Consider the following 72089-nt stretch of genomic DNA (forward strand, 5'->3'; position numbering starts at 1 on the left):
GTTTACATAACCAAATGCATTCCAATAGTAAAAGGTCAACTGTAATAGCCTACCTATAAAAACTCAAGTCATTGACTACATCTTAGATTTCTTCGCCTGTCTCTTGTACAGCTGTTCGGGAGCATCTCTGAGGAGTGTCCAGCAGTAGTCAGCCAGCATTGTAGTGGACCATTTTCCCTGGCATCTTTGTTCCATTGTTGCGATATCTTGATGAAAACGTTCGCCGTGTTCATCACTAACAATACCACAGTTGCTAGGAAAGAAATCCAAATGGGAATGAAGGAAGTGAATCTTTAGAGACATATTGCAGCCAAGTTTCTTATACTTCATCAACATGTCTTCTACTAGTTCCTTATAGTTTTCTGCCCTAACATTTCCGAGGAAGTTTGTAGAAACTAGGCGAAAAGCATTCCATGCTTGTTTCGCGTCACCTTCCAGCAAGTTGTTGAACCGGTCATCTTTGAAAAGCTCTCGAATCTGAGGACCCACAAAAACTCCCTCTTTAATCTTTGCTTCGCTGAGTCGAGGGAATTTTTCATGCAGGTATCGGAATGCTGGCAAAGTCCGGTCAATGGCTTTCACGAAGTTCTTCATCAAACCTAGTTTGATGTGAAGGGGTGGTAGCAAGATTTTCTGAGCCTCAACCAGAGCTGGGTGTTGGATATTCTTCTCTCCAATGGCTACATTCTGCCTGTGAGTCCATTCCTTCCTCATGTAGTGCATTTCCCTTGCTCGGCTATCCCACTCGCATAAGAAACACATGTATTTTGTATATCCTTGCTGCAGTCCCATTAAAAGGGCAACTACCTTCAAATCACCACAGAGGTGCCAGCTGTACTTGTTATACTCAATGGAATTCAGTAGCTGCCTTAAGTTATCGTATGTCTCTTTCATGTGGACAGCATACGCTACTGGAATAGATGGAAGAATGTTTCCATTGTGCAAAAGCACAGCCTTGAGACTCAGTTTCGAAGAGTCCACAAATAGTCTCCATTCTTGTGGGTCATGAGTGATTTTTAAAGCATTCATGAGGCCCTCAATATCGGAACAGAATATCAGATTACTTTCCTTTCTGAAGAAAGGCTCCAATTGCTGGTGGCGCTTTCGATATGCAGTAATTGTGACATCTTATTCTAGAAGATTCCATTGTTGGAGTCTTGATCCTAGCAATTCTGCCTTGTTCTTTGATAAGTCCAAATCACGAATCAGGTCATTTAGTTCTTCCTGTGTTATTCTGTGTGGGGTTGATGATGCACCACAGTGAAAATCTGGATCACTGCATGCTGATGGACCAGGAGAAGAACAGGTCGACTCACCTTTGTCTTCGTCAGATGAATCAAGAGAATATTCTGCTGGAGGTTCTGGAATAGGAAGTCCCTCACCATGTGGAACTGGTCTCAATGCAGACGGAATGTTTGAGTAGACTATTCTCGACTTCTTTCGCTTCGTTATTCCGCCGGAAAGAGGAGGAACCAAGCAGAAGTAACAGTCATTTAGGTGGTTGCTTGGCTCTCTCCACACCATTGGGACTGCAAACGGCATTGATGACCTTTTGCAATTCAACCACTGTGAAAGCTGTGTTGTACATGTAGCACAGCATATATGCGGAGCCCAAGGCTTGTCTTGGTCACCAACCTTGCATCCGAAGTAAAGATGATATGCCTTCTTCACTTGAGAATTGATACTTTTCTTCTGGTTGGCAAATGTCACTTCCCCACAAATATAGCAAAAATTGTCCGCGGTATTAACACACTTTCGAGGCATTACTGTTCTTTATTGTACGTAAATGGATAAAATAATAAGTTTTATGTAACAGTAGCTTGAACTGTCTCGCACAACGTCTAAAATATTTTAAATGCTGAACCTATCTGATTGGGCTTTATATAGTACACTGCTTACGTCAGCTTCAGCAGCCGCCTGGCATTAGTATAATAGGCCTACACATGTATAGTACACTGCTGACGTCAACTTACTTCAGCAGCCGCATGGCATTAGTATTGCATTGCATCAGAAAATGATGCAATCAACTGTGGATGATGTGAGCATGATGGTATTATGCAATGTTACATCATTATTCCGGATGTTGCTGCAGTCCTACTGGAGAAATTTACACAGTGAAACATAGAAAATGAGGTATATGAATATCTTCAAAACGAGAGCCAATACAAATTTTTCACGGTTATATTCGTGTTCGGTACACCAAAATACTACAGATTAGGGCCTTTTCAAGTCAGTAATGATTTCACTGTTGACCAGTGTATTACTTATCTCTGTAAAAACTAACAAATTGATCAAATTACAATATATAAGTTCTCATGTAATATAATACATTTCTCATGCCCAGACTTAATATATTGCGATTGATAGACCGTATATAGATAACTGGATTAGTTTTTCACTCTTAATGTAGGTATAGCGTTTTACGTCTGCTCTAACGAGAATGTGACACATGACATTTTATTGTAAGAACATGCTCAAGCATATTTGTGCTATTCAAGTTGCAAATGTTTATGATGGAAAGATAAATTGTAAATCAGTTCATATATTGAATATCATGTTACTTAAAAAATGGAGTAATACTACTATTTACGGTTACGTCAAAAATATATATATATATATATATATATATATATATATATATATATATATATATATATATATATATATATATATATATATATATATATATACGTTTTGCTATGTTCAGTTACATATTATTGTTTTGTTATGGATGTTCTCTGTATATTACAGTTTTCTTATATGGATATAATTTATAGTGCTTGTTGTCTTTTCCTCATATTATATATCTCGTACACGTATATTGTGTGGCTGACCATGCTGTGTAATCGATTTAAGGTCCAAAATGACTAGTGTCATTTATTTTCTAAATATCATAATGAATAGCTAATATTTTTGTGATTATATATTACATATTCAGATCAGCACTGATAGATGTGAATATTTTAATTTAAGTTTGAAGTTAGAACTGTGTTCCACTTGGCAATTAACGATATGTCTATTGTTTTACATGATTATTTTAATAATTGTTTAGTAAGAAACCTGACATTTCTGGCAAATAAATGGATATGAAAATGACGATTATACTGACTCTCTCTCTAAGGAGTTTTATGTTAAGTTTGAATATATATTAAAAGTGTTCATTCCTATATTAGCATCCGAAGTGGAGTCGGTCTTATTGTTGTGTTCAGTTTTATTTGAGAGAATCAATTTATTTACAGTTTTTACAAATTGCTCATTTATAATCCCTTTACTAAGTTATTATGTTAGTGTTGTTGATAATATTGTCAAGGACATCGTGGGTTAAATATTTGTAATATATAATGTACGTTGGCACATTAGCACGCTCGAGGTTATTGACACATCAACAGATGTTATATTGAATTTATTTAGATCAAAACTGGAATTTATTCGGAACTCCATACATTTAAATTCATGGTGTATCTTTTAGCACTTTTGGGGATTTAATTCAAGATAATGGAATTTTGTTTTTAAAAATGTAATATTTAAATATATGGAATTAAACTACTTGTTGAATCTATCAAGATGTGTTATTTATTTTTCCTTTTCTCATTTTTAGTTTGAAGTCATAGAGTCGTAAATGTTTAATGATTGTTATGAAGTTAACCATACGATTTGTAACTTATTTATGCCCGAACCAATATTACCTGAATGGCGGGAACATATGCCGAATGAGGTATCATTCTATTATAATATGTTTAGTATCAGTTTGACTTAACATACACTACCTTTATGGTTTAACATCAAAGTATCAACAGGTACCATATATATAATACAGTCCATTTAGTCATTAATGCAAATGAGCAAACTTTAATATGGATACGATTCCTGGATATGTTCTGTTGCATGTCATTATACATTCGTTCAACAAACAGCGGCTGAAAGAGACGCCTGTCAGTTTTAAATTACTTGTTTGAATTTTAAACCGACCAACCCGCCCAGTTGCACATGACGCAGATACAGACACACACAAATACACACACACACACACACACACACATATATATATATATATATATATATATATATATATATATATATATATATATATATACTATTATTTAAGGTGGGTCGTGGGCAGTTTTGTCGTCCTCAGACGGTTTCGTGGGCAGATAAAAGTTCGTGGGCAGATTTCCATCTGCCCACGAAGCACGTCGTCCTTTTCTGCACTCTTGCCACAAATATCAATAAAATAAATGCATATTTATGCTGCTGACTGTTAAATATTCGATAAATATTCATCTGCAAAATAAATAATTGCCTTTTTACCTATTTATTTCCATTTTTTCATTAATGAATTGAATTGAATAGCACAACTTGAGTTACCTCCCATTATGTACTAGTATATATTGCACCTTAAAAATAGATTGACCCGGAAGTAGTATGTTTCAAATTTACTGCCCATGATGACAGGGGGTCGTTACAAAGAAAATCAAGGGATGGGGTTCTAACCTGTAACAATATAATATGTTAATAGTGTTACAGGTTAGAACCCAAATCTGTTGATTTTCTTTGTAACGAGCCACTATGCCCGTGATTATTATTGTGAGAGATCAAAACTGCCCGGGAACCAGGATGTGGAGTGAATAATCTGCCAATGTCGCCAACAAGCACCATACATATATACTATTTATTTTGATATCTAAGAAGTTTTCAATAATGCTAATTAGTAACATTATAATGAGTGAGCTGTTATATGTCTTTCGAAATACCTCTATTCACTATTGCTGGTCTTGAGCCCAAACTAAGAGGATTGTGGCTGTCATTAGAAATACAAGTGATACCATTTATTTAAATCCAGGCTTAGTAAGTTCATAACTTCACTTAAGTTCATATTATATGCTGCTGCATTTTCTTCTCTCAGTCTACCATTAACAACGACAACAAAAGAAAAATGGTGTTTACTCAGAATTTGTTCCTATATTTATCAAAAAATTTGTTTTGGAACAGATATTTTGTTGGAAAAGCTGAAAGAATAAAATTGGGGGAAAATCATGATGGTATAATAATACAATTGTTTACTTATAATAAAAGAATACTGGATTTAGTGTACAACATCCTTGCAATAATTAAATGGCATTGTGAATATGCAGAACCCCAATTCTTTAATGTACATGTACTGTTTAAGGTACAAAACTGTTTTGCATACTTCATAACTTATTTCTCTAATAGTGCAAATAATAGGAGACAGAAGACATTTAGAAAGAATTAATTTGTCAAAATAAGTTAAATATCAAGATTAGTTTAATGGACGTTTGAAAATTTACTATTAAAGTAAAATTGCCTATTTTTGAGAGAAACATCCTAATAGTAATACACGTAATTTTATTTAAATTAGCAGTAATGTAGAGGATGCTGATTTATTTATGAAATATACCATAAACGTGTGTTTCATGTTCATTACTCCAAAGTAAAATACCCAAGAACCACCTCAGAAAATCAGTAATGACATATTCACGTAAAACACAAAACACAATTCTAAAAAGGTGATGGAGATGCAGTTATCAGCTGTGAGTCACATAGCTAACACATGTTGAGTAGCAGACTGGATGATTGGTATGGAACGAATTGTATTTGCCTTGTCAGAATAGTTGGTAAAGATTTTAAGAGGACTTCCTGGTTGGAAAAAAGTGAATTGGAGAAATGTATTATTTTTTTCATCGTATGTGTCCTTGTTTCACTTCATTAATAATAATGATATGACTTTTGACAAATCTTTTTGTCCGAGTGACTCAATGCTGATAAGTGTAAAAAAATGTCGAGGCTGCGACAGATGTGTCCTCTGTAGAAATGGGTGTTTATTAAACTAGGTCAAAATTAGGTAGTGTAAAAATAGGAAGTGGAACAATACACAATATGGAAAACGCTCGCTGTGGAAGACATTGGGCGGACATACAGACACATCAAGATGTATTTAATAAGATTCATACACATATTATATACTGTTGTATAGCTCTCCTTGTATGCTTCAGATTTGTACTATAAACATTGAAGTGTGTGATACCGAGACAAACGGCAATGGAAGATGCACGTATCAAGGTTATGAAGATTGTTAAATTCACAAGCGATACAGAGTCAAATATACCAAAACTTTCATATTGCATTTTCTTACATTTCTACTATCACAGATCGATTTAGACTGATGCGAAACCTATCAATTTATATCAAATTTGTCAAAATCGGGGTTTATTTACTATTGTTATGAGTTATTCACCTGTATGGAAAACGATCGTATAGGAAGACATTAGGCGAAATGACAGACAAAGGAAGATATACTTAATAAGATACATACACATACTATTTACAGTTGTACGGCTTTAATTATATGCTTTAGATATATAGCAATAGCATCGAAATATGTAGTACGATCGCAAAACGGCAATGGTAGATTCACGTAGCAAGGATATGCAGATCGGTAAAGTCGCACCCGATATTCAGTAAAAAGAACAAAACCTTCTATTTTGCATTTTCACACATGTCTATTGGCACAGATCGATTTAGTATGATTAGAAACATATCAATTAAAATCAAATTTGTCATATGATATCAAATGTGTCAAAACCGTTGTTTTTGCGATTGTTATGACTTATTCGCCCATATGAAAAACTTTCGTATAGGTCGGATCTAGGCGCACGGACAGACAAATAAAGACGTGCTTATTAAGATATATACACACATTTTATAATATTGTATAGTTTTAATTCTATACTTCAGATCTCTAATATTAGCATCGAAGTATGTGCTACAATCACAAAACGGGAAGGGTGTATTAAAGTAGCAAGCATATGAAGATCGGTAAAGTCGCACCCGATATTCCGTAAAAAGTGGAACTTTTTTATTTTGTATTTTCACACACGTCTATTGGCACAAATCGATTTAGGCAGATGAGAACCTATATATTAATATGAAATTTGTCAAAAGCTGTGTTTGTTTACTATTGGTATAAATTATTCACCTATATGGAAACCGTTCGGATAGGAAGGCATCGGGTGCACAAACAGACATATGAAACCGTACTTAATAAGATACATACACATATTATTTAATGTTGTACATCTTAAATTATATGCTTCAAATCTATAGTATTAGCATCCAAGTATGTGCTACTATCGCAAAACGGGAAGGGTAGATGCACATATCAAGGATATGAAGATCGGTAAAGTCGCAAGCAATAATGAGTCATAAATACCAACTTTTTTATTATTAATTTTCTCGACTTTTTTTGGCACAGATCGATTTAAACTGATGAGGAACCTATACATTGATATTATATATGTCGAAATATATGGTTGTTTAAGATTGGTACAACTAATTTACCTATATGGAAAATCTTTGTGTTGGAAGGTATTTGGCGCACGGAAAGACAAATGAAGACGTACTTAATAATATATGTAAACATGTTATATGCTGTTGTTTAGCTTTAATTTTATGCTTGAAATCAGTAGTATTAGCATCGAAGTATGTTGTAACCCCCCTCCCCTTAGTACGCTACTGCAAGCAGACTTTGTTAAATGCTAACAGACACTAATTGCTCGAAAATTATAATTTAAAAATATTTATGTATTTATGGACTCGTATATTATAACCTTATAATGCGCCTTCATTTTCCATCAGGTAGGTCTCCAGGTCGAGTTGTCATGAAAAACAGGAACCAGTATCGTACATTCTTTACTAAGCGACTTCTCCGATGGTGCAATGTGTCTATAGAGCGTCCGCCTCGGATGCGAGGGGTCGCGTATTCAAACCCCGGCCGAATCATACTAAAGACATAAAAATGGTACTAGCAGCTGCCTCTTTTGGTGCCGATCATTAAGAGGTTAGTGTTCGGATTAGTCGGCCTGGTGTCAGGATAGTGTGACTGGGTGGGACAAGTTTGTCTTATGTCCGCTAAAATGCAAAAGCCTACTGAACCAAGTCGAACAGGTTACGTATTATACAACTTATTTTCGAGGTTTCAGCGCCCCCCCCCCTTAAATGCGTACATATATTATCAGTATACCTCCATGCTCAAGCCTATGCATTTGGGTTACCCCCCCCCACCCCTCTATGCGTACATACTAAATGGACGGCCCCTAACCATTCATGAGATGGTATTGATTCAAATTTACGAGTGCGATTGTGATGTACGCATTTCCCTACACAAACACGGGATGGTATTATTCAACCGTACATGTCCACAAAACTATATATATTTATAGATATATGTATACAACCATGGTACATCAATTAGGTATCTAATTACATAATGACAGTGTAGTGGTTAGCAAATTTGAGAAATATACTTTTTTATTCAGACACCATGCCAAAAGGAAAGAACTAACTTACAGTTTACGCTGAACTAAATTAAATTTACTATTTTTGTTTCCAGCATGGTCGGAATATGTTTACATGTTTCATATTAGGAAACAATTTGCATTATGGCTAAGTATATCTAAGAAGGAAATAAGATGTTCTTACAAACTCTTATTTTGTTGGTGTATTGGTTACCTCTCAACATATGAACCATTCTTTGCCATCTCACGATTATAATCCGTATGTACTTAAGCGTTGTCTCATTTGTAGTGTTAATTTTTAAATGTATACTTTGCTTGTAAAATGATCCCACTTTATATAAATGTACAAACACCGCAATCGTGATGTGCTTACAGGAATACATTCTTCTGAGTTCTACTGAAGTCAGTTATTCAGTATAATTTGTAAAACGATATGGACTGATTGATAAAAGTGACTGTTTTCTTTACTTTGGTTTGTCGCAATATTTTTCTAACACAGTACTAATATACACTGGTCACACATGACGCCCCAAAGAAGCAGTTGTAGTTAATTCTTTTTTACCTGTAGTAATGGGATTTTTACAATATATGGCTGTGGCAGATGTACGTCGATTATCAGACAATGGTCGGCTTTTGCACTATTCGCTTATTTCCCTACTTCGAGTGCGGACTAATTGACCGTTAAGCAAAATCTCAATTAATCTCTGCGATTTATGTGCAACGTACGATATTGTCCCCAGTGTTTATTTAATTCCATCATCGTTTAACAAAACTTCTTTTCTTATCCTCTCTAAATCAACTTTTGTTGACCAAAGACAATACATTTTATAAGCAAGGCAGAACGCAAAATCACATTACCCATCCACGAGTACAATGAAAATATGTAAACAAAAATAGTTAATAAAATTCCAAGGTATGTATAATATTGTAATATATTTTGGAGTATGCGCATTTGTTTACCGCTCTCCATTTTAAGGATTCCTTATATACTTGCTTGAATATGGGAAGTCGGTGCTGGGATTATAGTCTTTAGACCAAAATAATTAGCCAATTACTAGGGGCAAACGTTACGGAGTGAAGTGTAAGTGAGTTTCAAGATGACATGGTTTACTTTTGGTGAATTCAGGTAAGAGCCGCATGAGTATCCCTGTCACTCAGTAGTCCCTATTCAAATCTAATTGCGTGAATTGATCGTGTGACTCCAGGTGCAGTATTTATGACTGGAGATTGGTAAATCATACAATGGAATCAACAGAAAAGGACTGTTCCGCCGTCGGCGGGCGCCATTTATTGTTGCTGTGGTGGTAAATATGTTACAAAGTTACAGGCGAAATGAAGCTAAAAATCATGATTTAAAAGGCCTAAGGTGGCGTAGTAAAAACGGTTCCCTGTATTAGGTTGTTGAGTTGTATAGTTTCACGGCGTGAAATACTGGCGGTAAGTTACGGAAAGTTAACGAAGAGAAGCTTTGCAGTTGTGACATTGACATACAATTGGGAAGTTGGGATTTGTGGTCATGTATTAATTAGAGTAACATTACTGATAGATTGGACGCGTTGGACTTTCCAGTTTGCAGAAGTAGTTGTACAGGATTCCTTTGAATCGGGGAAACCTATGACTCGTAGCGGGATTCGCGCAAGGGCTTGACATCGCTCGGTCAAGAAACCCATTTGGTTGATACAATATTTCTTGCGTGAGCATAATGCAAATGTGTATATTGGCTTGCACTGTTTGCAGCTATGATGTACGATGTTAAGATCTCAGTCGGTCATGATATTCTTTAACAACGGTATCTTTTATCCTAACACGTCTTTCAATACGGTACCATTTACCCCTTGCAATAAAGTATATCAGTTGGAGGTTGAGGATGAACTAATCGATATTGAATTTCTCTAAGTACTGTTTGGTCAATGTTCGGATCTCATTATCTTGTTATTGCAAAAAATATATATTGGTTATAATCAATTACACCTTTAGTTTTATGATTATTTAGACATTCTATATAAATCCAGCATGGTATCAGTTAATATTTCGACGATATTGTTATATGTGACCAGTACATTTGAACATGTATGATTATAAACAGTAAAATTAGGCATTTAAACTGTAGGAAAAAAAATTCTACTGAAAAATGTTTCATCAGCATAAAAAACTAAGGCTTGTCAAATCCGAGACTAGCAATATTTTATAGTACCTATATTTGCTCTTTTCAGGCCAAGTTCTCACGTAATGGCTTGTTTTAGTAAATTGCTTGTTTTTGTGTGGGGTTTTTTTTGGTGCTCCCACACAAAATGCGCATGCGCGGAATTTATTTTCCGTTGCCATGACGTATAAAAGTTACCGGCCATGCACCAACATTTTTCTTTATACATCAGATTTGCATAACATGATTAAAAGTAGTTATACTTGAACAAAAAGAACCAAAAAAAACCTATAAAGTGTACAGAAAAAATAATTTAATTTCTCGAAATAAAAGTATACATCACTGTTACTTAGATACGATTTTCCACCTATAGAGGACGCCAGCAGGAAATGACGTACATTTATCCCCACAAGACGAAGTACTGGGGGGGGGGGGCCGGCACCAGACAGACCCCCCACCCCACTTTTCCAAAAAATTATAGTGTTTTATGTGTATTTATCCCCCCCCCCCATGTGTTGTATGTTTTATATTATGCAAAAGAATTTAGGTCAAAAAAATTTAATTCTCCTTTTTAACGGGGTATTTCTTTTAAAACCTAGTTTTATCTATAGGGTTGTTTTTCCGAATAGGTTTCCATCTTTCCATCACCTGACTTGAAATCCCTTCCCTATACTCTTGGTTGACCTTGGCTAGAGGTCGCCTATATCCCGTGTGTGCTATATATATATATGCTATAGTTTGTGTATGCTATATTTTGCTTCCATGTTGGGATAGCCTTTATTTTTTCCCAAATCTCCCCAGTAATCTTAGGACCTTATAATCGGATCAAGAAAAGGTTTATTTTTATTTATTTAATATATTTTTGAATTTTGGCTAAGTAACGGTGTATTATAATTTAATTAAGAAAAAAAAAACTTAATGTGTTCTGTGTGCAAATATATTGTGTCATTATTCACATATTGGATTTGTAAATTGAAATCCGCTGTACTCGAGTTGGAGTCCATACACTTTTTTATTTGCTTGTATTTCTCCCACCTAGAGTTACGCCGTCTCAAATTATTTATTGGATTTCTGCCAAAATCTCTAAAAATGGTTGTTCTTCCCACACACACACACACACACACACACACACATACACACACACAGTGGGGATTTACCGTGCAGTGCGACAGCTGCACATTTTGAGCAAATAGAATTAGAAGAGAGACTTATTAGATCCTTTGTTTTCGTGTATGTATGTAAAGTTTCCTATATGAGGTGTTTTTCCCGACTCTTTCATAGCCCCATGACGTCATTATCTCGTTCTTTTCCCATATAGTTTCTCTGTCCCGATAATTAGGATTTGTGATAGTTTACGTAATATAATTAAAGTCTATTTAATTATTTAATTTTAATTGTAATGGATAATAAAAAGAAACTGAAGCTGTTTAGGAAAATTTATAAGAATCTAAAAGGGTGGCGGCTACAGCAGATTCCAATCCGGGGTGGGGGTATGAGGGCAAGGGTTCACTTTGTGATGGTCCCCTTTAAGGGGAGATTATCCATTGCCCCATCTCCCTCCCCTTCTTTTCACCCTTTGCAGCCCCGTCCCTCCCATTCACAAATCTTCCTAGAAGTTCTTTTTTCTAATTAATTTGAAAGGATTACAAAAAAATTTGCCTATTCATTTTTTTTATGTTTATGACTTGGTCACACGCCATCATGGTTTTAGTTATGTTATCTGTTATTTTTCCTATTAAAGTTTTGTTAAAGTTGCCGTCTTGATATAAAACTTGGTTTCTTCTGTATTTTTATTTCTTGGATATCTCCATAATTAATTGTATCCTGTCTTGTTTCCTAAACTCGCACTGTGCCATCGCATGATATTTTGTGAAGTTCGCACATTTGCACATGAGATAATTTACATGTATGCATATGTCGTGTAGATATTTGAATATCAAGCTTTGTATCTTTGGAGAGCCGATGTTGGTCCAGTACCTCTAAGGTCTGTCCCAATTAACCGAGATATTTCCTCCTCTACTTTATTTTTAATTTTAGAGGTTAAATTTTCCCTTATCCAATTATATGTTTCCTTAGTTTCAATTCCCCAAAGTTCCTCATTTTCCCTATATTTACATAAAAGTTCCTTTATACTTCTAAAGGTCCTTGTTGTTTCTAGTCTTTTTACCAGTTTATTATTTTTGTAGATGTCACTTATGTTTTTCATGCTAAAACCAAACCAGTAAATGTATAAAGCTTCCTAAGGGGTTTTGGGTTGGATATTTACTTCTTTTACATTATAAATTAAATACTAGAGAGGAGGCCTAACTCGAATCGGGAGAAACACAAATAAATAAAGAAAGAAAGTGCGGACCCTGACTCGAATACAGCCTACCTCATTTTGAAAATAGACTTTAATGTGAGAAACACCACACCATAGTCAATCACATAAAACAAAGGTTTTATTTTAATTTCAAATGGTAGTATACCGTTCATCTCGCCGGAATTCTAAATTGCAAATTAATTCAAAAGCAACTAAATTTATACCAGGACAAACAAATAAATTTGAAAAGTCCATAGAAAAATATATATTAAGACAACAGAGACAAATTTGACATAGTATTGCTGTCCCTACACACAGACTATATAGCATACACACACCATAGCATTGATACACATAGCATACACGGAACATAGAAAATTCTTGACAAAGATCACTAAAAATCAAGGATATGAAATCTGAAAATGGGAATAAGACCCATGTTTCAGACTACTACCCTTTAGAAAACACTAGGACTAATTATAAACTAAAAGTTTGATCAAAATTCCTTTTTTAAACTTTAAACAAGCACACACATCTTGGGGTATACAAGAGTACATGAAAACACTTTATTTTTTATGTGGTGGGGGTCATCTGTCTGGTGCCCCCCCCCCCCATGATACTTTCGTAACTCATACCTGCGAAAGATTATCATTTGCACTCACATTGTATGTTCTTTAAAATAATGATTTTTTTTTTATTTGCGAGATATCGTCGTATAGTTAACCTGGATACAATATAATCTTGGTCCGTTTGCACCTTGAAACTTATCATGCGTGAATGGCAGGTGCCTTCAAGCAATCTGGTGATATTTTCGTCTCTTTTGCGATATTTTTTTTATCTGACATTAGCGATACACACACAGTAAGGATGCATACGCATGCCGGCATCCGCTACATTTACGGAGTTCGTTGATATATTTTGTTCTGTAAATTTCGCATGATGAAAAAAGAAGGAATACATTATAACAATGCAAGGTTAGTTTCTTTTATTTTATTTTCAATCAAGTGTTTGTTTATTGTACCGTGCCGGGGCGGGGTGGGATGGGGGGTGGGGTGGGGGGGCACAAATTCAACACAAAATTAGTTCCTTTCTTATCTGCATGGAATAATGGAGCAAATATGATTGACGATATTGACTGGTAATAACAAGCTTTCAATTTACGCGCGCACACACGAAGACAACTTGAAAAATAGAAACAAACAATAAAATTAACTGGTAACTTCGCACTTGCTCAAGGTTTTGTAGTTACAATGGTGGGGGGGGTCTGTGCTATTATCTGGTTAGGCATGACTATTTCGCAGAAATACAAACAAATCTTTTGAGATGAGCATAAAATACAATTATTTCTTTTCCTCCATACATTTACGATGCTCTCAAAGGACCCACATATTTAGGTAAAAGTATGACCGTTACCAGGCGTTACCGAGTTGAAAATATGCCGAGTAAACTTACGAATTACGCCACGTACAATGTATAAACAACACTTGGCAACTTTTAATGATAAAAGATGGTGTTTTTATTTATTTACTTATTTATTTAGTTATCAGAACTCTTTCAGAATAACAATGTAACTGCCGATTATACAGCTCGCCTCTAAGAAGATTTTCGTAGTTTCCAACTGCCATGCATAAAATAAGTTTATGCCAAAGTGATCGTGACCTACAAAATGTTGGCCATTGTCACAGGGCATAAAATTCATAAAACAATAAAGAACATTCCTTTTTGTTCTACCAAAGCAGCGGAACCATAATGAGTTGATAAAACACAAGGATATTTGTTGTTATTTTGCAAACCATTGCTAATAAAATCAGCTTCAGAAACTATTATTATTGTCCGCCCTAGAGGAAAGATTTTACAAGGTGGAAATCACTGACTGTCAGTATCCCTGGAATGACAACCAGTATGACAACTATAACTAGTTTGTGCATCAGTAAATAATCTTGAGTAGCCACTGCACCTGAAATGCGTGCAGTCCATTCATCGAATACCTCCTATTCATTCATTGTATAATACACATTTTACTTACTAAGAATACCCTATCACAGTATAAATGTTTAGTCATAAATCGGGAAAGTTTACAACTGTATATGCATATTTATTTCTATTTTAACCGTACTGTCATAAAGGTACTTCTGTGGAGGCTAGTGTGTATATGTCATGATGAAAGCTTATGTCATTAATAGTTTTCTTTCTTTGCTCTTTACAAAAAATCAAAATAATAAGACTTTCGTTATCTTTTGTCAGATTTCATATTTTCTTGAGAATTTTTTTAAAAATGTATCTGGAAAGTAAACATAAAAAATACGATAATTTAAAAAATGAAATTTGGGTCTCCATCTAAAGAATTTATATATTCTTAGTTACTACTCAGTAATTTTTAATTATTCATAAATGATTGTAAGATAAATTAGTTTTACAGTGTAAAAGTGCGAGTTTGCTCCATTTACAGAAGGGTTTACTTGCTATTCTCTTTGTATAATTCTCCCAGCTTTAAACTACAGATACAGAACATTACATAAGACAGCGAATTTCAGTCTTAACCTAAAGCTCGAGGCTGGAGAAGAGGTCACTAAATTACCGTTTCCATAGTTACACACTGGTCAGATAGAGCAGTCTCCCGCAGGTATCATTCCCTATAGATGAATTAGAGGCCAAGTAAACTGCCTTCATTTCATGAGCTATACTAGTGTAGTATAGATGAAATAAGTTTTAAATTGCAAAAGTTGTCTCTTTTGTAACCAAAGTGCAAATCAATAAAGAAATATAATGACATGTAAAATTACATGAACAGCAATGAAGGATCTTTTCACGAGAGTCGCAAAAGATTGAAACTATTTAACGAATTTCATAAATTTCATTTTAAATAAACTTAAATGTAAGATTATGTTATGTGTATCACATGACAGAAATGATATTCAATAAAAAGCATAAAAATAGGTTACATAATTGACTTTAAATTGCATTCGTCATTACACCTTCAATTCATATGTCGTCATGCCGGCATTTGCTGAGTTACTGGGTGTTATTAAACGTATCATATAGTTACGTATGATACTGGAAAATATCATATGGGTATATTAATCTTAAGAGGAGCAACATTGGCTCAGTGGTTAGCGTCTCAGACCTGCGACCGAAAGGATGCAGGTTCAACCCCTGCCATCGGATCAAATCCTCGACCTTATTGGAAAATAATGAGATAACAAGTACATTCTACAAAGACATGGAACCTATTACCTCCACTGAAACGTACGAAATGATCATCTAAATTTGCAACAAGTGATCAGGAGAAGTGCGACCTGTTGAACTCGGAAGTTTGATATGTTACACGTTTAAAAAATTATGATAAACAGTTACCGCATTTTGAAGTTAGAAATGAAACTTTTATTTCTGCCATCATTATATATAAACAAGAAATTATAGATGTAGTAACTAGTCTTGACCTAAACAAAACCGCTGGAACCAATCCAATAAGTAATAAACTTGTACAAGTATAGTTGAAGAAATGTATGTTCCATTGCAAATACATTTAAATAAATCACTCCCAGCCAGCGTGTTCCTAACACAGTGCAAGCTAGCGTATGACATACCGATGTATAAGAAAGGAGATAAAACACTACCGTCTAAATGCAGACTAATTGTTGACTTCAGCTAAATTATATACACTATTCATAAGTCCAACCTTAGAATATACTTCTGGAGTCTGGGATAATTGTTCTATTGAAGATTCGGAAAGATCAGAATAAAGGGGGGAAAATCAGATGGAAGATGCACGGATCGTTCCAGATCTATACCCATTAATTCTTCTACATAGTCTCTTTATGCGGAAACTGCTTGGTTTGCACAACGAAGGAAAAGGAAGAGATTATGCATTATGTATTCGATTATAAATACTCAAGTACCTAACTATTTAAACGAACTTCTTCCACAAAGGAGATATGAGGCATCTAATTATCGTCTACGTTACTCTCAAAGTATCACACCAATCTCAACCAAACTTTATATTTTCACACGACCTTTTACCATATACGATTCGTCTTTAGAACTCTCTGCCTGATGATATCCGAAATCCTCCAAATCTTTCTATTTTTAAGAAACGTTTCTCTAATTTAACTAACGGGTCATCACACAAGCAGAAAGACATCTTATTGTAGGTGAGTAGTCACGTCACTTTTCAATGATAAATCTAGACTTAACCAAGAAGTGTATTGAAAGGTAGAGCGAAAGAGCTGGGATCTTTGGCATTAGGTAAGGGGCAATAGACAAAGTGTTCAACTTCTTCATTATCATAAGCACATGCACACGTGAAAGAGTTAACTAAATTCACCATGTAAAGGTCGGATTTCAGGAGACTACCTGCTTGTCTAAGTTTAGTATGTAGGATATTAAGGTGACATTTGTCAGTAGCGTAATTTTAGCGTGATGACCCGTTAGTTGAATTAGAAAAACGTTTCTTAAAAACAGAAAGATTTGGAGGATGAGAAACCTATAAACTAATATCAAATGTGTTAACATCGGTGGTTCTTTACAATTGGCATGACTTATTTGGTTATATACAAACCATCAAAAAACGGCAAGGGTAGAAGCGGGTAGCAAAGATATGAAGATCGGTAAGTCGCAAGCAATACCGAGACAAAAAAGGCAACTTTCAAGGTAGCATTTTCACACATTTATATTGACACGGGTCGTTTTAGACTAATGAGAAACCAATGACTGGATATCAAATAGGTCCAAATCTTTGTAGCTTTTTTTACGATTAACATGACATATTTAGCCTTATAGAAAACGATCATGTTGCAAGGATATAGGCGCACGGACAGAGAAATGAAGATGTACTTAATAAGATACATACACATAATTTTTTACTGTTTTATTGCTTAAGTATATGCTTCATATCACTAGTATCAGCATCGAGGTATGTGATACCATCGCAAAACAGCAATACTAGAGGCACGTAACAAGGATATGAAGATTGGTAATGGTAAAGTCGCAAAGGATACTGGGTAAAATATATAAACTTTTCTAGGTTGCATTTTCACACATTTCTGTAGGCATAGATCAATTTAGACTGATGAGAAACCTACCAAATAATACCAGATTTGTCAAAATCTGTGTGTGCTTACGATTGGTATGACTTATTCGACTCTAAGATAAACGTTCGTGTTGTAAAGATCTAGGAGCACTAACATTCAAATGATTATCATCGAATTATATGGTACCATCTCAAAGCGGCAAGGGTAGAGGCACGTAGGTAGAATATAGAATATGATGATCCGTTGATGATCCGTAATATCGCAAGCGACACCAAGTAAAAAATATCAACTTTTTTACCTGCATTTTCACACATTTATATATTTCACAGATCAATTTAGACTGATGAGAAACCTATCAATTGATATCAAATTCGTCTAAATCGCGTTTTTAAAAAATTACTAATGTTATAACTTATTTGCCTATATGGAAAACGCTCATTGAGGAAGACATTGAGCGGACATACAGACACACAAAGATGTACTTTATAAGATGCATACACATATTATATATTGTTGTATAGCTTTCCTTATATGTTTGAGATCTATAATATTAAAATTGAAATATGTGGTACCGTGGCAAACTGCAATGGTAGAGGCACGTATAAGTCGCAACCGATATCGAGTCAAAAATACAAACTATTTTATTTTCATTTTCACACATTTCTGTTGGCACATATCGATTTAGACTGACGAGAAACCTAACAATTGATATCAAATTTTGCTAAATCGGTGTTTATTACTATTGTAATGACTTATTCACCTGTTTGTTAAACGATCGTATAGAAGACATTAGGAGAAAAGACAGACAAATGAAGACGTACTTAATAAGATACACACACATATTATTTACTGTTGTACAGCTTTAATTATATTCTTCAAATTTGTAGTATTAGTATCGAAATATGTGGTACAATCGCAAAACGGCAATGGTAGTTTCACGTACCAAGGATATGAAGATCGGTAATGTCGCACCCGATATTCAGTAAAAAGAACAATCTTTTTTATTTTGCATTTTCACACATGTCTATTGGCAGAGATCGACTTAGAATCATGAGAAACGTATCAATTGATATCAAACTTGTCAACATCGTTGGTTGTTTGCGATTGGTATGACTTATTCGCCTATATGGAAAATATTCGGTTAGGAAGGCACTAAACGCAAGGACGTACAAATGAAGACGTACTTCATAAGACGCATACACATTATTTACCGTTGAACAGCTTTTATTATATGTGTCAGGTTTATAGAATTAGCATCGAAAAAATGTGATACGATCGCAAAACGGGAATGGCAGATGGACGTAGCAAGGATACGATGATCGGTAACGTTGCAAGCGATACTGAGTGAAAAATACCAACTTTTCTATTTTGCATTTTCACCCATTTATTTTGGCACAGATCTATTTAGACTGATAAAAATTTATCAACTGATATCAAACGTGTCAAAATCGTTCTTTGCGATTGGTATGACTTATTCGCCCATATGGAAAACTTTCGTATAGGTCAGATGTAGGCACACGGAAAGACAGATAAAGACGTGCTTAATAAGATACATACACATATTTTATAATTATGTACAGCTTTAATTCTATGCTTCAGATCTATAGTATTAGCATGGACGTATGTGCTACCATCGCAGAACGGGAACGGTATATGAACGTAGCAAGGATATGAAGATCAGTAAAGTCGAACCCAATATTCAGTAAAAAGTACACTTTTTTGTATTCTGCATGTTCACACATGTCTGTTGGCACAGATCAAATTAGACAGATGAGAAACCTATATATTAATATGAAATTTGTCAAAATCGGTGTTTATTTACTATTGGTATGACTTATTCGTGTATATCGAAACCGTTCGTAGAGGAAGGCATTGGGCGCACGAACATACATTATGAAGACGTACTTAATAAGAAGATACATAAACATATTATTTACTGTTGTACAGCTTTAATTATATGCTTCAAATCTATAGTATTAGCATCCAAGTAGGTGCTACCATCCCTAAACGGGAAGGATGGAAGCATCAAGGATACGAAGATCCGTAAAGTCGCAAGCGACAATGAGTCGCAAATAGCAACTTTTTTATTATTCATTTTCACACATTTTTTTTTATTATTTTTTTTTTTTTTTTTTTTTTTTTTGCACAGATCGATTTAAACTGATGAGAAACCTATAAATTGATATCATATATGTCGAAATCGGTGGTTGTTTACGATTGGTACAACTTATTTACCTATATGGAACATGTTCGTGTAGGAAGGCATTTTGGCGCACGGAAAGACAAATGAAGACGTATTTAATAAGATATATAAACATGTTATGCTGTTGTTTAGTTTTAATTTTATGCTTCAAATCAGTAGTCAGCATCGAAGTATGTTGTAAACTCCCCCTCCCCTTAGTATGCAACTGCAAGCACACTTTGTCAAATGCTAAAAGGCACTAACTTTCTTGAAAATTATAATAATCAAAAAAAATTCCGGATTCGTATATTATAACGTTATAATGCGCTTTCATTTTCCGTCAGGTGGGTCTCCAGGTCGAGTTGTTATGAACAACAGGAAACAGTATCGTACATTCTTTGCTAAGCGATCGCTCAGGTGGTGCAGTGTCTGTACAGAGCGTCCGCCTTGGATGCGAGAGGTCGCGGATTCAAACCCCTGCCGAATCACACTAAAGACATAAAAATGGTACTAGCAGCTGCCTCTTTTGGCGCCCATCATTAAGATATTGGTGTGAGGATAATGTGACTGGGTGGGACAAAATGCTGTATGTTTGTGGCATGATGCCACATTGCTAGACATCATTATAAACTGTCACAATGCAGACATGGTAGCGATATGATTGCATTTTTTTTTAAAGCTACGTTAAAAATTACACACACACACACACACACACACACACACACTTTGCTTAGTTATTTGCTATTTGAAGAGATGGAATATTGTTCATATTTCAACCGCTTTTTATTAATGATCATCGATGTGACCAACATATACGATAATAATACTCCCGATGATGATGATGATGGTTGTTGTTCTGATTTCTGTATTACTACTGCTCCATGGGTATATTATATATCGAACTTGAAAACAGAAGCACTACCAGCAATAAAGCAGCTTTGAAAACAAATCGCACTTAATCGATATCAATATATATTGACATCAAAATGAACGTCAAATGCTCTGTGCAACTGTATCGAAATGAACTATTACATGCTGGTTTTTTTTTCTTTTTTTTTTGGGACAGTTTTAGACCGAAAAAAGTAGTACTTCAAGGCTCTGTCTATGGTATAAATATGTTCATGTACACTTTTCCATTGTAACTTTAAGTGTATAGACTGCAAATACGATGAAGCACAAATCGAGGACGTCGAGTGTTAGCATTGGAACAATGTTACTACTTCGGTCGAGAAGGATAACGACCTATATATGTATTCCTGCCCACTACCATGTAGGATGTATCAAACTGTATATTACTCAAGCGCTCTTTGTCGAGCGTGCTGGTGTGTGTGTACAAAAACAAATGGAATATAATAACTTTAACTGAAATATATACAATTAAATTCTATATAAAAGTGATGCGGCACCTGGGAGTAAAGCAAAAATGGAAGAAACAAATTTCCGGATCGCTACTATCAACAGCAATGGGATAGACAAAGCGAAAGCAGACAAAGTAGCCAAAGAAACAAACTTTGGTGTAATAATGATACAAGAAACACACTATAGAATTAAGCCAGAGTTCGAAATTTTAGTAGAAGACAAACTTAACGCAATAAAGATATGCAACAATTTTGCAAAGAATGATATTAGAGTTGGTTGCAACAATAATATTTTTAAAAAGCTGGGAAAGGTTTGAGGAGGGGGGAATTTTTTAAGGGACGGTTGCTACGTGTTAAAATGTTTAATTGGCATATTATAAATGTGTACATGCCAGCTAATAGAAATAAGAAACTAATTTTAAAGAAAACTTATACACCTACCTACAACAATATTCGATGGAAAATCTAATCATAGGGGGAGATTTCAACTGGGTAACTATAAATTAAACCAGTCTAGCAGGATTGATAAATTTTACGGAAATTTTTATGATCCATTAATATATATTAATACTGCAATAACCAACCAAAAGCTATCAGACCATTTCATGCTCACTATTGACCTAAAAATGAAAAAAATAGAAAAATGTGGGTCAGGACTATGGAAACTAAATAATAAGATTTTAAATGAGAAAGAATATGTCGAAATAATAATTAAAATAAGAAATTGAAACCGTCAAAAATGAAGAAAATATTAATATAATAATTGATTGGGATGTTTTAAAAAACAAAATAAAAGGAATAAATATTCAGTACTCAAATAGAGGGCGGAAAAACCCCAGAAAAAAAAGACAAACACGAACTCAAATTAGAACTAAGCAAAACAACAAACGACGATGGAGAAAGAAAAAAAAAACGATTGACAGACAAAATTAAAATCGTTGAAGAAGACGAAAATCAGGGGAGAATAATAAGGGCGGGAAAATTTACAGAGATCTACAACGAGGCAAAAAACGTATATAAGCGAGAAGAATTTAGAAAAGGGGGTGATACAATTTTAAACAATATCAAAATAAACAATGTAACCCATACTGTAAAAGAAGATATCCTAAATAATATTTCCAAATATTATAAAGAACTATACACCACACACCACACAGAACATATACTTCAGCACAATCGACAGCTACTTAAAAAATGTCGACTGTGAGATGACATCAGCAGTACATAGAGACCAATGTGATGATGTCATCTCAGATGAAGAAATCACAAAAAGTATATCAACACTCACAAAAGTCACCAGGGAAAGATGGACTCATCGTGGAATTCTACTAAAAGTTCCACGGTGAACTGACGCCGATCTTAAACGCTTTGTATAATAATATAGTTTTAAGTAAAAATAAAATGACTAAATCTATGAGGGAGGGAGTTATCACAATTATATACAAAGGGAAAGGGAATAGAGACGAGATTAAAAACTGGAGGCCTATATCACTTTTAAACACGGACTATAAGATTTTAAGTAGGATTTTAACAAATACAGTAAAGGGTAGGATAAACAAGATAATTAATGTAAATCAAACTTGTGGGGGAGGGATATACAAAACAATATTTTAAACATTAAAACTATAATTAACTACATAAATGAAACTGGTATGATGAGTGCTATGGTACTCTTCGACCAGGAGAAAGCTTTCGACTGATTTGAACAAAACTGTATAAAGAATGTTTTTAAAAAATTTGGTTTCGGACCCAATTTCCAAAATGGACCAAAATCCTACACACTGGGATAATTAAACGGGAAATGCACGAAAGAATTTGAAATACAACGATCAGTGATACAAGGATGTCCACTATCAATGCTAGAATACGTAATGGCAATATAAATCCTACGTCACACGATAAGAAACAACCCAGATGTGCAAGCAGGGGCGTATTAACCATTAAGCAGACTAAGCACGTGCATAGGACACCAGGGCCAAAGGGGGCACCACAAAGTTGAGAAAAGGGTGAAAAGAAAGAAAGAAAAAAGAATGAAGATTTGTAAAAAAAACTGATACAACTAGTGCAAATTGATCATGATGTTCTGTTTCTTGATCATGGTACACCCTAGGGTTATCTTCTCAGGTGTACGTGGAAAAGAGGGGCGCGCCAAGATTTGTCAGTGCTTAGGGCACCAGTGAGCCTTAATCCGCCCCTGATTATACAAGGCATACAAATACCAAACCTAAAAAAGAATTAAAAAATGCTCTAACATGCATATGATTGCAACATCTTTATAAGAGAGGGGAAATGCTATAAGCGTCGGGTTCCAAAATAAACCACAACAAGCACGAAATCTTAAAAATAGTTAACTGGAGGGGCAACCCCCCCCCCCACACACACACACTTACTGAGAGACACTGTAAAGGCTCTAGGGGTTTACTTTGGTAATAAAAAAAAGAAGCTGTAGAAAATTATGAACATATTATCAATAAAATAAGAGAAAATGTGAAAATCTGGCCATGGCGCCATTACCTATCATGGAGCGGGCCCAAGTGGCCAAGACTTATTTATACTCAAATATTAACTACATAATTAAATCCATAGATATGGATAATACAATTTTAAACAAAACAGACAACGAAATAATAGATTATATATGGAATCATAAAATGCATCATGTAAAAAAAGAGACATTATATAGGGCCAAAAGTAGAGGGGGCTTGGGGTTGCCGAGCCGTCTACTACTATAATTAACTAACATAATCAATAGATTAAAAAAAAAATGCACTCAGACCCGGCTACAGCGTGAGAAGCACCGTACATCTACTGGTTCGGCTTCACCTTGAGAAACCGACCAGAGATATACAAAAATAACAAATTAATATAAAAAAATCGAAGTGCCACGCAAACATATGAGAACTAATTTTAAAATATAGAGACAAAACAGATTTATGCAAAATTTAATAAGTAAAAGTCACGCTTGGATTAGGGAGGAGGTAACCAAAAATATAAAATGTAGAGTAGAGCAGGACAACTGAGGGGGTAAATTGGACAAAAAATTGGAAAAATTGGGGAAAATAAGATCTGTCAAAACACAAAGTATAATTTTTAAATACCTGCACAACACCTGGCTAACAGGCGAAGAAACAATCAAACATCGTATGCTGAGGATAATGCCGAAATGCCCTTTATGTAAAACAGCGAACTTCACCAAACTACATACGATTGTCCAATGTGATAAATCTAAATATAATAGGATAAAGTTAATAATGAAAATTTGCAAAAAATATAAGTATAACAAAAATAACATTTTATTCATAGATTTAGACTACGAAAACAAAATCGTTCTAAAATGTATAGACTATATAGTAACTACGATGATATCCTGTGGACAGGTGATAAAGATTTTTAAATAAGATACGTGGTAAAAATAAGAATATTAACCACAACAAGAACTCAGTACGTCTTACGACGAATAGATACTTACCGTCAGATTGATATAACGCAATTGATGTTGGAATTGGGGGAGAGAGGGGGAGGGAGGAATAGGTATTACAGACCGAAGGGTCGCGTAGCGCAATTGCGAGCTGATGCCATACCCATACCCCCTCCTCGCACCCCACAACAGCCATATTTCAAAGAAAATTTCAAATTCTATTTCAAATATTTCAAAGAAACCCATATAACTTTTTTTTTTAAAAGAGAAAAGGGAAGAAAGGAAGAAAGAAAAAAATAAAAGAATTTTGTAATTTAATTTTTTTTCTTCTTTCTCTGAAAGAAAATTCTAAAGACATATATAGGAAGGGATACAGGGAAAATATAAGGGGGAAGTAAATGGCGATGACATCATGGGGCTAAGTCACAGGGCTCAGTGAAGTGCATAGGCCCATCGTGAGTCTTTGAAAACACCCAATGTAGAACATAAACAGACAAAATAAAGACACAAATACATACTGTATAACACTTAGTTTAAAACCCTACTAACTTCTCCCGCACTGCATGGTTGACCACTATAGAATAATGTGGTCTCATAAATACGTTTGGATCTTTCAATAAAGCATAATCAGATAAACTAAATAAAGGAGGCCTAACGCGACCCAGGAAAAACACATAGAGAATAAAGAAGCGTGAACCTTGGATCGAGCGTAACCTACCTATCAACATCTTTAAAGACTATTATGAGGAACGACACATATTATCACTCGAATAATAAAATAGGAAATTATTTTTTTTAAACAAAGTCTAAATAGTACACCATTCCATCGTCAAAATTAGAAAACCATAAAACAAATTAAAAGATACAATATAACATCATAAAGGAAGAAATACAACTGGGAAAGATATTTGATCTATACTTGCTGTCTCAAACATAAAGAAAATATAGCATACACACAATATAACACCATTACATATAGCAAACACTGAGACCTAGGCGACATATAGCAAAGGTTACAAAACATTTCAAGGGAATGAACTTCGAGCAAGGTGAGGGAAACCAGACTCGGACGAACAACCCTTTAGATAACACTATGGAAACATAAATACCCCATCAAAAATTCTAAAAACTAAATTTTTTATATAAAATTTTGTTTTAATAAAACGTAGAACACATCTGAGGGGGAAATACACAAATATAAAATACTTTTTATTTTTTTTGGGAAATGGGGGCATCTGTCCTTTGCCCCCCCCACTCCCAAAAAAGTGTGTGTGTGTGTGTGTGTGTGTGTGTGTGTGTTATTATACCCATTACATTACTTGCAAAATATATATGGTGCTGACATTTTCGGCAAGAGGGAGACCTACCGATATTCTGCATATAATTATTTTAATGTTTTTCAGAGCGAGAGTATTGGGGCCTGATCTGTTCAATATATTTCTCAACTGATACAGCAGGTATAATCAGAGGCGTAGCGGGGGGGGGGGGGGGGGGGGGAAGGGGAGTACATATGTCCCCGGGCGCCAAGGTACAGGGGCGCCAAAATGAGGCTTACAACGTTACATTATAATAAGTAAACAAGGGTAATATTCAAAAATGTGATTAAACGGGGAGGGGGCTGGGGCGCCAATTTTATAGTTCGTCCCCGGGCGCAAAATATCATAGCTACGCCTCTGGGTATAATAGAGACCCCCCCCCCCCCCCCCCGAGTTTGCCACAGAGCGCTCGTGTAATATACGGTTTAATACAAAATACATGATTGTGGGCAGGAATATACAAAATTTGGTCGATATACATGATCGTTGGTATCTATTCAAACGAGGGCCATGAAATACATTAGCAAATTCCTACAGTATTTTAAGGCAGGCGATTACGAATTATTTAAACCACGTTTTTCATCTGTCACAGATTTTATAATCATTTTGAAGTGGCTGCTTTATCTCGAGGAAAACGAGCGGTAAGTGTTATACAAAACAAAATCTTAATAGCAATTTGATCACTTTTGCGTCATTTGACAGTAAGAATAGTAATAAATAGAGGATAATTTCTTTTCCTACGTTAGGCCTAATACCTGGTATGTTTTTTAGTGTGGTACACACACAAAAAACAACCCCAAAACAACACTAACAACATTTTAAAAAACCCACAAAAACGAGTGCCGTGCCGAAGCCACGGGCTAAAATGCTTTATTATCATCTTTTTTTATTTATAGCATCAATCACAAATTGAAATATATACAGTATTAGCGTTAGAAAAGAAAGTTTTCTTTTTGTTATATTTTTTTTTCTCACCCTAGCGAAACACTTTCTGCAAATGACCTTAATAAAGAAAAATAATAAATTAACCTAAACCACTTTGAATGTCGACCGTATCTTTTATTTACACGGCATCATGCGCGGAAGAAAATACCAACTGAACCGGGATTTCAGACAGCAGATGAATTGAAGTTGATTCATTGAACATCATTAGCAATTGTACAATCAAACAGATGCAACAATGAAAAGTGGATCTATGAAAAATCGAGAATGTTAGATTTGCGAAGGATTTATTCCGAATCATTGTCTGCTAATAGAGAATTCATGTCAGTTGCTGTGTCGGCGATGCCCACACAGCGCGCCGTCCAAATGTGAAGTTGCGTTTTGCTGACAGACATAACACTGTGCCATAATTTATCTGATGGCATGTAAAGAAGCTGCTTAAATTATAGTATTTAAAAGTTTCTTCATTTTGTAAGAGCTCAAGAAATTAATTCTGGTTTGAAAGACAAGATGACGGTAAAACTCAGAAGACGTAGCTGTACAGTACCGTTGGTGTTGGAGACGTCATAATAAAGGTAACTGCGTTAACTTCGCTTTTTGTTTGGTAATTTGTTGGATATTATCTTTTGCTGATCTTCTTTGAGCTTGGAGTAAATTTTACATTCTGAACATTTTTATTTGCACTTATCTGCTTAATATGTATTGCTGGGATATCATATAGAATATGAAGTCAGTATAATGGTACTATATTACATATTTGAATGATAAAAGACTGGTAAATGATATAATGATAAACTACAAAATAAATAATTTGCCCAATATCCCAAATATGTTAATTAAAACAAACATTGAATGTAAATTCAGATATAATGAGCAGTTGTAAGAAGTAAGAAATAACATTTTATCCATTGAACCTGTTATGTGTTATCATCATCAGTTTTAAAATAAACACATGGAGACAAGTTTGCTTAAATTCTAAAATTAACACACACACACACACACACACACACACACATATGGTATTTTAATCTAATACAGAAATGGTGACATTGATATATGCAGACCAATAGTTTTTTTCTTCTACAGATATAAATTAAAAAGCCTAATTCTGAGAGTTTCACCTACAACATTCATGATGGGAAAGGGCCACTAATTAAGAGCTGACATATGTGGAAGAAAAATACCATCCATGTTGAAAAGGGCTAGAGGTAATGTGAGAAAACATAATTTATCAATCTTATTTAACATTATTGTTGATATTTTATCTCAACTGGTCAAAAGGCTAAGTGGGTTTATGTAATGGTCCAGAGTGTGTTATTTATTTCACATCCCCTTCTGTCTTTCAACAGTAAGAAATTAGCTACTTTGGAGTCCATAGTTCTGATCAATTTGTTTATATAAAACTTGGTTTTGGGCTTAAATCAACATCTTGGATAAATCTAATAATGAGCAAAATCCAAGTATATACATGTGATCATGTATAAGATTAGTTGAGTTTTTTAACCAGCCTAAAAGCCATACTTCCACAATATAGGCTAAAATCATTAAGTTGTCCTTGAAGTTTGATGAGTGTTAACCATTAATAATAATAAGGTGATCTTTCATCTGAGTATGTTACCACCGCATGCAATATTTATACATGTAGTGCAGTTTTTACTAAACGTAGAATACATGCTTATATAAATGAGATCTAGATTGAAGAAGTGAAGATGCATACAAATACATGAGGTTATAACCACTACTGCTGATTCAAGTTTGATCATGCTTGGCCATTGGGCTTATAGAGTCAAGTTTCACAATGATGCTTATTATGAGTGTGATAAAGGTATGGTAGTGAAGTGACCTTGCATCTGATTGGCAGAGTTTCTTATGATTTGCACAACAGTGTTTATGATCCAATTTAGATCTGACTTGTTTAATTATTTGCTTGTATGTCTGAGGCTATAAGCAAAATCTATGCATATAATGTGGTGGTTCTACATCTCACTAGCCATTCTTGCTACTGCTCTTAAAACTATTTCTCATTAATTTCATCAGACTTGGTGAATAGATTTATCTCATCAAGATATAGCAAAAGAGCAATTTTGTAAAAAAAATATTCATTCATATTAAACTCAAATTCTGCATCTGATTGGTTGACCTTGCAAATACTATAAGGGCTCTATTTCTGACAAAAAGATTATTTTGATCTAATGTAGCAGAAATGCTTATATGATCAAAACATTGAACATATTTGATGACAAATAAGAAATAGTTTTTCATGCAAATTTGATAAACATTGATAAATCGGTTCATATCATTAAAAGCTTGGAAGAGTTTGATTACATGTGAGACCATCACATATTAATCATTCTTTATTTAGAGAATTATTTTTGTCAGGATTTAGTAAAATATGTAAAATCAATATGGACTGGTTTTGTTATGTACAGCAACACTAGTTGTTTACTGAGTACTGAGGGAATTGGAGTAAGGCAAGGGTACATTGCAGTAGGTAACCTGGTTGACTTGATAACAGGATTTTAACACAAACATTTTTATCAGGAGTCTAGCATACTAACCATTGATTCACTGCAGATCCTGCCCCCATTAGTTACCTTTTAATACATAAAGCATTTGGGTTTTTTATGTCACAAATCCCATAGGGATTAAAATTAACATCATAGGTCTCACTGGATAGTTTCGTATTTTGACATCCCTCTAATTTTTAAGGTAGAAGGCATGAACCTAATTATCACAAGCCTAGCATTTATAAATTTACACATAAGCTAAATCTATAATGTGGTTCAGATTTACTTTGAGTTAGGCATGGAAATAGGTTGGCTTGTTGGTGACTGCCTGTCACAGTTAGATGAGCATTGGAGATCATATGCGTAACTTAGTCTGCAAATGAGCTGCCGACTTTTATTTGTGTCTGCTACAGAGGTAAATATAAAAAAATCTTGATGGTAGAGGGGTGATGAAAAGTATGCTAATTTGTTATAGTACTAGTGAACTTTATTCATGCATAAGGCACATACTGATTCTTTTAGTTGCCTTGTCACAGAAAAATATTGAAAATAGCTATTTCTAGTAAAAAATGAATGTAAAATGTACCTGCATCCTTTGACCCTACCAGAACCAAACTAAAAGCTCAAATTTGTGCAGCTGCTTTTGCTCATCACAAACATAATTGGGAGTATAACTGCTAACCCTACCCTCTAGCACACATTTCATTCATTCATTGGATTAAAGTCACGTGCACCTTTCGGTATGTGCGACTGTTTAGTTTGTACACGTTTGTGTACTTTTTGAATTTAGCGATTAACTTATACAATGCCCCCAAGCAAGCAAGCCGAAGCCCAGGTGCCCCAAAAGGTCCCGCCCAGGCTCTCATCGCTGCAACCTTCTCCATCGTTGTACTCCGTTGGTGGTCTGTTTCTGCATCCTGCATCTCCTTCCTCTCTCATTTCAGGCAGTAACCGAAGCACACCAGCAGCAGTATTATGAAATTTTCGTTGCAATCAATGCCCAGTTCCCTATATTTATTGGGCTATTCCTGTACTATCTTGCCAAACATGTGATTGTCACATACGCTTCAGATATTCCTGAGTTGTGAATTTTCCTATCTTTTGTAAGGTCTATTAAATTTTGTGTACTTTGCGTACTTGAATTTTCCGAAAATTTTTTCACATCTAGTAGGCTTTTAGTAGCCCTTTATTTTGTTTTGGAGATCTCAGTTTGGTTAAGTATTTCGTACGTGTGGCTTTAAACCAATCAGTGTGTTTCAGGGCCAGTAAGTTGTTGGTCAAAAGAGGGCTTTCGTGGGTCAGAATGAAAGCCCTATGTGGTAAAATTTGTTTGTAAAAAAGAAAAAAAAAAAGAAAAGAAAAGAAAAAAAAGGTGGGTAGGGAGTGTGTATGCTATATTTGTGTGATGGCTATAGACATTTTTGTTCGTTTTTCTGCTTTTCCCACATATCCCGACAACACACATTCACGCTCACTTTCTCATTCACACTTATAAGTAGATGTGGGGGGGGGTGGCCTTATTTCTTTTGTTTGATTTCGGGAAGGCAATTCTTTTCATACTGGGGGGTGGGGGTGGTTTGATTATTTGAGGCATACTCTTTTCATTGTTTCTGCCTTCATTCCCCAAGGTCTGCAAGTGTCCTGTTCTTTCTTCTTTTACTGCCTTAGGACGTTTAACTTCATCCTGTGCCTTTTCCTGCTCTTCTTTATTTCAGCTCTTTCTGCCTTATCCCGTGTCCGTTTCTATTTTGGTCTTCTCGTCCTTTTGATACTGTCATGTTCGCCGTGAGATGTTTTCTTCGAGGGAGGTGGTTTGATTGCCTTTGTTTCCCTTCGCTTTGACCACTTGGCTATTTACCTGTTATTTTTGTTTAGCTTAGCTATTTGTGATTTATTTTAATGTATATTTTTTTTATTTTTATTTTTTTATATTTTTTTAATTTTTTTTTGATCCTACGGGACCTAGCATGCCGTTATAATTCCGAAACAGTGATTTTGTAATATTTTGTCCTTATCTGGTTTTTATTGTTCGGGTTATGATCGGCTGTGCCAGTCTGTGAACCCACGATACCGAGCCGGCCGTCACAATTCCCAAACAGTGATTTGTAATATTTTGACTGGTCTTTGATTTACTTTTTAATATTTTTTTTTTGTTTTTTGTTTTTTTTTTTTTTTTTCCTTTTTTTCTTTTTTTTTTTTTTTTTTGAACCTACGGGGCCTAGCATGCCATTATAATTCCAAAACAGTGATTTTGTAATATTCGTCCTTATCTGGTTTTTATTGTTCGGGTTATGAGCGGCGGTGTCAGTCTGTGAACCCACTAGCCCGAGCCGGCCGTCACAATTCCCAAACAGTGATTTGTAATATTTTGATTCGTTTTTTTCTTTTTTGGTTCGATCTTTTAGGTTTATTGGTTTTAATTTCTTTACATGGTCTCTCTTTATACCCAACCCTTCATTCGGTTTAGATTTGTCCCCTTTTGCCTATTTTGTTAATGAATGTCATGATGTTATTATAGGTCATTCCTATGTTATTGTTTTTTGCCACAAGTAACTCCGGGTATGTCCACCGTTCTCCTATTTGTTCCTGTTGAGATTTTAGTTCGGCCCTTTCCTGGTTGTATTTGGGGCATATATTTATTAAGTGTGCGATTGTTTCTGGAGTTGGGCAGTAGGGGCAGTTTTCGGTTGGTCCCCTTTTTATGTGTTTCCCTGCGCATCCTGCCAATAGTGTTTTGCCTGTTCTTATTCTATTTATTATTGTTATATCGTATGGATTTTTGAAGGTCGGACTTTTGACTTTTCTACTTACTTTTTTCATCATCGTGTGTATTAGACTGTTTGCATCCGATTTTTCCCATAGCTCTTGCCACATGTCATTGATCTTGTCCCATGTTATTGATTTCAGTGACGCTGTATGCTATATTTTGGGCTTTTGATTCGTTTGTGGCGTTTTTTGCTTCTGCATCTGCTTTGTCATTGCCTGGGATTATGGATGTGAGAGGGTATCCATACGAATTCAACGTGTTTGTTGTTTTTTTCAATCTCTTTAAGTAGCGATCTTGCATGATTAATCATATTAGGTCTGCTCTTGGATTGGTCTGTTGCTAACGATTGTAGTACACTGTAAGAGTCCCTTAGAATGACTGCCTTAGTTGTGGGGTATGTTTTGACGTATGTTAATGCCATTAGTATTGCCATGAATTCTACCGTGTATATAGCGCATTGGTCTGGGAGTCTTTTTCCAACGGCGACATCTAATTTTGGGATCACTATCCCTGCTGCAGTTTTATTTGGATTTTTGGTTTTTGATCCATCTGCGAAGATTTGCGTGTATGTCTCGTATTTGTTGTCAATGTACGTTAGTATTGATGCTCTTAGTCCTATCGGGTCATTTTGTTTTTGCCCTAGTTTACGTAAGCTAAGATCTATTTGTGGTGTGGGACAGGTCCACGGGGGGTCTGGGTAGTACCTTATTTTTTCTGTGTTGATATTTGCGATTTGAAATTTCCTTTTTAATTCTATAATTATTTTCCCACTAGGTATTTTTTTATTTTTTCCTTTTGTATCGAATGGTTTGTCGCATGCTAAGAGGACTTGTAGCGTGAGGTGGTTGGGTTGGTGTATTGATATTTGAGTCGAGTATCGCAGCATCAATTCCTTCCGCCTTAGGTCTAGCGGGGGTTCTCCTACTATTATTAAGATATCTTGTGTGGGGGTACCATTTAGGATGCCGGTGCATACCCTTAGCGCTTTTGATTGGACTGTGTCTAGTTTCTTTAGTAACGTGGCGTTCGCCGCTCCATATACCTGGCAACCGTAGTCCAATTTTGCTCTTATAAGTGCTCTATATAGGGTAACAAGTGTTTTTTGATCAACCCCCCAATTCACCCCTCTGAGGTTTCTGTGGAGGTTGATGTCTCGTTTGCACTTCGTTACGAGTTCTTGGATATGAGCTGCCCACGTGAGTTCGTGGTCGAATACCATACCTAGGAGTGTCGCTTGTTTTTCGAATTTGATGGGTACCCCCTTTAGGGTTAAGTTTGGAGTGGGTGGGGGGTGGCCACCTCCCGGATTGAAAACTATGCCTACTGTTTTTAGAGGTGACAATTTAAATCCCCATTTATCTGTCCAATTTCCTATATCGTTTAGTCCTTTTTGTAAGTGCTTGGTCGTTTCTCTGCTGGCTGGGTTGCCAGTTTTCCATACGGCGCTGTCATCGGCGAATTGGGATAAGTCAAGGTGGTTGGGTTTTACCGCTGTTTCCAGGTCGTTTATCATTATATTAAATAAAGTTGGGCTGATTACGCTTCATTGTGGCGTGCCATTTTCCAGTTTGTATCGTTCGGAGTAGTCTTGTCCTAGTCTGACTTGTATCTTTCTATCGGTTAGGAAGTTAGCAATAAATTTGTATATATTGCCAGTTATTCCGTATGGTTTAAGTTTACTTATCAGTCCCTTAGTCCACATTAGATCATATGCTTTTTCCATGTCTAAGAAGATGGCTGTAACATATCTGGATTTTTAAAATTTTTCTCTAGATGCTAATTTGACAGCGGTTTCTAGTCTCATGAGTTGGTCTATTGTGCTTCGGTAGTTGCGAAACCCGCTGTGTGTATTAGCTAGTAGTCCTTTGCTTTCTAAATGGTATTTCAGCCTGTTGTTTACCATAGTTTCCATTATTTTACATATATTGTCTGTTAGTGATATGGGCCTGTATGATTTTATATCGCTTGAGGGTTTTCCAGGCTTAAGAATCGGGACCACTACTGCCTTTTTCCATCTTATAGGTATGGTACCGGTTTCCCATATTTTATTAATGAGGTTAAGTGCAATTGTGACAAGTTTTTTGGGTAGGTTCTTGTACATTTCATACCCCAAAGTATCCTCCCCGGGGGATGTGGTCTTTTTGCCGGCGAGGGCCTTTCTCCATTCGGCTTCTGTAAACGGAAGGTTTAGTGGGCTGTCATTATTTCCTGCTTCCTTTATGTTGTCAGAGTTGCTTTCCTCAAATTGCCTTTTATGATTTTTAAACTTATCCTCTAAGTTGGTATTGCTACACATGTTGGCGAAATAGTTTGCGAATAATTCTGCCTTATGTTTGTTGTTTTGTCCAGGTATGTTGGGGGTTATTGATTTAGTTTTGCCTCTCATTTTTTTAATTCTTTGCCACACCTCCTTCGATTTTGTGTTAATATCTAGTTTTGAGCAGAATTCTCTCCATGAGTTTTGTTTAGCTATCATAATAGTTTGTTTGGCAGTTTTTTCCTTTTCCTTGTAGTAGTTAAAGTCCCTATTATTTTTAGTTCTTTTGAATTTGTTTAGAGCTCTTTTTTTCTCTTTAATTGCTATTTTACATTCATTATCCCACCAGGGCACCGTGGGTTTGGGTGCTACTCCTTTAGTTTTAGGAATTGTTTCTTGGGCCATTGTGTTAATGGTTTCTATTAATTTGTCATTAAAGGTGTCAATGTCCCGGTGATATATGGTTTCTGGGTCGATTGAGTCACCTATCTGTTTGAACCTAATCCAGTTGGCCTGTTCGTATTTCCATCTTGGTGTGAAGGACGCTTTATTTTGAGGTATTCTAATTTGTATTTCTATATTTATAAGGTAATGGTCACTTCCCATAGGGTCGCTTTCATCAACTTGCCAATCAGAAATGCCTGTTAATCTTGGTGTGCATAGAGATAGGTCTATTGCTGATGTGTGGCCTGTTCTGTCATCTATCCGGGTGTGCATTCCGTTGTTTAGAAAAACTAAGTTGCATTTTTGTGCCCATTTTTCTACAATTTTTCCTTTAATGTCCGTCTTTTGACTCCCCCATAGTTCATTGTGCGCATTGAAGTCCCCGCATATTACCACCCATTCTCCACAGTCTTTAATCATTTTGATTGTTTCGTCTGCACTTAAATTGCGCTGTTCATTTGTTTCATAGAGGTTAACGATTAGTACCTGCTTAGTTTGAGCAGTTATTTTGACTATCTGTATTTCGGAGTCATTGGGCGGTCTACTATCTGTTAATTTATGCATTTCTGATGTAATTCCATCTCTAACAAAGGTTGCTAACCCCCCTCCTCTTGCTGTGGGGGATCGATGCTTTAGGTATTTGGTGTTGTAGCCTATGATGTTTGGGATACGTGAGGTATCATTTAGGTGGGTTTCCTGTATGCATATAACATCTGGTTTTCTTTCCTGTTCAAGTATTTTGTTATTTAGTTGGTCAGCGTGGGCCCTAAGGCCGCGTGCATTCCATTGCCATATTTTGATTTCTGCTCTGGAATCCATCTCTAGTGCAAAAAGTCTTAATAGTTTGTTTAATTTACTGTTGTTTTCGTTTTATGCGTGTTTCCTACCAGTGAGGGTGCTACCTATTTATTTTGTTTTTGGTATCCTGATTTTTGTTTTGGCCTGCTTATAGTTTACCCCATGGGAGATCATATATTCGACTATTAGGGCTTCTCTAAGAGCCCTGGGGCATTCTGCGTGGTTTGGTTTGTGGTTACCACTACAGTTAGCGCAGTGCTGATTGGTGGCGCTACATGTTTTCCGGTCTGGGTGGTGAAGACCACATTGATTGCACCGGAATAGGTTTCCGCAACTCTTAGAGTAATGCCCCCAATTTTTGCAGTTGCCACAGAACCGTGGTTTGTTTTTGAAAGCAAAAATTTTTTTAGCCTCGAGTTTTTCGGCTATTTTGATAGTTTCTGGGGTGGCGCCCTTAAAAAAGAGTACCACTGCAGTGCTATCCTTTCCCCTTCTTGTTTTTAGGCGGATTGCTTTCTCTACTTCCTGTCCTTTACTCCTTATGTAGTCTACTATTTCATTGGTTTTATTTTGAGTTGATACGTATATGACTCCTTTGTTGTGTGTTTTTGGGGGGTTTGGGTCTATGTGTTGTTTTGTTCTGTTGTGTCTAGTGACCTGAACATTTATTTGGTCTATTCTTTCAATTTCCATATATTTGGCAATCTGTTGTTCAGTGGTGCATTTGATTATCAGCAAGTCGTCTCTAGTGCTTTTAAGCGTGAATTCTCCTTGGTGATGTTTGTTCAATTGCCATGCTATGGTTTTAAAGGCTAACTTCGTTATTTTGGAATTTACTCCCTTGACGAAGAGAGTCAGTTCAGCGGGGTGTTTCTTGTTTTGGATATTTTGCAGACTGGTCTTTTTTCCCCTGGTGTTTGTCTCTTTAGCTGACTTTGTTTCGTTGTCCATAACCGGCTTGCTGGGTCTTGTATTCTGACAGTTAGTGTGTTCCTTATTCTTTCTAACTGGTATTTGGGATTTGGTTTTCCTATTATTCTTACCTTTTGTTGAGTCGTGTGTGACTGCTTTATTTGTGGTAGGGTGAGGGCGTTCTGTTTCATCTAGTAGGTTCTCAGTTTGAGTCCCCTGGCTGCTAGTGTTTTTAACCAGCGTGGTCTGGGTTGTTTTTGTGCTTGTTGAGTATTGTTCCTCAGTTTGGGTACTCATGTCGGATGTAGTTTTGCGGTTACTCGGTAGATTGTCCACATTCTCGTTTACGCTTGGTGACAGGTAGAGTCTACTCATCGAGTCAGTTGGGGTCGAGTTGAAAATTGGCGTTAAGAACTGTATCTGTCGTTTTTCTCTTAGGGGGGATGAGACTGCTTCGGAGTAAGTTTGCCTTAGTTTATCTGCCTTTAGGTTGACCAGGCAGCTGAGATAACTATTTGATGATGTGACATTAATTTTGTTGTTATCCATCTTGAGTTTCTTTATTTGATGTAAGGTATATATGACGGGATATTTCTTTAGTTTTAATCCTGGGTTTGTTTTGATTTCTTGCAATTTATTTGAGTTTAATTCTAGCTTAAAGCTATCTGTCTTAACTATACTTTATTCTACTTAGTACTATGAAAAAGCAACAGCTGTAAGGGGATATGCAAATAGCTTTTATTCTGATTTGTGTAATTAATTATTATATTACTATTATCCAATTTAAACTTATTGAAAATTATTTTCTAGCCAAATGGTCAAAGTAAAAGGTTTTACTTACCCCGATCCAATTTTCTTTTTAAGATCTTTAGAGTTTTTAAATACAGCCTTCTAATTATACAAGTTTCATTACATTGGTCAATAATTAGTCACATGTGATGACACTTGTAACTAATCAAACCACAGCAACTGAGAGCAGACTAAGCACTGATATTTATATGGTACAGTGGCAATATACAGTCTGTCTGCCGCAACACATGAAACAAACTGGACAAATCTGAAAGCCTTGAATTTGACTTTATTTATCTGTATGGTAGAACAGAACCTGAGTTGAAAAGCTTTTAAAGAAAGACCTTGATATCAAACCTAATAATAACTGCAGGAGTTATATTATGGATAATTAACCATTCTCTCAGTTTCAAACTGGGCATTCCATCCCATGGGGTTCTAAATGTAAACCAAGTGTAACTGATATCCTAATGAACTGTAAAGACCATAGCAGCACAACAGCAGGGGACCAGGTATGTCCAGATCCAGAAATCACAGACCAGTTTCAAACTGATGATGAACCACATAAAAATTACACATCTGCTAGAACTTATGTTATGAAGATAACTTAAATTGCATTATTATTAATCCTCCTCCTCACATTCATCATAATTGAGATGCATCATATATGTTTTATTGTAAAATAGTTTATGCAACATAATTCAGTGAAGACCTTTGCTGCCAATTTACCAGTGAACCATTTGTTTCAATGAACATATTTTATGTTGTAACAAGGAGCATCATTTAAACATTATGATACACTTATCATACCTGTATATGAAATCTTAATACTAACACTTATACTTGCAATACTACTACTAATAAAAACACCTGCATTGATAATTTGATTATGTTCAATTGGACTTGTATCTAAATGATCACCAGCTGTATGAAAAGACATATTTTAATATATAGATATTGGATGGAATACTAGTTACCACAATTGAATAGTCATATGATAAATGATATATTATTTTAAACAATTTATATTTGCAGTGAAACATACTTTTACATTATTTTCACTTAAATTTCATTTATAGAGCAGTATACTCTGCATTCATTAAATTACTGAAATGGTTATAATACAACAACAAATACTGCAACTTCCAGAATCACAAAAATCAAAAGATATAAACAAAAACTTCCCTACATGTATCAACAGTTGTCACTTAATAGACAGAACTCTGAAGATTTAGAATAGGATGTTAACAAATTAGGTATTCAAGTTAAAAAGAAAAAAATACCAAGTAAGCTTACTACCAAAAAATCAAACAATAACAGTGAATTTTAGTACATTCCCAGGAAACAGAATATATGATTTTTCTTAACTTGATCTGATACATCTTAAATCTATAGAAAATGATTCATATTGTATGACTAAAATATTATGTAAACAAAAATTCCATCTCTTTTTTCAGATGCAACATGCATACCCCAACCCATCCTTCTTGATCATAAAGTATACCAGCATTCCACTATAAGATGGGGAGCTGTAGTGGCTCAGTGGTTAGCTTTCTGGACCTGTGAAATAAGGTAGGTTCAAATTCTACCATCAGACCAACCTGGGTTAGCTACCATGGTGTGTCCTTGGGCAAGGCACTATACTTAAAGTGCCTTGGCACTAAATAACTTACTTGTGTTGGTTTACCATAAAAGGCCAAACCAAACACAAAAAAACAACAACTTTAAAATATGAGTTTTGTCAATACTAAGTAATTGAAAATCATACTGAAGAAATGTTTTTGTTAATACAGATTAATGGATCTAAAAAATCTCTTTCTTCTGCAGGAGTTTAAAATGTTAAATTAAAAAGGTCATGGTACACATTGCTTTGTTCGTACACATCAGGCTCCGTAACCCATATCCAACTAAAAATTTTAGTAGAGTCTGAATAAAACATATTTTAATCTGGATGATAATATTCTTTCTCCATTCATATATTACACCACCAAGATTGATCCAAATAAGATTACATTTTACTATAACACTGAGGATGAGTATGCCTCTTAATAACTTACAAATGTGGAGAGAATGGAGTTAAACTGAACTTTGATTTCTTTTCAACCATAGCACAAGATGATCATTTATTATGAAAAAACCTGAATAAAGTTGGAGTTCATAACCATGACAGTCTTGATACAATATAAATTCAATATATTATTGTTGTCTTGAGGTATAGTTCTGTATATTACAATCTCACACAAGATCAGGGTATATTTTAGTACCATACAGTTAATTCGGGATTGTATTAATACCTATTCTGGTGAATGAACATTAAATAAGATTTACTATTTTGGAACCAGTTGCAATAAAGTTTACTAAACAAGAGAAAATATGACTTTACTATAATATCTAAAATGTAAAATCTGCAAACAGAATACTTGCTTGACTTTACACTTCAACTATATCATAATATTTATTTGAAATGAATTTATACAAATGGCATTAAATTTGGTTTCAGGCTGGTAATGACAATGGTAGTAGTGAATAGGGACGGTCTAGGGACTAGGGAACTTCCATGTTAAAAAGGGTATATCCACTCTGGGGACTATGTAATTTAACATGGGAGAAAAAAAAAAAATATCCATTCTAGGAACAAGGGGAATTTAACATGGGAGAAAGAAAAAAAACTATTCACTCTAGGGACAAGGGAAATTGAACATGGGGAATAAATCGTGGAACTGTCTTGGGACTAGGGGAAATGGAACAGGGTCGGGACCCTATTTTAATAAGGTCCCGACCTGATGGGTCTATGAAAATGGAACAGGCGAAAATTGAAACAGGGAGGGGTCTCTATTTTTTTATTATTTTTTTAAACAAAAAAATAAAAAAAGGGGTAGGCAATTGAAAGTCAAGATCTTTTTGAGAGATAGGAATGGCCCTGAAAAGGGCCTTTGGTTTTATGTTAATATACCCTTAACATAAAGGGCATCTGTGACATCTTCTTCTTGACCTTAGGCTGTGCCTGACTGCAGGACCATAGATTAAGACTCTTTTGAGGCATCCTTGATGCTCCACATAAGATTCTTCGCATCCACAGGCTGGTGTCTGTCCTGTGGATAACTGTCCAGTTGGATCGGACATACATTGATATGTCCGTCCGGAACATCATCGAAGACACAAGCGTTGAAGATTGTACATCGGTCCACATGTTGGGGTGCTGAGTAACAGGTGAAGGAATGCAGTGAACTGTACTTATTTATAGGGGGAGGAAGGATTGAAACGGATTGAGTTTGTTGACCAATCCAAACACGCGTTACAAAATTCAGTCAGCCCACGTCCAATCCGAAGAGAGCAGTCTGTGACGTCACATAGTCTATATAGATTCGCTAGCGCCTGTGCGTAGTCAATCTAAGCGACAGTTTTTCAACATGACGGAAACTCAGAAAACGATCAGTTTGGGTGCACTGATGGTGGAGACTACCCAAAGGAACCCAGACTTACTTTCAGAAGAGGTGAATTGGGATTTTGTGGATTTTTTTACCTTGCAAGAATTTGTTCCTGAACCTTCGTCACCTTCTCCTTCATTACCGCACATGGAAAATTTTAGACAGAGACAGAAAGAAGAATTGGAGAAATTTATACAACAGCAAAAGGAAGCGGAACAAGCTTTTCTCCTACAGCAACAGCAGCAAGAAGAAGAGGTAAGAAAAAAACAAGAAGAAGAAGACGCAGCAGCAAAGAAACAAGGGTGTCAAAATCAAACGGTCACGGTACTGTTAGACATTTTAGTTAAGAAGTCTGAAACAGATGTATCAGACTTCTTTATTACGGCCGAAGAGAATACGACCTTCCCAAGCTAAACACTCCAACCCTGTGACTACGCCTACTGCACCATCCTTAGTGATTTCAACGAAATCATCATCAACAGTACGCAGTCCAGAAGTAGGCCTTGGCCATGGCAAAGGCTTAAGACAGTTAAAGTTGATTGTTTAAACTCACCCCTTACACCAAAAAAGGCCCTTTTCAGGGCCATCCACGTCTCTCGAAAAGAGATAGGCTTTCAATTGCCAATAACTAAAAAAAAACATTTTACCCAATAGTACCTGTCTGTGTATGAGTGTGCGTGAGTGTAGGTTCTTATTTTAAAATCAAAACCCAAAGACACTTACCTTTTATAATTAATTTATTCTTTTATAAATATTTACAATTCACAATTCACAACAGAGCACTTTAAAAAGTTCATAGACTTATTCTGTCTCATTGTTCACTCTCTGTTTTTTTAATTTCTTCACCGTCATAGTCTTTTCCTCCTCTTCCTCCTCACTTTCTTCCCTTCTTTTCTTCTCCTGTTTCTTTTTCTTCACCTGTCTGTTTTCTTCCTCTTCTTCTTCCTCTTCCTCTGAAGAATCCCTCTCTTCTTCTGACTCCTCTTGTTTCTTTTTTGGGCAGTCTGGTGACCAATGTCCTTTTTCTTGACAATAATAACAGGTATCTTGACTTTTGTCTCTTCTAACCCCTTTTTTTTCTTTTTTGACGGTCTGGACACTCTGAAGACCAATGCCCTTTCTTCTGACAGATATAGCAAGTATCTTGACTTTTATCTTGAAAGGAAGGAGAGTAGTCCCTCGGCTGGTCTGAAGAGAATTTTCTAATGACCCCTCGCAAAGCTCTGATGAAACGTTCAATCTTGGTAGTCTCTTCCATTGTTGTGCTCAGTTTGAGAGTGAAATGAATAGTGAAAGGACAAGACACATACCCTTTATATACGCTGGTCTGCTATGACTATAAATTAATCCATGGTGTTTAAACTTTAGTCATTTGACTTTTTGCTATCGAGATGAAATGATCCAATTCATTTGAGAAGAAAGAAGAAGAAAGTAAGAGGCAGAAACGTGATCTATCGCCTCGTACTAGGGCTGAAGTCTTGGCACAAATTCATGCCAGTGATTTTGAAGAGGACATGAGTGAACCAGAATCCAAACCCTCTAAACAAAGTTTACCACCCTTAGTCAACCCTGAAAAGTACTATGACATTCGAGAGACGGAAAAGCATCCCTCTAGAAAATTTAGAACTACGGCTTACAAATACACAGTGAAGTTTAAAGATTTCAAGTCTGAAGTACTGTTAGAGAAAGCAAAAGGGTTCATCACCGACATGTGGGATTCTTTGCTCACCACACTCAAGCGACAATGTCAACCCAAAGAAGATGATCGCTTGAGACTTTCCATACAACATGACGGCTTGAAATCCCCTGTTTGGATCGAGTTTAGCAGCCCTGCAGAATTGACCACTTCCAAAGTCATGGACAAGATTCAACACGTGCAACAATCTAATGACCAGTTTGACATCACCGATGGAAAAGCCACACTGGACATGACCCACGTCTCTCCTCCTCATGGGACCGGACAATGCAGAAAGACCTTATTGGTCAACAACCTTCGCATTACCAAATCAAGTCTTGTCCAAATTAACAATTTTCAAGACCACATGTGTTTAGCCCGAGCCATCATGGTGGGATGAACCTATGCCGACAAGAACGACACGGTAGAATGGAAAAGAGCCTGGGAGAACATTCGAAAATCGAACCGAGCCAAACAACGAAATGAAGCAGAACTTCTGTTACAACAAGCATGCCTGTCCAAAGACACATCCTGTGGCATTCCTGAGATGCAAAAATTGCAAGATGCCCTAGCTCCACGATACACCTTGAAAGTGCACCCTCAAGAAGTGCGCGGGTCTCTGTTGTTTCGAGGGAAAGACTTTAAGGATGGAAAATACATTCACCTCTATCATCACGATGACCATTTCGATACCATTACCACTATCACTGGATTCCTGGGATACAAATATTACTGTGAGAAATGTGACTTATGATGGTTATAATAATCGAGAGCAACACAAACATTGTGGATCGAAATGCTCAGGATGTTTGGCCTCTCAACCCTGTCTGAGCGAAGGGCAAGAACCAGTGCATTGTCCTGCTTGTCTGCGCACATTTGTCAGCCCTGCCTGTTACCAACAACATCTGAAGATGCAAGGTTCACAGAAGAAATGTGCTTGTCAACTCCTGAGATTGTGCCCAATGTGTGGACAAGGTCTATGTATCAACAGTACCAAGGCACACGTATGTTCAGGAAAGAAAAAATGTCACATTTGTCACTGCATTGTGGACTTGGAACACCAATGCTACATACAAAAATACCAATCCCAACCAGAGAAAGAGGATGGTCACAAGAAGAAGAAAGGCAATTTCATCTTTTTCGATTTCGAATGCATGCAAGAGATCAGTATTCACATTCCTAATTTCTGCGTGGCTCATCGAGCGTGCGAGAAGTGATTCAAGAACCTATCTTGAGTTATTGCCCTCACTGCAGTAAGATTCCTGGAGGGCGTGAAAAAATCTTTCAAGGACCGAACACACTAGCCGATTTCACACAATGGGTCTTAGACCCCATCGACAAGACGTGGAGCCAAGAGGACATCGAACATTATTATGGAGATTGTCATTGTCATGCCACGGTGATGGCTCACAATTTCTCCGGATATGATGGACAGTTTCTTTTGAGATGTTATACGGAACGTGGCATCGAGCATCCTAAAATCACTTTGAACGGAGCCAAAATCATTTTCATGCAAGTGGGACAAGTGCAGTTTAAAGATTCGATGAGCTACTTAGCCATGCCTTTGAGTCGAATGCCTAAAATGTTTGGAATGACAGAAATGGCTAAAGGGTACTTTCCACACTTTTTCAATACAGAAGCCAATCAACACGCCGTTCTACCCCATTTGCCTCAGGCTCACTATTACGACCCTGACAACATGCGTACCGAACGAGAAACTTTCTACGCTTGGTACCAGGCTCACGCCTCCGACCCTTTTGACTTTCAGGAAGAAATGCTAAAGTATCGTCGTTCCGACATGGACATTTTACGGCGATGCTGTGGAAAATTTCGAGAACTGTTCATGGAACACGGAGGGGTTGATCATTTAAAAGAGGCTTGCACCATTGCCAAAGCGTGTTCCTTAGTCTACCGACAACGATTCATGCTTGAAAACACTGTGGCTGTCATCAGTCCTCAAACGACCAACTATGTCAAACGTCAATACTCGGTCAAAGCCCCATGCTGGTTGCATTACTTGTGCGACAAGGAAGACAAATGGATTCAGCATGCCCGCAACGGACAGGGCGAAAGATCATCGGAATGCATTCGGTCAATGGCTGGGACTTAGAAAACCCCAAGATCATGTACGAGTTTAACGGTTGCTTATTTCACGGATGTCCCGTCTGTTACCCTGACCGCGGCACTAAAAATCAGTTCTTACAACGAACCATGGAAGACTTGTACCAGGCCATTTGTCAGCCATGCCTAAAGTTAGAACAGGAAGGATACCAAGTGGTGGAAATGTGGGAACACAAATACAATCACCGTTTGAACACCGATCCCGAGTTTAAACGCCTCATGGAAAGTTACCAGTTCATGGACCCCCTGAACCCAAGTAATAGTTTGTACGGAGGAAGGACCAATGCCACCTGTTTGCTGTACCAAGCTGACGAAGAGAAAGGAGAAGAAATCATATACTTGGACGTGTGTTCACTGTATCCCTACGTGTGCAAATATTGTTGCTTTCCTGCAGGGCACCCACAATTGTTCACCGAACACATCGACCTAAAAAACATTTGACAATACGAAGGCTTGATCAAGTGCAAAGTTTTGCCTCCCACGAACCTATACCATCCCGTCTTACCTCGCCATTGCCAAAGCAAACTTATGTTTCCTTTGTGCCGTACTTGTGCTGAAACGTGCAACCAAGATCAACCTTGTCATCACACCCAGGAAGAACGGGCCTTGACGGGGACATGGGTCAGCGTAGAATTGTTCAAAGCTCTGAACATGGGATACCAACTGTTAGAAGTGTACGAAATTTGCCACTTTCCCAAGACACAATAATTCCACAAGGGTGACCCCACGCAGAAAGGCATTTTCGCAGACTACGTGGATGCCTTTTTGAAACTGAGCAAGAAGCCAGTGGCTATCTGTCCTGGTGTCACACTCCCGAAGACCAAAAGACATTCAGAGAGAAATTCTGGGCACAAGAAGGCATTACTTCAGATCACATTGAGAAAAACGAAGGCAGGCGATCGTTTGCCAAAGTGATGTTAAATTGCTTGTGGGGTAAAATGGCACAATGACCGTGTTTACCCAAGACGGAGTATTTGACCGAACCTTCCCGCTACTTTCAGATGATTCACGACAAAGCCAAATTCATGAAACACGTGGACGTCGTTCGTGAGGATTTGATCTTGGTGAATTACGAAGAAGATCTGAACTTTGTAGAAGATGACCCCTTTGGAAATGTCATCATTGCAGCTTACATGACAGCTCATGCTCGCTTAAAATTGTACGAAGCTTTAGAACTGTTAGGGGAACGTGTCTTGTACTTTGACATGGACAGTTGCATTTATATCGATCACCCGAGTCAACAGCACCCTGACATCGAAGGAGACCGTTTAGGAGCCTGGACAGACAAGCACCCCGATGACAAGATTCTAAGTTTCGTTAGTGGTGGTCCCAAAAATTATGGCTACGAATACTGGGCCAAACAAGGAGAAGTGCACACGAAGTGTAAAGTGAAAGGACTTACTCTGAATTATCGTACCAGTCGAGTGGTCAACTTTGGCATATTGAAAGAAGCCTTGCAGTCTAGAGATAGTGACCACCTATCAACCCAACAAGATTGTACGTTTACCCACACACCACATCGTCAGTCGACCCTTGGAAAAAGTCTATCAAATCGTGTAGCAGAAGCGAGTGCGGCTTCCCACCCACTTTACTTTGCCGTATGGACATGTCGGTATAAAACATTGGTTGTAAGAGGATAGCCACCCACCAGAAGGATGACTTCGCCGCAGCAAGAATCGAGTGAGAAATCCAGTGAGAACTCCAAGTTCAAACCCTACCATTTTCCAGTCTTCTTACCTGACTATTGTGATTGTGCCCGTCGATTGGACATGTTTCAAAAATAGCCTACGGATAGGGAAGGATTACCTTCTTCGTATGTTTTAGCTAGAACAGGATTTGTCTACTTCGGACCCGAGTCAGGATTGGGATACGAAGTACAGTGTTTCGCTTGCGGACTGAAGTTACGAATGGATCTATGTATCTACAAAGATTCAGCTATTCTGGAACATACTCGATGGTCTCCGCACTGCCCTTACCTTTCAATGGCCTTTCCACCCATTAAACTACGGTACAATTATGACGGTACCTTAGAGACGGTACCTTCCAAAACTAGACGTAAACACATTGCATCCTATTTCATTGTTGTTTCTTTTCCACATAATAGCTTATTTTTTATAAAATGTTAAACTTTACTAATCTTTTTTCAAGATCACTTTAGTTTGCAAAAATACATCTTGTCATTTATTGGCATTCTACATTGAATTTTGTAAACTAGCTATAAACCTGACCTAATTACTCAACTTAACTGCTGACAGAAACAGTCTACAGTAAATGTATTTCATTTCTATAGCTCGATGGATAAACATTACATCTTTTAAAGCTGTGCACAGAATAGGCCGACATATCACGAGTCAGGAAAACATGGGGGTGGTATCCCCTGTGTCCAAAATTAATATCATTTTGAAAGCAGTAATGAACACACAAGTGTTTTAGTGGCATCAACTGAAAGATATCTGAGAATGGAGCTGATGCGTCTCAGCTCAAGATACGCAGCCTTGCATATGTTCATGACATGTTGGTGCAATGTGAGAGTACTGTCCAGAGTAACACCTAGGTTTTGTACTGATTGTGTGAATTTAATGTTGGTGTTGCTGATATTTATTGTGTGAGGTAAAGGATGTGAATGAGAAAGTCTTTGATAAGTAAGTATGGCTTGATTTAAATTGTGTTTTTCATGTGACTAGCCAGAGATTTTTAAATGAATTGATAAAGTAACTTGAGACACATTTCAAAGTACATGTTTTAAAAATATTCCATTGATTATTGCTGGCATTTAGAAAAATGCAATGCATCCTTTGTTGTGAAACTTATTTTAAAACATTGTATTACTCATGCAGAAGCCTGCTTGAAAACTAATGGCAAAGCAAAGGCAAATGGAATGGAAGAGACCATATCAGAGACCCTCAAATATGCACCCAACCAACGCAGAATGATAAAAAACAAGGTAATCCAAATGACTCTTATTTCATCAATATTGGATTCAGTTTCGTCTTTTAAAGCATAGTATTTGCAAAGCGGATGCATTTCTAAACTGATAACAAAATCAGCTTATCCTATTGCCCAGGACTATCAGAGCTAGAGTCCAGCTAACTACAATATGCATATATCTTGTCTGATCGGACAAGTGCCTCCATTTGGAATTTTTATTCACATGAAATATTTGGATGAAATAAATTCATCTTTGTGCAAATTGATTGCACCATCCACTTGCCAGAAATGACAAGTAAGTGCAAAGTTATCTTGTATCATGGCTTAACGATAGTAAGGGAAGCACAAGTGCAGTGAAGAAAATTTCATACATTTTTATAATGCTGATTAACATGACATCTGCATATGTAACTAGTGCTGAGATGATATGACTTTATTTAAGCATTACAATTTTGTTTTAATTTGCAGGTGCCTGAGCAGAAGAAGTAATAGATAAACTTTACAGTGGAGTTGGAGACTGATTCTGATTCATAATCTTAATTAAATCTAGAAAATAAACATTAAAGTCATATTAAAATATCTGTTGTATTGTTTCCTTCTTTCATTTTTCTCTTAAAAACAAATGTCTGAACCTTTAGTCTGTAAATTCAGTGGATTCCTTATCAGCCCATCTACTTTTACTTTACACCATGCTACTTTAAAAAAAAAATGAATTATCCCCATTGGGGTAGGTCCCCCCAACCCCCCACCCTACTTTGTCAACTTACCTGCCACATTTAAATCTAATGGAAGGCCCTGCTGTAAAGCCTGTTAGTAAAACTACCCAACAAGAGGATTTCATACATTTGCAACTCCTAGATGGATGGTAATGTTTTCATTTTTGTAATGTAGATTTGGACATTCTTGCCACCAGTATGGAATATGTGTTTCAGAAACACAAGCAGCTTTCATCAGATTTGCATATAGGTTTTATATGTTGTGAGTATGTTGTAGGAAGTTTTTTTAAATAACATCATCTGAGATGATGCCAGTGGAAATGGCAGAAAAGTGTCTGTATTGTTCACCAACTACACCTTGTTCTTACAAAATGTGGCTGTTACACATTCCCGTGATGATGTCACTGACAGCCATCAGTGAGGAATGCCCCAACAAGCATAATACAAATTGCTTCCATTGTAATTGTTACAATTCCATTCTGACCACTCCGGTGTCCTAGTGGTTAGAGCGTCCGCCTCAGAAGCGGGAGGTCATGGGTTCAAACCCCAGCCAAGTCATACCAAAGACTTACAAAAATGGTATTAACAGCTACCTCGCTAGACGCTCAGCATTAAGAGGTTAGTGTTAGGACTGATCGGCCTGGTGTCAGGATAATGTGACTGGGTGCAACATCATACTACATGTTTGCAGCATGATGCCCCAGTGCTATACATCACTATAAACTGCCACACTGCAGACATCGTAGCAATATGACTGAAAAATTATTCAAGCTACGTTAAAAATCCAATCACACACACACAATTCCATTCTACGATCCAGAACCAACACTAATTCCGTACTACAGTTCTTGCATTTCAATCCAATTTTGCTTTTGAAATGTAGTGCCACTCAATTCATAATGAACCCATTCATTTCAAACACTCGCAAATACTTATTATTCCTGTCTACAACTGAAAAATATCTATATAAAAAAACGTGTAACTGTGTTTTATGCAAGGGCATGGAGATGCACAAAAACTTGCACCTGAAGCTTGAATAAAACCCCGACTGTGGATAAGACTTTACCCATCGATTACCCCAGCTTGGGGATAAATTCCGACCGTGGCGATTTATTATATATCCTATGACTGCTCCAGCTTGAGGGCAAAATCCAAGCACATCCCTAAAAAGATAACAAGTATAGCGGCTCTTTACCTTCTGTAAATGCCACTTGAGCTTCCTGATGCTGTTGTATCTGCCATTTGACAGAATCACGAATGTGGATATATTTCTTAATTGCCTCTAGTTGTTGAGCTACTTTAGCTGTATGAAATTCCTTTGTGCAGACTCACTCATTATTAATATTACAACAGTGATTTAATTACACATCACCTGTCAGCACACCGATGATAAGTCAGTTATTTTATAACACACCAACAAGCTTGCCCCTTGCACCCCCCCCTTTTTTTTTTTTATTTGGGCACCTGTGGACATGAATCTGCAAGGCTCAAATTGTCATTTTTAATATAAGATCTCAACATTTTTAAGGCCTTAATTTTAAAGACATCCTTAAAACCCCCAAAAGGTTATCAACTGGATCACCAGCCTTCGTTTAGAGTAACAGCAAGTATATATATATATTTAGGTCTAAGGAAACACAATAAAAATGTTTGATTTAACAATGACATATTTGCCTCAGGTCTGTGATCCTGAAGTGAATATTAACTGTCCATTTATTTTCTTGGCTTTTCTTTACTAGGAAATTGATTATAGAGATTTCTGCAATGGTGAAGGCAATGTAAAAATTGGTTACTATAACATACTTTTTACGCCATGTTTGAAAAAATAAATCCAATGGAAAGGTTATAGTCTGAAAATCTTCATTAAATTAAGTTAATATAGGGGAAAAAACTTTAAGAGTTCATAAATATTTTTCAGTGCTGAATAAAGATATAACATAACACTTTCTGCTGTGATTTTAATAGTTTCTGAGAGCATGAAAAATTTCTAGAATTATAATGTATAAATGTTTTCAAAAGATTATATTAATATGAGGGAAAAATCTGTTATGAAATAAACTGACAAGATCTTGTATGAATTCATGTTATCTTTAAATATGATATTTGTGTGAAAATATCTGGAAGAAAAAACAAGATGGTGCCACTCACACATACATTGTGGTTGCCACAGTAGCCATATTAAGAAACTTTTTATCGCTACTTCTGAATGGATAATTGTGTCAGCGTGTCAACATGTGTACAAAATACTTATGTTGATGTCTAGCAGGTCCTGAATGAGAATTATGGTGCTGTACAGACATCCTATAAGGCCACCAATGTGGCCATCCTGAAAATCTTGGTATAACTACTTCTCCTGAATGAATCGTCATATCAGTGAAAGACTTCTTATGTCTAGTTGGACGTAAATGAAAATAGTGCCAATCTAACCTCCAATATGGCTGTTTTAATGGGCATCTGGAAAACCCCTTCCTTGCTACTTCTCCTAGATGGCTGGTCATTTTGACATTGTGCTTTCACTAGATGACCTATTTGATGTCTGGTTGGCCGTAAATGGAACTATGCATATGGTTTTGATGTCTAGTTGGTCCTAAATGTGGTTTTTGCTGCTCATAAACTTCTAATGGTATTATAGTTGGTTCCTTAATGAAACTGCTGTACAAAATTAAAAGGCCTTCTCACTTTCTGTCAAGTTGGATACAATTATCTTTACCAGCTAGGATTTCTTGATCCTCTTTTTTATACATCAACCCTTCGCATATGTAGTTAGCTAAAACAGTATTTTGAACAATTAATTGCCCTCTTGCAAATACAATCCCAATTGCATGCTTTTACCAGTGTGAGAGCTCCTTATATAAGTAGCTAAGTATTCAGTAACTGAATTTCCACATCCACATGCATCAACTCAGAATTAAAAGTTGCAAAACATATACAAATTTGAAAATCTTGAGACATGTGTCACTTTGCATGGTGGGTGTTATGATTTAAATGCAACAAGGAAATTGAATTAGGGTTAATTTCTTTAAGCTGTATTCAATCATGGGGCCCTGGATTATAGAATGGTCTAGGCATACACATCACTAATCAACTCTCTCTAGTCCAACCAATGTGTGTATATGAGAAAGCTTGCCAGTAGCGTTATGTGTGTTGATTTCTTCCAATAAATATGTTGGCTGCCATGTAAAGTCTATGATGTCCTGAAAAATGGTGTTAAGCTCCATACAAGCAAGCTAAACAATCAATGATATAATGGAACAGTAGACACCATTTTAGCTAAATATGCCAAGAATTGATTTAGAGACTTGGTTAGTGATGATGACTTAAAATTGGCAAGGGATTAAAAAGATAAAAGAAATGACCTTTCATGGCACTGTAATACAACAAATGAGGAAAAACAAAAGTTTATTGCATTTGAACCTTTTGTTTTTTCACAGTTTCAATTTAAGTCATAAGGCCCCTTATTTTGCCTTACCAAACATATAGCAAGTTATTACCTCAAGCCCTAGCACTAATAATGCCTCACAAGTAAGCAGTCTTTTATGAAGTCTCAGGTCTGAGTATATGTCTAGCAATACTTATGTCCAGTTTGTTTATAAAATTCTTTCTCACATGGTACAGTTTTCAGAGAGACACGATAAATTCAACAAGTGTGGTAATGAAGGGACAGGCATTCTTTATTTATGCACACATCCCAAAGGGACATTGCTATGTTTGAATCAACACTGAACTGAAGAATGGAGCATCAGCTGCATCAATTAAAATATTGTGGCCCACACAAAATACTGCAAGGACTATAATCAATTTATGAGTGCAATGGGCATGAATTACTGTAGCAGACTGGAGGAAGTAATCCGAATTTATTAATATCTTGAAGCTAAATATAGTAAAGTTTTCATCTATAATCTGTGGAATCATTTTTGCACACAGTTTGCAGGATTTGTCTTTGGGTCATCGTTTTTCTTTTTCTTCATCTTTCTAGCTTATGGTATCTTGATAAGTCTTATGGTGCCGTGCAACTGCACTTGATGATTACCACAGCCAGTGACATTGTATCAAATCTTCTGGGATCAGATGATTCAATGCAAATTCCACATAACCTATCACCATCCTCATGTTTGCCATCTGACTTACTAAGTTATTTTGCCTAAATAATAATAAAAACAATCTGGTCTGATGTATTGATAGCGTTCTGAATGACCATAATATATTCTCTGTATCTATCCTAGAAAATCCTGAGTGGATTGCTGTTTGGTTTTAATAAACCAAAGTAATCCAATGAAAGGCATTTTACAGACACAAGTGTCTGTTTCCTGTATGCAGTGATTAAATGATAGTATTATGTCTTTATTTTTTTAAAACTGATGATACATATGATCACCTTCAATGTGCAATATTAGTTATGTTAATTAACGAGTGGGCAATATTTGAATTTCAAAGATAAAAGTGTATGCCATGATCACTTTAGTAGGATGATTTGTCAAGTGAGGTTATCTTTTCTGTTTGAATAAATATTGTTAACTAAACTATTTTCGCAAGTTATGACATAAGAATGATTCAAAGAAAGAAAATTCATTAAATTGAACATATAAAATGTAATACTGCAACAGAGTCTAGATGAACTATTTCTTCAGAGACACAATCCAGACTCTGTGGCAGCAAAATTATCAAATAGGACACAACTAAGAGACAATCACATTTTCAGTCACAATGGTTTGACAATTATCAATGGCTTGAATTCATTGACTGTGAAGGCAAAGTGATTTGCAGTTACTGCAAAAAAAGTTCCCAAACTGTCACAGATTTTAAATTCTACCAGTGGACTTGTAAGTGTAACTGACAAATTCAGGATTTAATCAAGCAAGTCTCATGATAGTATTATACCTAATAAAGCAAAATGTAGCACAGTATATTCATGACACTTAGGCCAGCATGTACAAAATATTCCTCAAGTTACAGTTGCTAGCACTCCACTAAGAAATGTCATTTTATAATAAATAAAAATGTAATGGAAAAAAAAATCGATAAAGTGATTGCACTCTTTAACATAGCCTACTACCTAACTCAATAATGAAAATGATTTGGTTCATTATATCTTTGTGTCTTATGGAATAAATGCATACATCTGATTGAATTTTAGGCAAGAGACTGAACTTTTGGGTTAAGTTAAAATGTATGTGGAACAAATGCATTTTCTAAAACTACTTGTATCAGTGTGCATTGTGACTTTTCTTTAAGATAACTCTAAATGGTACTGGGTATATATCATTTTCTTCAACTGCACACTGTTGTCTTCCATTTGATTTGATGACTTACAGCTATACTGTCTACACAGTAGGCCTCAACGTCAGGAAAAATTCTGTATACTTCAGTTACAGCTGAAATAAGTTTTGCATTAGTACCTGAATCAGACAAAAAAGGTTGTGTTCTGGTGTGTGAATAGAAATGGCTAAAAGTAATATAGACAAAAGCCATAAGAGTACACAAGTTACATATGAAAACCACCAATTCACTTGCATGTGTGGCATACAAGTTCAAAGATTTGCTTCATGTTTATTTCTGTACACACATTGTTCAACTCATAAGATATTTTAAGAGCTATTTCTCTATTGTATGCATAATTCATTTACAAATGTGATTAGTGGGCCACACCGAAGGCCATACTATTAGTTCACTTGGCAATATGGTAACGTCAGCTGAAAAGCATAATCATCCATTAAAAGAGCATTATGATATGAACATTAGGTATTTAGGACATATAGATTTTTCTTTTCCAAATGGAGTCCAAGTAATTATTGCCCAATCCAGGTATAATTTTGTACACAAGTAAAGAACAAAATAAGATAAATCTTCATTTATTTGCAATTGACAATACACTTCTTAATGAATATACACTTTTGCATCTATTTTGTATCACTTGAATAAACAATATTTCTTTCAGTTCATTTTAAACTTTTATTTTATATCACTTGAGTAAACAATATCTCTTTCGTTTCATTTAACACTTAGAAACAGGTTCTTCCAGTTACAATAATCAACTCTGGAAACAATAAACAAACTGGAACTTTTGACCTAATTATATTACATTTACTAGGGTTAAAACAATAAATTCCTTAACATAATAAATTAACAGTTCCAGTTAATCAAACACAAAATCACCTTTTATACAGGGTGTGAACTGTTAATATTTACAGGATAAAGCTTATAGTTTCCAAATTGATTGAAGCTTACATGTTGCAGTTGCTGGCACATATCTATTTCCAGCATGGTTTGCATACATTCCACCTTTAATAATTTTGTTACTTCCCTACCCCACCCCATTCAGTAACAAGTATCAAAAATCAGGCTCATTCTAAGGCAAAGTCTGTAACTTGTGTACCACAGTCATCAGAGAGACAAAGATGCAAAACTTTATGATGCCTGTCAAAGGAAGAAAACAGTTTGTTGTTTACCCAAGTTTTGAACCAGTTAACTTGAATTCTCAGACCATCAATTGCTACAGCCCCACTAATTACAATTGTTAGGGAATAATGAGAACTCACCTTCAGTTATCTGTGTATATATATAATTTTAATAACCAAGAATACCGGATGTCTGGGAACATTATAGCATTCAATGGTAACGTCAGAACTGAGATGAGAGAATTAAACAAGCATAGTACATGACATAATATATCCATAAACTATTGACTGGGAAAAATACTACAGAACACCATTTCTGCTGGCAGTAAGATGTTGAACCTATATGTCATAAATATCAGGTTGGACATCTAGGACCAGTAATATTCATAATGGGCAGTACCCACCCCCCACCCACCCCAAGTGAGAAGGGCCTGATTTGTAATCTAAGCCACCCAACCTATCACAGCTTTTATAGTACTTGAAACAAATATTGAGTAATAGTAAAACAAACTCTGAAAGTTATTAAAACCAATTTGTTATATTTCCATAACTCTGCATAGTTAACTGTGCAAGCAGACTTAAACATATCAGTGTATGACAGTTAAATTGAGCTATAGCATCGATTAACAGAAGCTACGAATTCATCAACAAGCAGTGAACAATCATCTTCACAATAAATGTCAAACATTAGCATCCATAAGCTGTCAAGACAAGTTGTTACACTGGATATATAATCATCCATTTATTTCAAACAAGCTGTGAAAAACGAACCTCACGTCCGCTATATGTACGCTGGCCATTGCAAAGGATGCTTTAATAGATTAATGTTTATCGTCGTGTCTTGACAACCATTTTGCGCGCGCACACCGGAAAGTCATGCTATATATTTGTTACTTGTGAACGTATTCGTGGGCAGTACGCTATATATTGTTCCCGTGACCGTATTCACGGGCAGAATGCTATATGTTTGTTCTTCGTGAACGTATTTTTGGGCAGTTACTTTGTCATCTTCAACCTAAAGGTCAAAACTGCCCATGAAATATATATATCTGCCCACGAACCGAAAACATGAATAGGACTATGACATAAGTGTATATACTTATTTTCAACATATACATAATTACTATGTAAGAAATACAACCTATGTATATGTATTTTGATTTGAAATGTAAACTATATCATGTCCTTCCCGTAAACCCACTTTCGGGATGACTGCCCACAACGCACCTAAAACGTGTATATATATATATATATATATATATATATATATATATATAACATCCGAAGTACAATTTTCCTTTATTTAGTGTGTTTTCAAATATATAGATTCTGTGTATCCTGGTTTCAATATTTGTTTTGGGCCTCTAGTGTACAATATAAAATCTGCATATAGGGTCCTTGTGAATGGCCCGGTACGTTGACCACAGTGCATAAGAGACGTCTTGTAACAAGCAATTAATGTATAGAGTTCATTCATTCTGGAACTTGCACTTTTGAAATTATCAGAGTAGAACTAATTACGCCGCACATTATGTAAACCATATCGCCTCTTAAAACTGTATAAGCACTTCATTTACGTAATAGTAATACATCACGTTTGCTGAAAATAGCATTGTGCATATATGTCAGTCCTGAACTAGTCGTTGTGAAGTGTAAGGTCTCTGGAAAAATATCATTTCAGATTGAAAGTTTCTGGCTGATGTGCTCTTGTGAGTTATATTTTACCTAAGTCTTAGTATATTTTGTTATTATTAAATTGACACTGTCGTATCCTGGAATATGCACTGTGTTACGATATTGAATGTGTTTCTCTTTACGTGGAATTCATGGTAGATGGTAGTCATCTATTTCTGATGTGCTGCAAAAGCCGGCAGGTAATTGACTTATGGAGTTCGGTGTGTGTACCATTTCTAATGTTATGTTTGTCATATGTTTCCCAGGCAGTTAAGGGTACGGCTGTTCATTGTACATTTGAGGGTAATTATAATCATTCAATGTAAATAATTGCTTAAAACATGTCACTGACTTACCTAAAACCTTTGTAATTGTTGTTGTGTCCTAAGCATTGGTAAATGATCTATGGTGAAACGAATGCTACACTAGAATGCTTACGTTTCCATTTCCTTACAATCTAATTTTAAAATATTAATGATAATAAGATACGACATTATGTAAATGTGAAGCACTTCTTGTACAAAACTGCATTTCATACAAATGATGTACAATTATTTGCTAAAAACGAAACAAACATCTATGAAAACTCTTAATTGTAATACATAGCAAATGAAAATGTTGTCACTCTGTGCTCTGTGATATTACACTAAATAAAATAAGAGAGAAAACCAACACGTTTTGTAAAACTTAACTGAAACACATCTAAAACTGACTCTCCAAAAGACTAATGTTGAACTGAACACCATTAATACAAATGGTACGTTTTAATAACATAATTATTATTTCTAAAACATTCCGTGTTGCCAAATAGGTCAGATAATTCCAACTTAAACACGAATGTCCTAAATTCAGATACAAGTAAACATCTTCACCTGCACTGATACTGATATATATATATATATATATATATATATATATATATATATATATATATATATATATATATATATATATATATATATATGTGTGTGTGTGTGTGTGTGTGTGTGTGTGTTTATGTATTATAAGTAGAAAATACAGCACTTTGCATATTTAGGAACTAAAATGAAAATTTTTTCCATAAATTAAAATGTATTTGATAGTCCTACCTTTTAATTATATTCTCATAACATTTTCTGCGTATTATCATTGCCAAAAGTCGATCATGATTCTAGAATTTGTTTCCAAATGTAACAAATCACAACTAATGGTTATCATGTGCCAGATAATATGGCCATCAGTCTCAAATACGTTATCATTCATCAGTGTTATCATCATTGATATTTGTATTCGCTTAACATGAATACGGCTTTTAATGTTTTTTTTTCTTTCTCAAAACGTATCTTTATTATTTATACATATAGCATAAAATGTATGATTATTTGACTCAGCGAGTCCACATAGTTCCTTTGACAGTTGTATCCTTGGACCGAGATAACATCTGATGGAAGAATATATTTATCCTGATTAAATATTTGTCGCTCATAAGACCTGGTCAGTCGATGCGAGATTTAACATTAAGTCCGGAAGAAAAGGGTAATTAAATAACACATGCAAAGCATGTTTTAATGTCTTTTCAATGACCGTAGTGTCCACTGTTAAATGCATACGATTAATGGTTTTAAACATGTTGGAATTGTCATAAAGGTTCAAAATAAAAAGAGTACAAAACCTGTCGTTTTATCCAGTGGCAAAATTTCTCAGAGATAGATGGGCCCAGGAGCATCAGTATGGTCTCTTTGCACAAGATTTAATAAGACAAAATGGAAAAACCAATAATCACTATGCTGAAAGACAGGGAATTTTTGTTATTAAGCCATACATCGTAATTTGTGTAGAATCTGAAACAGAACATGAGAGACTGTATATTCCCTCACATAGCACCCCATGTCCTCCCTAACCCTAGTCATACAAAACAAAAATAATAACAGCGTAGGAATTGGACCATTACATTTCGAAGCCGCTGAGTGATCTAAATCAAGATTCAAAAAATTATATGAAGAGGAGTTAAAAGCTACATAAATACAATACTATTCAGAGGCTACACAACGTAACAAAAAATGGGGCATTGGCGTTTACAGTTGTAAATTATTTTAATTTTGATAAAAATATTTTTTGTGCTTATTTTTAACGTGTGCGGGTGTTGGTGGAATCTTGTGAAAATGACAACTTTCACTACAATAATAACAAATCATTTATGAGACCATTGTTCAAAGATTGCCTAGAGATTTTAAATTGTACAACTACATCAAAATGAACGATAGATTATGTGCATGAAATATCCTTGAGGGATAGCTCTTGACACTATATAATAACGTAGTGCGTACGTTGTTGACATGACGTTTTCATGATGATAGTTCCAACAATGTGTTCCCGCATATTTTGGAATATACTTACAGCTTGGTGCATTCAATTTGTTGGATACAAACTTGACTTCAATACAACCAGAGCAAAGCAGTTGAACAGCCACTTAAGACGGTTATACGCTGAAGCCCAACCATTGATTTTATGATCCGGCGTCACAAAAATGCCTGCTGATCATGCCAAAGAATTTTGCAAGAAATTCCTCGAAAATTGTTTGTTCAGCCATATATAGATACTTGAATGACACGAGAAAAGAAATTGACATTGCCAAAGACAAAGAATTCAAAAATGCTAATTCAATATTAAATGCACAATTGAAATTACATTTAAACTCTGGTGTTCCAAGTCTGACCAAGCACTACCAAGTCATTTCACTTACAACGGTAGGACCAATCAATGCGTAACTTAAATAATTAACCCTAATGTCCTTATTTTCTGAATATTATATATGCTGGCTATTTTGTTACCAGAGGTATCTAATTTCACCATAAAATGGCCACAACTACCTTAAAACTTAAATGATGATTCTAGCATCGAGTACATTGCTTGAAATTATGAAGAAGCTAAAAATAAAACACTTGAAGAAACTTCAGACAAATGAAGACTTGGTCATTAAAATCAATAAAATATTCCTTCAGAAATATGAAAAGGCAGCAAATGCCTTATTTACGCAATGCAGTAAAGAATGTCCAAGATAGTATGAATTAGCTGAAAAATGATATACTTGGGAACCGGTCTAACCAAAGCAGGTCTCCTCATTCATGCCATGCATCTGCACAATGCAGGAAGGCCACTCTATACTAGTCATTCAAGCGGTGCAACAGCAATTCAAGATATGAGTGACGCTGGGTTTGCAGCCAGAAATCGTTTGTTTATGACAGACCACAGACGTGAGCAGTCTCTAAAACCGTAAAATCAAAGCCTAGTACTGAACAAAAACATTTCCTTTGTTCATCTGTATAAAATATGGTTAATGGTGGACAAGCTGAAAGGATCTTGTCAAGTATTATTTCTTTTAATCCTGTATACAATGTATTTGATTGTTACCTTTATTTTGATAAGGGAAATATCTTCGTATTCAAATTTATATGGTGTTCACTGATAAAACCCATAATAACTTAAGGTTTGCTTGGAAATGTATATCCGTATCAGCTGTTATTACAATAGGTCATGGTCATCTGGTGCATCTGAATAAAACTGAATTATATATATATATATATATATATATATATATATATATATATATATATATATATATATATATATATATATATAACGAGATATTTTGAAACCACAGGAAGCTATTGCCTAATATGTAAAATATGAAGCTTCTGAATAAACGTAACTGTGCTAAAACGGTGCAAGAGTATCTCCAGCCCAATAATGTTGTTCGCAACATTCAATCTATTAATGTGTTAAAGAAAATAAACATCTTTTTTACGCATGTATACATTTATTAATTTAAGAAAATGCACGAATTGAATCATAGTATGTATAACTTAAATTTGTAAAATGTCGCCTTAATACAATTATTGTAAAATTTAGGAACGACTTTTATTGATATTGTTATGCAACCGTTAATCGCGTTGACACGGAATGAGGAAAATAAACCATTTATATCAAGGTGTTGCTCTTGCAAAATGCAAATCTTTTTTTTATAGATGTGATGAAATATGTCACAGTTGATGGGAAGCATCATACTTGCACGAACAAAGTTTGTCGTTAAATCTTTTAGAAAATCACAGATTTTCTCTCTATGTTTAACTTCCACTGGGGGAAAAAAATCCAGATTATTGCTAAAAGCGATGAACTCACCGTTAATTGGGAATCTTAATAAAACCGAAAATTCTTTGAAGCGTATTATGTAATCTTCGTTTCCAATATTTTGCTGGATAGACAAGAATTAGAAATCAAAGACTATGTGCAAAAAGTAATAATTTAAAAGTGTATTTTATGAAATATTATAGCATTATTATTATCAATAGAACCGAGTGAAATAAACATCACAGCTAAAGTTATCTAGGATCAAAGGATCAATGTATTACTATTCAGGAATGATAAAGCTAACATAATTTTTACTGTCAATTCCATGATCCAAATGCAAGTGACAGTAAGACACGAAATAGTATAACTGTAATCCAGAAGCCCATCTGGTAGATGTAGATACGTTTTAGAAACAAAAGGTCCCCATTCAGCCAGTGAAGATACACATTTATAATCAGATTATATGTGCATCACGCAGATAGGGAAATTCTGGTTTAGAGTCAATATGGCTTTTAAAAAGAATTACGTTTCCACTTGGTAGCATTTAAGAAGTTTGGTTAAGATTTTTTTATTACAAAAGGACATAAAGAAATATAATATGTTATATAATCATGTTTACAGTACAAATTGTTTTTATTCGTATCTCATGGAACATGTAGTAATCATCAAGTTGCAAACATTGTCAACGAATAAGAACAGGGATATAATCAGCCTGTCTATATTTTTGTTGAGTTAGTATTTTACCAAATACTGTAGTGGTAATTGGGAAGGGTAACACATATGAATAACAAGCGGAAAAAGCGATTGCTATGCGAATTGAGGACTAGTTAATGGCGACGAATAGCGACGAACCCATAATATTTATCGCAGAGAATACATTCGCTTTGACTGGAAATGTTATGTTTCTAAATGTATAGCACTAAGATATTTTCAGTTTTAGTCTTGTTCCTTTTGTATTCCTTTCTATTCAAACATTATCACCACATACGACTTAGAAACAAACGAATCATTGTAAAAATCAGATCTGAGAATGTATCTTAAGCGAGAAGCAACTATAAAATATAAAATATTTGTAATGTATTGACTGAATTGTGTAAAACTTCAGTTCTCATGACGCACATTATCCGGAATAATGTGCTTTTAAGTGCTACTACTGAATCGGCCAAATTTTAATTGGTACGAGATACATGTATTTATCAGGAATCCAGTATTGTCCATTACGACACCAAAGTAGAACAGAGGAGCAGAAAGTAGTTACATATACACGAGTTAATAAGGTATTAATATAATCTATATCGACGCTGGTGTGTTTAATCATAGCTATATGACACCTGTGTTCGCAAGATCATATATAAAAAGACCGTTCAATGCACCTATGATATCATTACTTAATGGGTGAATACTACAATACTTTTATAGGTTTACTTTGTCTGATAGTGGAACCATTTATAAAAATTAAAACAGGGTGTAATTCGTATGTTATACATCAGTAGTATAAGGGGTGAGATTAGCGACAATGAGAATTAGCATTAAAAACACCCCCTGGGTAAGATTAGCGACAATGGAAATTTAACATTAACCACCCTGGGTAAGATTAGCGACAATGGAAATTTAACATGGGCAAAAAACCCTGGGTAAGATTAGCGACAATGGAATTTAACATTGGAGAAAGGAAAAAAAAGGAAATATTGATTTTAGCGACAAAGGCATTCGAACAATGGAAAAAAAAAATATCGGTTCTAAGGACAAAGGCAATTGAACATGGGGAATAGAGTTTGGGTCTGTCTAGGGACAAGGGGAATTGAACATGGGAATAGAGTTTGGGTTTGTCTAGGGACAAAGGGGAATTGAACATGTTAGAAAAATAAAAACTACTTTAGGGACAAGGGGAATTGAACATGGGATTTAAAAAAAAAAAAAAAAAATTATAAAGGGGTAGGCAATCGAAAGGCTATCTCTTTTCGAGAAATGTGGGTGGCCCTGAAAAGGGCCTTTGGATTTATGTTAATATTAATATTAACATAGACGGCATCTGTCACATCTTCTTCTTAAACTCCTTCTAACTGCAGGTCCATACACAAGTACCCTCTTGAGGCATCCTTGTCTTTCTATGTAAACTCTTCTCATCCATAGACTAGTATCTGTCCTATCAACAACAGTCCACTTGGACCGGACATACATGAGCATGTCCGTCCTAAACATCATTGAAGACACAAGGCTGGATGATTCAACTGTGGTCCACATCGTGAGGCGACGAGAACAGGTGAATCAATGCAGTGAACTGCGCTTATTTATAGGTAGAGGAAGGATTGAAACGGATTGAGTTCATTCATCAATCCGAACACGCGTTACAAAATTCAGTCAGTCCGCATCCAATCCGAAGAGAGCAGTCTGTGACGTCATGTGGTCTATATAGATTCACTAGCGCCTGTGTGCTGTCAATCTATGCGACAGTGATTCAACATGACGGAAACGATCCATTGGGGTGCACCAGCAGTGGAGACCGCCCAAGGGAACCCGGACTTACTTTCAGAAGAGGTACATTGGGATTTTGTGGATTTTCTTACCTCGCAAGAATTTCTTCCGGAACCTTCGTCTCATTCTTCATTACCGCAAGTGGAGAATTTTAGACAGAGACAGAAAGAAGAATTGGAGAAATTTATGCAACGACAAAAGGAAGCGGAACAAGCTTTTCTCCTACAGCAACAGCAACAGCAACAAGAAGAGGTAAGAAAAAAACAACAACAAGAAGAAGTAGCAGCAAAGAAACAAGAGGGTGAAAATAAAACGGCCACGGTACTGTTGGACATTTTAGCGGAGTTAAGAAGTCTGAAACAAATGTATCAGACTTCTTTATCACGACCGAAGAGAATACGACCTTCCCGAGCTAAACACGCCAACCCTGTGACTAAGCCTATCGTACCACCCTTAGTGATTTCAACCCAATCATCATCATCAGAAGTAGGCCTCGGCCGTGGCAAAGGCTTAAGACAGTTAAAGTTGATTGCTTAAACTCACCCCTACACCAAAAAAGACCCTTTTCAGGGCCACCCACTTCTCTCGAAAAGAGATAGCCTTTCAAATTGCCAATAACTCAAAAATCAACAAAAAAAAAGCCCATTTTACCCTTATAGTACATGTCTGTGTATGAGTGCGTGAGTGTAGCTTCTTATTTTAAAATCAAAACTCAAAGACACTTACCTTATATAATTAATGTATTCTTTTCTCCATAGTTACAATCCAATTCACAATTCACAACAGAATACTTTATAAATTACATTCACTTCTTCTGTTTCTTTTTTTACTCTCTCTTTTTTTCAATTTCTTCACCGTCACAGTCTTTTCCTCCTCTTCCTCCTCACTTTCTTCCCTTCTTCTTTTCTTCACCTGGCTGCTTTCTTCCTCTGAAGAATCTCTCTCTTCTTCTGAAGAATCCCTCTTTTCTTCCCACTCCTCTTGTTTCTTTTTTGGGCAATCTGGAGACCAATGTCCTTTTTCTTGACAATAATAACAGGTATCTTGACTTTTGTCTTTTCTAACACCTGTTTTTGTTCTTTTTTGGCGGTCTGGACACTCTGAAGACCAATGCCCTTTCTTCTGACAGATATAGCAAGTATCTTGACTTTTATCTCGAAAGGAAGGAGAATAGTCCGTCGGCTGGTCTGAAGAGAATTTTCTAATGACCCCTCGCAAAGCTCTGATGAAACGTTCCATCTGGGTAGTCTCTTCCATCGTTGTGCTCGGGTTGAGAGTGAAATGAATAGTGAAAGGACAAGACACACACCCTTTTTATATACGCTGGTTTCCCATGACTATAAATTAGTCTACGGTGTTTGAACTTGACTCATTTGACGTTTTGCACTCAAAATGAAACGATCCTATTCATTCGAGAAGAAAGAAGAAGAAGAAAGTAAGAGGCAGAAACGTGATCTATCGCCTCGTACCAGAGCTGAAGTCTTGGCACAAATTCATGCCAGTGATTTTGAAGAGGACATGAGTGAACCAGAATCCGAACCCTCTAAACAAAGTTCACCACTCTTAGTCAACCCTGAAAAGTACTATTCCATTCGACAGCTTGAAATCCCCTGTTTGGATCGAGTTTAGCAGACCCGCAGAACTAACACCTTCCAAAGTCATGGACAAGATTCAACACGTACAACAATCTAATGACCAGTTTGACATCACCGATGGTAAAGCCACACTGAAAATGGCCCACGTCTCTCCTCCTCAAGGGACCGGAAAACGCAATAAGGTGTTATTGGTGAACGACCTTCGCAACACCAAAAAGAGTCTCGTCCAAATTCACAATTCTCAAGACCAGATGTGTTTAGCCCGAGCCATCGTGGTGGGACGAACCTATGCCAACAAGAACGACACGGTAGAATGGAAAAGAGCCTGGAAAACTATTCAACGATCCGACCGAGCCAAACAACGAAACGAAGCAGAACTCCTGTTACAACAAGCCGGACTGTCCAAAGACACACCCTGTGGCATTCCTGAGATGCAGAAATTGCAAGATGTCCTAGCTCCACTCTACACCTTGAAAGTGCACCCTCAAGAAATGCGCGGACTTCTGTTGTTCCGAGGGAAAGACTTTAAGGACGGAAAATACATTCATGTCTATTATCACGATGACCATTTCGATACCATTACCACTATCACTGGATTCCTGGGATACAGTTATTACTGTGAGAAATGTGACTATGGCTATAACAATCGAGAGCAACACAAACATTGCGGATGGAAATGCCCAGGATGTTTGGCCTCTCCACACTGTCTGAGCGAAGGACAAGAAAGAGTACAATGTCCTGCTTGTCTGCGCACGTTTGTCAGCCCTGCCTGTTACCAACAACATCTGAAGACGCAAGGTTCACAGCAGAAATGTGCTTGTCAACTGCTGAGATTGTGCCCTACGTGTCGAAAAGGCCTACGTACCAATAATACCAAGGCACACGTATGTTCAGGAAAGAAAAAATGTCACATTTGTCACCACATCGTGGACTTGGAACACCAATGCTACGTGCAAAAATACCAACCCCCACCAGAGAAAGAGGACGGTCACAAGAAGAAAGACAATTTCATCTTTTTCGATTTCGAATGCATGCACGAGACTGGCATTCACATTCCTAATTTCTGCGTGGCTCATCGAGCGTGCGAGAAGTGCATTCAAGAACCTATCTTCAGTCATTGCCCTCACTGCAGCAAGATACCCGGAGGGCGTGAAAAAATCTTTCGAGGACCGAACACGTTAGCCGATTTTGCCCAATGGGTCTTAGATCCCATCGACAAGACGTGGAGCCAAGAGGACATCGAACGTTACGGAGATTGTCATCGTCATGCCACGGTGATGGCTCACAATTTCTCCGGATACGATCGACAGTTTCTTTTGAGGTACTATACGGAACATGGCACCGAACGTCCTAAAGTCACTTTGAACGGAGCCAAAATCATTTTCATGCAAGTGGGACAAGTGCAGTTTAAAGATTCCATGAGTTACTTGGCCATGCCTTTGAGTCGAATGCCTAAAACGTTTGGAATGACAGAAATGGCTAAAGGTTATTTTCCTCACTTTTTCAATACGGAAGCCAATCAACACGCCGTTCTACCCCATTTGCCTGAGGCTCACTATTACGACCCCGACAACATGCGTACCAAACAACGAGAAGCTTTCTACGCTTGGTACCAGACTCACGCCTCCGACCCCTTCGACTTTCAGGAAGAAATGCTAAAGTATTGTCGTTCCGACGTGGACATTTTACGGCGTTGCTGTGGAAAATTTAGAGAACTGTTCATGGAACAAGGAGGGGTCGATCCTTTGAAAGAAACTTGCACCATTGCCAAAGCGTGTTCCTTAGTGTATCGACAACGATTCATGCCTGAAAACACCGTGGCTGTCATCAGTCCTCAAACGACCCACTATGTCAAGCGTCAATACTCGGTCAAAGCCCTACGTTGGTTACATTACTTGTGCGACAAGGAAGACAAATGGATTCAGCATGCCCGCAACGGAGGAGGCGAAAAGACCATCGGAACGTATTCGGTCGATGGCTGGGCCTTAGAAAACCCCAAGATCGTGTACGAGTTTAAAGGTTGTTTATTTCACGGATATCCCGTCTGTTACCCTGATCGTAGCACTAAAAATCAGTTTTTACAACGAACCATGGAAGACTTGTGCGAGGACACTTGTCAGCGACGCCTAAAGTTAGAACAGCAAGGATACCAAGTGGTGGAAATGTGGGAACACCAGTACGATCACTGTTTGAAAACCGATCCCGAGTTTAAACGTGCCGTGGAAAGTTACAAGCTGATGGACCCCTTAAACCCGAGGGATAGTTTGTACGGAGGAAGGACCAATGCCACCTGTTTGCTGTACCAAGCCGACGAAGAGAAAGGAGAAGAAATCAAATACTTGGACGTGTGTTCGCTGTATCCTTACGTGTGCAAATATTGTCCCTTTCCTGCAGGGCTCCCACAATTGTTCACGGAACACATTGACCTGAAAAACATTCGACAATACGAAGGCTTGATCAAGTGTAAAGTTTTGCCTCCCAAGAACCTATACCATCCCGTCTTACCTCACCATTGTCAAGGCAAACTGATGTTTCCCTTGTGCCGTACTTGTGCCGAAACGTGCAACCAAGACCAACCTTGTCAGCACACCCAGGAAGAACGTGCCTTGACGGGAACCTGGATCAGCCCAGAATTGTTCAAAGCTCTGGACATGGGATACCAACTGTTAGAAGTGTACGAAATTTGCCACTTTCACAAGACACAACAATACCACAAGGGTGACCCCAGTCAGAAAGGCATTTTCGCCGACTACGTGGATGCCTTTTTGAAACTGAAGCAAGAAGTCAGCGGCTATATTTCCTGGTGGCACACTTCCGAAGACGAAAAGACATTCAAAGAGAAATACTATGAACAAGAAGGCATCTCTTTAGACCACATCGAGAAAAACGAAGGCAGGCGGTCGTTTGCCAAAGTGATGTTAAATTGCTTGTGGGGTAAAATGGCACAACGACCGTGTTTACCCAAGACGGAATATTTGACAGAACCTTCCCGCTACTTTCAGATGATTCACGACAAAACCAAAACGTTCGCGAGGATTTGATCTTGGTCAATTACGAAGAAGATCTGGACTTTGTACAAGACGACTCCTTTGGAAATGTCATCATTGCGTCTTACGTGACAGCTCATGCTCGCTTAAAATTGTACGAAGCTTTAGAACTGTTAGGGGAACGTGTCCTGTACTTTGACACGGACAGTTGCATTTACATCCATCACCCGAGTCAACAGCACCCTGACATCGAAGGAGACCGTTTAGGAGCCTGGACAGACGAACATCCCGACGACAAGATTCTAAGTTTCGTCAGTGGCGGTCCCAAAAATTACGGCTACGAATACCGGGACCCACAAGGAGAATTGCACACGACGTGTAAAGTGAAAGGATTGACTCTGAATTATCGTACCAGTCGTGTGGTAAACTTTGGGGTATTGAAAGAAGCCTTGCAATCGGGAGAGGATGCAAACTTTAAAGTGACCACCTATCAACCGAACAAAATTGTACGTTTACCCACTCGCAACATCGTCAGTCGACCCTTGGAAAAAGTCTATCAAATCGTGTACCAGAAGCGAGTGCGACTTCCCAATCATTTCACCTTACCGTATGGACACGTCGGTATTGGTCTGTATATAAAAAGAAATCCTAGGCAAGATCGATAGTTCATTGTGACTACCAAGACCAAGCGAACAAGATGAATACTTTCAGAGAAAAACACAACAAGTTTAGAAAGGCACAATTCAAGTGTGGGGCTTCTGAAGTGGAATGCGATTGTGAGCCTTGCGACTTTTCAACCTGTGTTAGTGGCGGTGCCAGAAGAACCCGTCACCCAGGACGGGACTGTCGTGGACAGGCCTGAAAGACCCTTTTGGGAGGACATTTGTGTGACCTTACCCCCTACTATAGAAATGGTTAGAACATTACCCAAAACATGTACAGACATTTGTGTTTATTCCACGTTAATGGTTATCATGTGCCTTTTATCCTTATACTTAAGCCTTTGACGTTTATGTATTTTTGTCTTTCGTATTCATGTTTGAAACATTCAATAAACGTGTTCTGAAAAAAAGTATATAGACTCTTGTCTTGTTTGTTTTCGTGTCACAAGTGACATTTCTCACACTATGGCTACCTCTGCTGTCTCTGCTCCCTCTTCCTCCACTGTCAAAGTCATCGACGAACACTTAGATCGTGCCAGCTGGGAGGCTTTGTATCTTTGCCATCCCTTTAACATGCTCATTGCTGGACCTAGCGGTTCAGGCAAATCCGAATTCGTCAAACGTTTGATCGAACATAAACATCATTTGATCGATCGGCCACCTCAACGGATCGTGTGGTGTTACAAAGAGTGGCAATCGGCGTACAGCCTCTTGCGAGAAAGTCAAGGCGATTCCATCGTGTTTGTGGAAGGCATTCCTAAAGAAGACGACGGCATCGTCTCTGACTCCCGTCTAACCCATTTGGTCATTTTTGACGACATGTTAGGAGAAGACGAAGAAGAAATTAAACTGTGGTTCACGCGCAAAGGGCATCACCGTAATGCCAGTGTCGTTTACATCACCCAAAATTTGTTTCAACAAAGTAAAGCCCATCGCACCATCAGTCTCAATGCGCATTACGTGGTCTTGTTTAAAAGCCCTAAAGATAAATCGCAAGTGCAAATCTTATCCAAACAGTTAGGAACGCCTTGGCTAACTCAGGCGTACAACGATGCCACTCAAACTCCACACGCCTATTTACTCGTCGATTTGAAACCTACGACCCCGAGGATTTGCGATTTCGTACCCACTTGTTTCACCACTGGTGCCAAGAAGGAGGCCCTGTCCTGTACACGTCTCCGTCCTCGACTTAATTTCACTCCACAAAAAAAATCTATAAAAACATCAGAACCTTTTCGTCTGTCTCACACAGCGTCAACATGACGTCCCTTCAGTCGCATCTTCCCGTCAAATTGATTCGTGCCTTGTATGGCATCAGTCGAGAAAAAAATCCACAAATACGAGCTCGTGTCTTAGAAACTAGTCTCAAAGAAGTCTTACGATGGTTCACGGTGACGGCACGTCAATTACTCCAGGGAATCATTCAGATTCCTCATCAAACCAAACGCTTTTTCGATCGAAACAAAGTCGCTTTGGTCCAACTGGCCGATCCCCGCATCGACACTCAAACCAAAAAACAAATCATTTTGAAACCTGGAGGGAGCGGTACTGTAGGAGGGGTCATCATTCGCTCTCTCTTAAGATGGGATCCTACTGTCCCCAAACTTCTCCCCAAGAAAAAAGTCCAACGAAGCCCAAAGAAGAAGAAAAAGACCAGGTCCCCAAGAAGAACTTCTCCAGTGGCGGGACCCTCCTCTGACCAGACACCACCCCAGAAAAAGAAATGAATCCCCCAGAAAAAGAAACAGAGAAAAAGTCCCCAGAAAAAGAAAAGTCCACAGAAAAAAACTAGTCGCAAGAGAGGCACTTCGGCCAGGACGCAACTTTACACTCGCAAACCACGATCTGCCACGGCGGTGACCGCATCTTCGGCAGCCTCACGTTCATCCACTTCTCCGTTGATGACACCAAGAACTGAAAAGTACTTGGAGACGTTGATCACACCGAGAACTTCTCCGTTGATGACCCCAAAAATTACTTCCCCAGTGGTAGGACCCTCCAATTTAGTTGCAGTGGCTGCTGCTCACAAAGTACCTTCTCCCAAAATCAAAGTTCAAGAAAGATCGGGCATGTTACAAAGTTTACTGGATTTGTCCAAGCAAGAACTGGCTCGATTTAGTCCGTTACGTACCCCTGCACGACGTGTCATGCCTGTCCTCAAATTGATACGACGTAAAGACAATCAGTGGCGACGCGTTCCAGTATAAAAAAGGTGTGTGACCAAGTAGGGTATCAGTGTTTTTTGGTGCTCCTGAAGACTCAAAGATGTCACCCTCCAGAAAAACCCTAGGAAAGAAAAGAAAAGGACTACCACCACGTTTAATCAAACATGGGGACATGTTATCTGTCCTGTCTAAAGCTTCTCCACCTCTACGAAAAAAACTCATTCAAACGGCCTCCAAAGAGGTCATCGATACCGTGTGCGAATGTTGTTTGAACGTCTTGAAAGGCACGATCCCTTTGTCCAAACACCAGAAACAATGCTTAAGCAAACATCGTCACGTTCTTCGCCAAATGGTTCAAAAGAAAATTCCGATTCGTCAAAAAAAGAAGATGTTGGTCCAACGTGGAGGCACTTTGCCTCTCTTGTTAGGCCCCTTACTGAAAGGAGTCTTGGGAACCATGTTGGGAGGACTGGTGGGAGCAAGATAAAAAGGCCCTCGGAAGTCCCAAGATTTCAGAATCGACACCTGACAACCCCATGGAAGGAGGAAAACTAGCTTTAGTCCCTTACAAACGATGGATGGAATACCATCAGTGGCAAGAACAACGCACCCCGCATTTACCTCCCAATCCCCATTTGAGCGAGATGTCCAGTTACAACACGAATTGCAGTCCTTGATGGATCGCCAAGATTTGTCCGAAACAGAAAAATCGCAAAAGTATGGTCAACTCTTGCAACGACTGCAACTCTTTCACCAGAAAGCTTTAGACGAAACAGCTCTACCCACTCTGAAAGATTTTAAGACCTTGATGAAAAGTCCAGCACCATCACCAGTACCAGTACCAGTACCAGTACCATCACTACCAGTGACCAAGACAGAAAAAGGAGAAGAAGAAGAAGGGTTTCAAACTCCACCAGAAAAATTACGCAAGTTAACAACACCACCTACCTCCAGAATTGGATGGATTAAAAAGATGATGGCCACCCCTTCTTCATCACAAGAGAAAAAGAAAGTGAAGACAGAAGTGAAGACAGAAGTGAAACAAGAACCGATATCCCCCGCTCAGACATCCTCCTCTTCAACACCTATTGCCGGTCGCACACGCAAAGCATTGCAATCCAAGAAAATACCCCAAGAGAAAAAGAGTAGCATCCTCCAAGAGTGTGTGTCTTATTAACACACCAACCAACACAAAAAATGGAAAAAGTCTTAGCCAGCATTTACTACGATCCCTCGCATCCTGCAGGTTACGAAGGAGTTCAAAAATTGTATCGTGCTGCCAAAACCCGACTGAAAAGTCTCCGTTTACCTCAAGTGCAACGATGGTTACAAGAACAAGCTACCTACACTTTACAAAAACCCATTCGACCCAAGTTTGGCAGAAGTCGCACCCGAGTGGAAGGCATCGATCATCAATGGCAAGCCGATTTAGCCGATGTCTCTCATTTGGCCAGCTACAATCGTGGCTACAAATATTTGTTTTTTGTCATCGACGTCTTTTCCAAATTTGCCTGGGTCGTGCCCTTGACTTCCAAATCGAGCAGCGAGTTAGTGCGAGCCCTGCAACGAGTGTTGAAACAAAGTGGCCGTCACCCTCTTCGATGGCAAACGGACAAAGGCACCGAATTTCTGAACCAAGCTTTCCAAAAAGAATTAAAGAAACGTGACATTCATTTTTTTGCCA

General features: G+C 36.9%; 1 long non-coding RNA gene across 1 annotated transcript; it reads left to right on the forward strand.

Moving 5' to 3' along the window:
- The first annotated feature begins 27690 nt into the window (after positions 1-27690).
- Positions 27691-47647, forward strand: LOC149772688 (uncharacterized). Its single transcript, XR_016417620.1, has 3 exons — positions 27691-28211; positions 38935-39049; positions 47539-47647. It is a non-coding gene; the product is annotated as an uncharacterized LOC149772688 (long non-coding RNA).
- The last annotated feature ends 24442 nt before the right edge of the window (positions 47648-72089 follow it).

This window comes from Sinohyriopsis cumingii, unplaced genomic scaffold (assembly GCF_028554795.1).
Source record: "Sinohyriopsis cumingii isolate HCF-2022 unplaced genomic scaffold, ASM2855479v2 utg001276l, whole genome shotgun sequence".
Classification (NCBI taxonomy): Eukaryota; Metazoa; Mollusca; class Bivalvia; order Unionida; family Unionidae; genus Sinohyriopsis; species Sinohyriopsis cumingii.